The sequence below is a fragment of the Pseudochaenichthys georgianus genome, chromosome 3 (assembly GCF_902827115.2).
Source record: "Pseudochaenichthys georgianus chromosome 3, fPseGeo1.2, whole genome shotgun sequence".
Lineage (NCBI taxonomy): Eukaryota > Metazoa > Chordata > Actinopteri > Perciformes > Channichthyidae > Pseudochaenichthys > Pseudochaenichthys georgianus.
The window spans coordinates 47541719-47601784 of NC_047505.1; the positions used below are offsets into that span (position 1 = coordinate 47541719).

A 60066-nucleotide genomic window follows, 5' to 3' on the forward strand; every position below is an offset into this window, starting at 1 on the left:
GGAATGGCTCTGGAGATAAATGGCTTCCGCATCCCATACATACAAATTAAAAAAAGAGAATTAATCATTCCACGGATCAAATCAATCTATTGATTCTGCCGAGCCGATACCCGGTCAAACTCTGTTAATAAAATACTTTAAAATCCAGTTCTCCCTGCTGCCAGCTGGATCTAGGACATGTGGGGGCTGTTTACTTATTCTTTCCTTGATTAACATAGGGATCCAATATAATACACATGCCAGTGTGGATTATTCTCACAGTAAGGACTGGGCTGAGCCACAGTGAGTTTACACTGTCTGTGTACAACTGTGCAGCGAGAGATATACTGAGCCGAGAGTAGTTAGGACTGTCTGCTTCTCTCTCTCGGCCTCATAGGTTCAGCCTCAGTGGGTTGTCTTTACCTATTCTCCCATCTGTCAGTCACACACAAAAACAAATCCACCTGTCGGCCGGGAGACTGGGCTGAACGGGGCGAAGCCACAGCTGTCTGGGCCCGACTCGGTGCAGGATGGAGCGGGCCAGCGCCCTCCACTGGTGATGGAAAGCCTATTAAGATGCTTATTACCCCACCTGTCAGCCCCATCTCCTCACCTGCACAGATACGGCAGCCTAATGAAGACAGTCACTTTTAATACAGCACCTTAAACATGGGAGTCACGCCTCTGTGCGTTTTGTGGTCCTGGTGTCCTTGATCACAAGGGCTCTCCAGCCCTTGTGACAATATAAAAATTCAAGCGTTGAGAGACAGGCATTCATACCGCGCCACTTGATTGCCTCAACAATGAAGCTATTAATGCTGCATTATGTAAATCGTAATAGTCACAAACATCTAATAGGATAAAGGCTAAGTACAGTGCAATTTAATGCTGGTGACTTTCAGTGGCTGTTTGAATGATGTTTTCAATTATAACAGAGCTAATTTAATTCATTGTTTCGTAGCTGAAAATGCCTTTTTAAAGCTCGACTGAATCTCTATTTCAGAACTCAGGTTTAATCAGTCATGTACATTGAACACTGGAACGTCCTCTAAAGAGATTGACAAAGTTGCCGGGGATCTGCGTTCTAGGTTTTAAAGGGACAAAGTAAGCCTGCACTTCTCTTTTCCCTCAGACGGCAGGCTTCAGTCGAGGAGGGGAGGGTGTTCATCTAAAAGATGAAAAGACCTGCGCCTTTAAGAGGGCTGTCTCCCCCTTTCCCTCATGCTCCCCCTCAACCACACAGACACTCCTCCTGTGAGCATTTGTGAGGCAGCTCCTGTCCCTTATGTCTCTTCGTGGGGAACAGAACAGACTTCCCAGAGCATCACTGGAGACAAGACAGAGCCCTAGGGAGGACAGCCCAGGTGCAGACCTCCAAGCAACCCTGGCCTCTACTGTGGATGCCAAGAAGAGAACAAGGAGAGGAGACGCACACCAACTCAAGCTGGAGTAAAACAAGCAGAGGTCCAACACAGGAGGTGGACTTTAACAGCTGGACGAGAAGTCAATTTTTAGTTAAATGCGACATGACCATCTGATAAAAATCAACTGCGCTGGACCGGATCACTAAGAAAAAGGTGGAGTCTTAATTTGAGCTTTTAGTTTTTCTTTAGAAAAGTTTTCTTAAAGAAGAATCAACAAAGTACTCCATGTGACTATCAGGATAAAATAACCATCTGACATATATACAAACGACGGAGAGAGAATAATTTATCAATGTCTTTTTTTCAATCTCTCCAGGGCAATTTTAAACGTCTGGTATGAAATTGAGATACTCTTTAAAGAACATCTTCAATGGTCCCGACAGTGCTTTTAATTCAGCAGCCGGGCGTTTATCTTATTTCTCCAGCTCTTTCTGAGAGGGAGCTTTAAAGACTTCATTGATAGTGCTCTTGGGAAGCGGTTCATAATTCTTATGCGAAGTCTTGAAACTTTACAGCTGTTGACTGGAGGGAGAGGAAAGTGCTACATGCATAAGAACATTATGACGACCTGTTTTCCATGTGGGGCGAGTGTGTTTCTGGACTAACATTGCGGCGGAGCATTGAAGACAGAAGACATGTTCACCGGGTGTGGAATGATCACTGGCCAGAACCAGTACCTGATCCGAGACGCTGTCAGGCCCCTTCCCGGACTCGAGGTGAGCCGGCCGATCCAAATTGAGCACGGGTTACCTTCAGGGAGCTTCCCCGTCTACCATAACCAGACTTATAGCACCGTCGCCCAGCCAGCAGTGATCAACAATGTCTCCATCCCGCTGAAACCAGTGCCACTGCCAGTCCCTCCCCCTGCACTCAAACTAGGACAGGAGGGGTTTAAGAAAGTCTGCCGAACTGAGGAGGATAGCCCCTGCCCGTTCCCAGGGCTGGCCTCTGGGGTGCTGGAGATGCGCGTGAAGGAGGGAAGTAAGATCCGCAACTTAATGGGATTTGCCATGGCACGAATGCAGGGAGAGAAGGGCATAAGTGGGGAGAGCGGTGGTGGGCTCCGCCAGGTGGTCTTCACTGGGTCAGGCCGCGCCGTCACAAAGACCATCACTTGTGCTGAAATCATGAAGCGAAAAGTGGGCTCTCTGCACCAGCTGACCAAACTGCAATACAAGGTGGTGAAAGAGGTGTGGGAGAGCAGCGAGGGGGGGGCGTCGGAGATGACCGTGCACAGGACCGTGCCCTCCATCAGCATCCTTCTTTCCAAAGACCCGCTGGATCCCCAGGAGCCGGGGTATCAGCCTCCAGAGGCTCTCAGTGCATTGTGGGAGGAGAGAGAGGGCGTTGAATCTGCCCCGCAGGCACCATGCAAGAGAACACTTGGACCTTTGCCATACAGCAGTTTCCCTCACTGTAAGAGAGTGTGTTTGGGGGAAGGAGTCTCGGTCCACGCTCCCCACTGACTGGCTGAACCGGGGTCAAACAGGGGAGAGGAGGATTGTATCAGAGGAGTTCATTTGGCGCTGCCCTCCATTGAAGCACAATGCTGAGACAATCAGAACACTCACTCAGACAGAACAGTGCTTTCTCAGAAGAACTGAGTACCCACTCCAGCCTCCAGAGGTCAGTTTGACTGGGACTCGAAAGCTTGCCTCTGTACACACAGCATCTAAGGGATGTGTTTCCAAGCACGTCCAACATGGTCTCTCACATCCACATAATAGTGATGTGTGCTACCGTGTTATCAAATCTCTCACAGATCGACATCCAACAAAAGAAGAAGCCATGAATCGCACAGGTTCCAGATCCCTGCTTGCAGTAAACTAAACGTTTTTGTTAGCTCCATGTTGCAATCATTCTTATTCCTACATGCTTAAGTGTAGCTTTTAAAAATACACAAGATATATATAAGTATATAAAATAAAAACGCTTAAAGCCATTGATGGTATGACAAATGCAAAACATACCAATTTTATTTGTCGGATATATTAACTCTTATGAAAACAGAATTCAATAAATTGTTTTTTTTTCCAATGGATGTGTTGTTTTGTATTTAATCTTTCCCACTCGCACATCGTGGAATTTGCAATGCTCTGATTGAACAGAAAATCACAGTGTGCAGATCATTTGATAAGAATAACAGCAGTGAAATGTGTCCGTAGAAAAAGCTGATTTAATGACAAAGCTGTTGATAAGGCAAGGCTCCTAAACCAACCCGGCCTGACAGAAATGCCTCGGGAAGAAATACAGGCACAGATTATCATTAAGATAACAACATAACATCACACAACACAGTGGAGAAAAGGATTAAAACTAGGCTTGACAGAGTTTCGCACTACACTGTTCCTGCTAAATATATGAAACCAAGGCAACACAATATACTCCTCTTCCTTTCTGTGAATAGGCCTACCCACCCACCATATCTATTGTATTGTACAGTATACATCTTCCGCTATAATCTCCCTTTTATAAAGAAAAATAATAAACAATGTGGTCCTAAGTTTTCACAGCAACATTCTAAAGTTAGTTGACTGACATTATCAATTAAATGGTTGCAGAGTTTGACAGTTGTGATGCATTGCCTCTGGATTTTCACACTATTTAGATCCCCTTTTAGTTAAAAAAAAAAAAGGTACTGCTGAGTGATTGCTGAAGCTTAACTGAACGCCCCGTCATCTATGGCAATTGGATCAAATGTAACTCCATGCAGAATGCGCAGCGCGAGAAAAAATAAATAAATACAGCTGGCAGCACCCGTATTGAATTTTACGCATTAAAGATTTCGACATATACTTCTTAAAAAGTTGTCGTAAACATTAAACACAAAATAAACCTTCCAGAGAATTGTTTAATTTAAATATTTAGGAGCTTTTTCCACGGCTTCTGGGGATAATAACTTAGACAAGTGGAACCTTGTCTGAGGCTTTTACTGTTGATCTTAATGAAAATCTGCAGACGCAGATGTCTGCCTCCTGAAGTAAATTAATCAAAGTGGCTCTTAACTGGGGATAATTCTGTTTCAGCTTCAAAAGGAGCGAGAAAAAGAAAGTTCACTTCCTTGGAATCAGCGTTCAAACTCGTCTTTCAAAAGAATACAAATCGTAATATTTCATATAATGGTCAGCCAGAATTTAACAGTGTAAGGCGGACACAGTGATTAACCTCCCTCTCGATCCCATTAAATGAATCAGAGCACAGCCGAGCACCCAAGGTTGAATAAGAAATGCTGCGACTGCAATACAGCACATATGTAGCAAACTGTGTGTCCTCGAGACTGCTGGAAGGTTATCACTCCGGGTCGTTGTTATCACAGAGTTAACAGCTTTCACCCGAGAGCCTTTGGGACCGTCAGTCTGCGATGCGGGTCAAAAAGATAATACCGCTATAAGTAAATTTCAAATCGACCTGCATCTGTTATCAAGCATTAAGAATTCTGGGCCAAGTGTAAAATGCAGTGGGGGTAATTACGGATAACGGCATAGCGTACCTGAGTGAAGGAATAGATAAAACATACTGACAAAAGCATTATCCCCAGCTAAATCCATTGTGGCTGGCACGAAATAGCATGCTGGAGGAGTCAACAAGGTGCATTATAGGAGTGTGCACAAGGTTATTCACAAGCTGGGAATCCATTTTGCCAATATTCTTTGTTTTGAAAGATGTAGTCAAGGTGGATTTAAAGGATATAAAGGCATGGGCCTAAAATTCACCATTGGTTTATTTTGTATTTTATATCTGCAGTCGATTTAGAGTGTGTCAAATGTTTCAAACACCTCGGATTGAAGCAAGTAAAGTCTTGATTGCCCTCACTTTCAACCATGAAGGAGAGACACATACAGATTATTTGTGTGGATGCAACTGCAGAGACGAGTGATGCTTGTGTCCCCCGACTGAGTATATAGGAGTTCAGTAGAAATGTACATTGTTTGTGTGGTTATTGTTATGGAGGCAGTTTTTTAAGTTACATCGAAATGTAGAATGAATGACATTGTTTTAAATGGTAAAGATGTATTCGTACTTGATATCTTAAATAGTTATTCAGTTGTTAAATCATTAATAAAGGACAGCTATGTTTAGACTGAGCAATCGCAGTTATCTATAGTGGTGGGGACAACAGAACCGTTGTGTTTACCAAAGCCAATAACTACATGCAGTGAATGTGAATCAATTCATTCTGAAGTTAACATAATGAAAGTGTTGGCACTCTCTTTTTCTCTTCTCCGCCACTGCAGCAGATGAGAGTGAGGTCTCTGGGATGGTGTGGGAGTTCGCTATCTCCCAGCCTCCAGATGGCTCCGTCTCCTCTTATCTAGAAGAATGGGTGCTGCCTCAATTTTTCAACTCGCCTTATCAAGAAATTCTTTAAATTGAATATTTACTGGGCCTATGTTTTCTGCCTGTGTTAGCCCTCTGAAGTTGACATTCCTCTTGCTTGTCGAGACAGGCCGAAAGGTTTTTCCTCACTCATACACTCCCTTTGTCTCCCTTGTCAAGTAATGGGGCAGTGATTGATTATGTGATTGTCAGGAGAGAATGGAAGGTTAAGCAGAGAGCAGTGGAGACATATTAACGAATGGCCATAGAGGGAATTTGTTTTACAATAGAGAGACGCACATTACCCAAACATGACATCAGGCAGACCTCCATTTTATGTCAGGAGTAAAATAGAGCAAATTAATCACTTTCCCAGCAGTCCATTGTTCCTGCACGAGAGGTTAAGAGAACACTTAAGCAGCTATTGAAAACATCTTATTGCAATAAGACTGGCTGTGGTCTATCAGCATAAACAAGCCGTGCCACAGCTACTCCCTGGTAAGTGTTTGGAAATGTCTTTTCAAAACCATTTTGAGAAATGCCTCCATGTTGGATTAATCAGCAGAGCCGAGGATGTAATTGCTGTGCTGGAGTCAAAGCTGTAAGAGCAGATAATGAACACGGACTAGAGGGCTGCCAGAAATGAGAAGTTCAGGGACCAAAATGTCTTCAGCATCCTTTCAAAAGCCCTTATAGAAAATGAGTATTGTCATTAACCACAGAAAAGAAAAAGGAAATCACCTATGACTAAGTGGTTACTAACATGGAATAGTAATGGCCTGTGCATTGTGGTGTTTGAGAATGGCAAAACATGAGTGCAAAATTAACATTTCCTTTAAGGCTTTTATCAAACTATTTAAAAAAAAGTATATACAGTTACATTAATGCGTCTGTGAGTACTGTTTTTTAATAAAAAGTAATTGAGGGATGGGCTGTTCCGAAATGTGAAGAAAACCAAAAAGAGTTGTTCTTTTTTTTCTGAGTGTTGCTGCCCTCTGGTGGAGAGATACGCTCAAAGTCAAATACAGAAACACCGCTTTGCTCAAGGATGCTATTATACTCGACAGAAATCTATCGCCCTGGAGACCAGAGGGATTTCAAAACAAAGCTAAATGGCCACAGAATAGATTAGTATCTGTATTTCTTTATCCTACTATAACAGCATTCACAACGAGAAAATGTCCAGGCTGTGGGCAGTATTATTGTCTGTCAAATAGTCAATTACAATCTAAATGCTATCCCATTGTTACATTGTCTTTCTCCTACTTTAATTTCTACAAGTGTAAATATTACACTCTTTTATCAGCATGACCTCCCGCCCACAATAATAAGGGATTCAGATCAAATTAGCTTAACCCATTTGAAGTATAAATGAAGTCTTCTAAAAAGCACTAAAAAAGGTATAGCTGTACTGTACAGTCTGAAATTTGTAAAATAAACGTAGTTAACGGAAAGACAACCACGCACGCACATACTGCTGAAACGGAAAAAAACAACATGCAAGGGAGATGCACACGAACAAATGATTGCTCTATGACCTCCAAGGTAAACATCTGCACTTGTACAATGTAGGGAAAATTGATTTTGCTGTGATTAATATGGTGACCGAACTGCTTTAATATACTGGCTGTGTTCAGAGGTGAAAACCAACCAAGTATAAGGTGCAGTGCTCTAGGCTTGCATATTAACATTCCTCAGTGTTCTCCGCAGTACTGATAGAGTGATGAACAGCCGCTGCCTCTCCGTGTTATCGCTGTAATTGGATGCCTCTTTCCACTGCGATCAATATATTGTGTTTTCCTTGAAAATAAGGCACCGTGGTTTTCTTAAGCATTACCTTAGGAACAGCAAGGGACTTAACATCTCTTTACAGACTACCCTACAACCATGCATACACAGACTAACTGCTGGTATTATAACTTTTGGTTTTATGGTTTGCAGGTATTAGAAGTGCACAGACTGAATAGTTTATCAATGGTATATTTATAACAATCAATGAACCACTCAACCATGCCTAACAAGTAGAAACCAAAAAGAGGATGTTTTTATAGTTCGGATTATTAGGTTGAAAATTGTGTTTTAGGGGGATAATCTGACTTGTAATAAAATGTATTACTATCATAGCACAGCTTATAATCAGGCCATATCAGACTTGAAGTAATAGTCTTTTATTGTTAGGCTATTCTCAATATTTGTATATGTTTAGCCAATTTTAGTTTCAAATGTTTAATATCAACCCTAACCTACCTTATTTGTTTGTGTAATGTTCATGTCATTAAGTAGCTGGTGTAACACAGAGATGGTGTTTGGGGGTAGCTTCGTGCTTCTATCAAAACAGACAGCATTTCTGATTAATGATGATGTTTTTGAGGTAAAAGAATATCCAGTGTTAATCACAAATATAGAAGCCTAATCACATGACAAGTGAAGTATTTTATAAAAAATGTAAGGTAATAGATGTAGCTCCAATAAATGGTATGGGACATTTGATATAATACCAAGATACATTTTAATCTTCTCAACATTTAAATCAACAATGAATACATTTTGACATGCCTTTCTGAAGCTGACTATAGAGGCCAATGTTGACATGCAGTGAAGCGGTCATCAATCATTTTATTTTATAAACTAATATTTTAAAAAGTAGCAAAGCTAAAGTTACACAATTGATATCAGTGGTTAAAATCACCCGTGACAAGTGGCATTACACGATTGAGTTGTCCTTTCTTTCCTCAGGTCTATTCAAAGTGCTTCTCCGTGGTGCCATCTCTGGACTTTCATCACAGGTTTTAAAGAAAAACGTAATTATTTAGAAAAACTATTTTCTGAAGTGGTGTCAGCTGACAGTGACCGTACTCAAATAGTTTCCCCAAAATTACGAACAACAAAAACAGCAGCCAGCTACACAACGTGAGGGATTTTTATCGTCCTATGTTGCCAGACAAATTCTAAACCAAGATTGACAATACGACTAAATGATTTGGTTAATTTGAATTCAAACAGTGCCAGCAGGGGGTCCACTCCGCGCAGCGGGGGGATTGGTAGAGTAATATCAACACAGTTGTGATTACTCCATTGAAGCAGTAGGCAGCTCCAATCAGAACCGAATCACTCCCCTCATTACAGACTACAAGGCCAGATCTCAGTAGGAGGACCACAGAATCAGGCTTAACATCTTCCAACTGAAATTAATTGAAATTAATTTGTGGCACCCTGATGTTCCCCATCAACGCAGACTCATTTACATCTGCAGAATCCACCTCGGACTCATTAAGCACGAGCCCATTTCAGGCTTAAAAGCGTGTAAGAGCAGAGTTTGTATTCTGTGGTCTGGACCTTGGTATTCAGAGCAGATAGTAAGAGGCAGAGCACTGTATCAGATGTATCTTTCCAGGAACGATTCTTGTTAAGGAAAAGCAAAGTAATCTGACCAGGTACATGTACCGCTCCAGTGGAGGGGCACCTGCATTTATTGACACTTATTCTCTTGCTTATCTCGTCTCTTGCAGCAAAAAGTGACAGGCCTGGGCAATAAAGATAATATATATTGTGATAGACATACTTTACATCGTCTTAAATTATATCTTAGAAAAAGTGTCATCTTGTCCTGGTTGTAAAGCCTTCGTTACAGTGAAGAGATGTCATGTTAAGACCCAAACAAGCTGTTCTGTTGTTTTCTTTTACACACCAAGTTATTAAACCCACACAACAGATGATTATTTATCAAAAAGCTCATTGTGTAAGTATGTTGTGAAAGCATCAACAGTCAACCTTAAAATGTATGAAATATGCAATATCACAATCAAGGTATTTGGTTAAAAAAGGAAAAATCTCACAATCTGCCAACCCTAGTGACAACCTATAACATATCATCAACATATTTATATCAGATGCAACTCATGTATTTGCACTTGTGGTTTTGTTCAAGCCACAGTGATCATGCTGAGTCCAAGGAATGGCAACTATGGTAGGAATGATTGTCTGCATGCTACATTTACTACGTTAACAGATGTAATGACCAGCATGCCTTTATTATACATGACAAACTATCATACCACATGCCAAATAGTTACCATCCTTGTTTTACAGCACATTCCTAAAAGTCCACATGAGCTGTTTGCTATAATGTCACACAACACGCACCATCAATCCACAGGCAAATGCTTTCCTATCTCCAAAGCGAACCAAAGTACTCTTCAAGCAGAAAAAACAATTAACACAAACACATTACGAGCTAATTCACTATTCCCACCACTACTCTTAGAAACGATTAAGACCTCCTCCACTGCTTCGCTAAAGAACCAAACAAATACAAAAATGATGTGCCATACAAATTTCAATAAGTACTTGCTGATCTGTAGATGTTAATCACAGTCTATTGGGGCAATTAATAAACAGCTCATAGCATTCAATAATAATCAAAAAGCACTCTTACCTCATGATCTTGTTCCTGCCCTGTTTTGTTGTGAGCTCCAAAAGCCAAACGGTGAACCATGTATCGGACAAAGTCCTTCAGGTTTTTGGGATTCCTAAAATGGGAAAACATTGACACTATCAGAAAAAAAGGCCCAGCAGCATCCAATGGACTTTCTAACCCACGAGTTTAAATAAATAAAAAACGTTGTTTTAAAATCTAGAATAGTTTTGTTGTTGCTCAGATAACTCAATATTGCCCACTATTATGTATAATTGAGCAAGCAAAATACCTGAACATTATTTAGCAACGCTTACCCCTGATTTGAGTACTTTGCGATTCCTCACACCTCTTTCAATGCAGCTGTAAGAAAACCAAACTAGTTGTTTTTAAACTTGCTAACTTGCGGCAAAAAGGACTGTAGGCCGGATATGACGTAGCTAGCTTGTGGGCATCAGCAAAATATACGTTTTTAGTTATTATCAGTTTTATTTATCAGTCTTTGTTCTTTTACACATTTTGTATATTTGCTTAAGAGTGTTCAACTGTATATTTGGACTTACTTGTATCACTTTCCAAGGTATTTGCACTGGCTTCACTTCTGCCTGCCATGTTTTCGCGCAATTTCCTGTAAAGGTAGCGTCACCGTAGAAAGTACAGCGGTCTTGAGATATATGAGTATGGACCTTATTCTTATTATATTATTCTTATTAGTGTTCTTATTATACATCCATGGTATGGACCGGACCACCATGGTATGGACATATGGACGTAGATTTATTTATTTTTTTGTACAGTTAATATGATTGTTGGGGGAAAGTGTCTCGATGGGCTGACTTCAAACCTCATTTAGAAAAATGTTTATCAAGAATTAACACAATATAGTAGCACTATTAAAAACGATATGAATAAAAAGGCAATCAAAACTAATCGTGAATTTAATAATTATTGAATCTGAAATCTGAAACTGTATATATTTGTACATTTGTATTAAACTGTATATATATTTACTCTATGTCTAACCCTTTTGTATACAACGTATATGATGTTCTTGAATAAACAAGAAATAAAAAATGTGTGCCCAGTTGATTTTGACGTATAGCCTACTAGCTTCCAACTACTCAGTCTTTGTTTTTTGTAAAATAATATAAATCTTTATAAACATGAACAGTAACTCTGTGTACATCTAAAACACAGATTACAAGGCAGTAAGTGGGCAACTGTCCTTTTATGGTAGCGATAACATTATTTGCCCAACAGATGGCAACATCAAATCCACAGGTCTCCATGGTGCATTCAAAAGCTCCTCGTAAATCCTTACATCGTATTGCAACGCAATTAAATAAATAAGTACATGCATAAAACTGCAATTGAAAATTATAAAAAACTAAATATGTACTTGTTCCCAACAGTTTAATTGTATAGCTTCTATAGAGCCACCTGTTTTCTTATTTGTAATTATCGTTTGTTACAGTCACTGCAACACTACATGTAGGTTTTTAAATAAAGAAGGGGCGATGATTAGTCCATTTAGAGATACTGCTTTTTCTACTGTCAATATCATAGTATGTATCTATTAGCTCAGCACATACTTTGTTACAGGTAAACACGTCGGAATAACACTCAAACGTTATGAATGCGTATTATTTTTGCGTGGACTTGAACTCAGCACGCTCGGGTTTTGTTTTACTAGGGTGGAGAGCTGGAAAGTTCACACTGTTTGAATGCAGTTGTTGAACAAGCTCCTTTAAAACGTCCTGGCATGTAAGTTAATTATTTTGTTGTATATATTATATAGTTTCCCGCTATATATAGATATATATTATTATAAATGAACATGCATCATTGCTTTATTTTCCAGTGGGTGTTTTCAGGTATTTTACATACTGTGTTTGTGTGGTCTTACTGTGTTTTCGTAATAATAAATAGTGAGTACACATACATTCATACAATGAAAAGGGGGGTTTGATCTCATCAGTATAGTGTAATCTAACAAGTGGGACTTCAAACTACATGAGATGTGAAGCAGTACTTATTATAAGATGCTGTAATGTTGTATTTCCAGCTGCTACTGTAATGTGTTATAGGGCTGCTCAATTAATCGTATTTTAATCGCAATTACGATGTTGGCTTGCAACGATTATGAAAACAACACAATTGAAATAAAACGATTATTTATTTTTATTTTTTATTTATTTTGTATTGGTTTTTCAGTTGAATTATACTTAAAGTTCAGGGTAATCAACTGTTAAAAACATACTGTTCAAACGTTTTTTTTTCAATAAATGGATGTTTTCAAAGTAAATGGATAATCGTTTTTAATAATCGTGATATACATTTTTGACCCAAATAATCGAGATTATTATTTTTGCCATAATCGAGCAGCCCTAATGTGTTATCTGTGCAGGGAAGTTAGTTTCCTTCCTTACTAAATTATAATGCCAAATTATCAGTAGCTGTTATTCTAACTGTAGTGCGCTGGTGTGTTTTTCTCCTCAGAATATGCCTTCTTGGGTAACAAGTGCTTCAAGCAGATCCTGGATGAAGTCTGTGGGGCATCTGGTGGTCCTCTCCTCTCTCTGTTGCTTTATCTCTGGATACTCTGACAGAGATAGAGTACGTGACTTGATGTCCAAGTATCCTCTCATTGATGGGTAAATGCTGTGTAGTTTGTGAAAGTGAATTAATGGAATAGAAAAAAGCCTTTCAATGCCCTTCCTTTTTTCTGACACCATGTCTCTCCATCTATCAGTCATAATGACCTTGCTCTCCAGCTGAGGAAACTTCACAACAATCGTCTGAGCCAAATTGACCTTCATAATGTTAGCAATGTGGCCACCGACATCAACCGTCTCCAAGCAGGCCATGTACAGACGCAGGTATTTCAATTGAATCACTCCTGACATTGATCTGTTCTAAAGTATGGATTGCTCCATATAGTATATGTTGAATAAAAGCATCTACAAAGCTGTAAAATGATCAAACCTAGAGCAGCACCTCAGTGACGCTCTTGTGTCCCGTCCCCTTCCCTTTGTCAGATGTTTGCAGTCTATGTGATGTGTTGGGCCCAGGAGAAGGATGCCGTGCGGCTGGCTCTGGAACAAATAGATGTGGTCCGACGCATGTGCACTGAGTACCAGGACTTTGAGCTGGTCACATCTACCCAGGGTATAGTACACCTCAACAGGGCAATTTACAAACAGAACACTAGAGATGAAAACGTTTTTTATGTCATTTTTACAATCATGATTCAGTCTGTTTATTGTTTCAATGACTTTATACACAGACACATCATTCATTATTTCACTTATTAATCCATACTCTTAAGTTTATCTTACAGTTTTTCTCAATCGCTAAACCCACTATTTAGAATCAAAATTCCTTTCATCAAACCAACAGCACAGCCATCGAAACAGAAAACCATTTCTCTACAACAGTATACCATGTATCATTGATATCACACAAAATGCAGATGCTAAGCAGTGTTTTTCAAAACAGATCACACAATTCTCTAACTGAAGTTACGATGCTCTACACAAACATCAAAAATCTTTTGTGTAACTCATGTCTACAAAACAAAATAATCTTCTCACAGTGGATAACACTTACTCCTCATAAACTTACACCATAGCTACACTAATTGACACTTGATGTGCAACATATCACCCCATTGACAAAGGTAACTGAATGGAATGTACTGTATACCTTACAGTAATTATGTTACTGTTAGCTGATATCAATGACTTTCCTATCGTAATTGTAATTAGTGAGAATCCTATAAAAGACCTCCCTCACTTCAGTAAGATGTTTGTGTGAACAAAATGGCTGATCGAGTAGGTAGAGGAGCTCTGAGAGGAAGAAGGAACCCTGTTGTTCAGCGAGGAAGAGGGAACCCTGTTGTTCAGAGAGGAAGAGGGAACCCTGTTGTTCAGAGAGGAAGAGGGAACCCTGATGTTCACAGAGGAAGAGGGAACCCTGATGTTCACAGAGGAAGAGGGAACCCTGATGTTCAGAGAGGAAGAGGGAACCCTGATGTTCAGAGAGGAAGAGGGAACCCTGATGTTCACAGAGGAAGAGGGAACCCTGATGTTCACAGAGGAAGAGGGAACCCTGATGTTCAGAGAGGAAGAGGGAACCCTGATGTTCACAGAGGAAGAGGGAACCCTGATGTTCACAGAGGAAGAGGGAACCCTGATGTTCAGAGAGGAAGAGGGAACCCTGATGTTCACAGAGGAAGAGGGAACCCTGATGTTCAGAGAGGAAGAGGGAACCCTGATGTTCACAGAGGAAGAGGGAACCCTGATGTTCAGAGAGGAAGAGGGAACCCTGATGTTCACAGAGGAAGAGGGAACCCTGATGTTCAGAGAGGAAGAGGGAACCCTGATGTTCACAGAGGAAGAGGGAACCCTGATGTTCACAGAGGAAGAGGGAACCCTGATGTTCAGAGAGGAAGAGAGAACCCTGATGTTCACAGAGGAAGAGGGAACCCTGATGTTCAGAGAGGAAGAGGGAACCCTGATGTTCACAGAGGAAGAGGGAACCCTGATGTTCAGAGAGGAAGAGGGAACCCTGATGTTCACAGAGGAAGAGGGAACCCTGATGTTCACAGAGGAAGAGGGAACCCTGATGTTCAGAGAGGAAGAGAGAACCCTGATGTTCACAGAGGAAGAGGGAACCCTGATGTTCAGAGAGGAAGAGGGAACCCTGATGTTCACAGAGGAAGAGGGAACCCTGTTGTTCAGCGAGGAAGAGGGAACCCTGATGTTCACAGAGGAAGAGGGAGGGCTGTACGTATGCGTGGTGGAAGAGTTGAAAGGGGACCAATGCGAACAGTAGTTTCGGACAACACCCGTGCAACTATTGTGGACCACGTCATAAACCATGGCATGTCCCTCAGTGAGGCTGGCCAAAGGGTTCAGCCCAATATACGGAGATCAACAGTGGCATCCATTATTAGGATCTTCAGGCACGAAAATAGGTAAGCTACTGTAACCCTTTTTTACAGCACTTCATGCATTTCTATTTTTATGTAGGTTTCGATCACTGTTTTTATATTACAGTTCATAACATTCTCAAATATGTATTGATAGAACTGAAAGAGCACCCCGCTCTGGTGGCAGAGGAAAGGCCTTTACTCCAGAACAAGAGTCTGCCATTGTTGATATGGTTGTGGCCAACAATGAAATCCGCTTAAGGGAGATTCAGGCCAGAATAATTGCAGACCAGGATGTCTTCAGTCACATTCCATCTATCAGTGTTGCAACCATTGACCGGGTGTTAAAGAGGCACCACCTCAGAATGAAACAGATCTATAAGGTTCCTTTTGAACGCAACTCTGACCGTGTGAAGGAGTTAAGGCACCGGTATGTACAGGTAAGGACCTCAATCACAGTGATGGCTTGCCTATATCTTTAGTATGTCAGACTGCTTACAGTAATGTAAAACGGTCCTCTGTTTGTTTCATTTTCTTTAGCGAATGATGGAGCTGGAAGGCAATGCATTACCACATGTTTTTGTATATGTGTATGAAGCAGGCTTCAACCTCTCCAAAGTGAGGAGACGTGGGAGGAACCTTATTGGGCAAAGAGCAACAGTCTTTGTTCCAGGCCAAAGGGGAGGAAACATAACATTGTGTGCGGCTATCTCGACACAAGGCGTCCTTGCTCACATCCCTGTAATGGGAGCATATAACACGCAACGTGTCCTTGCCTTCCTGGATGTCCTGTATGACCGACTTGTGCCACCAGAAGAGAGGGATCGAGTGAGGTCGGTTCACGTGGTCATATGTAGAATTCCACCACTCTCGTGACGTGAGGGCATGGTTTGAGGCTCATCCACACATGGCCATGGAGTTCCTCCCTCCATACTCCCCATTTCTAAACCCCATTGAGGAGTTCTTCTCTGCCTGGAGATGGAAGGTTTATGACCATCATCCTCTTGACAGAATGCCCCTTTTGGACGCAATGAATGCTGGCTGTCGGGACATCTCTGCGGAATCCTGTCAAGGGTGGTGTCGACACGCAAGGAGATATTTCCCACGCTGCCGCCTTGCAAGGGAAGACATACGCTGTGACGTAGATGAGGCTATGTGGCCAGACAGAGGCCAACGAGCAGATCAGTAAAGCTATATCTCATTTTCTGCTTTACTGCTGATTTACATCATTTACCCGTGTTATTTTGTTTCCAGTGTATTGCTATTCATCTTTTGTTTCTGTTACGGTGCTCTTCTGAAAATGAGACAATTAAAACAATGACATAGTTACAGTAACATACTGTTTTTCCTATATGTAAGTTTGTTTCTCCCAACTTGTCAGTTTTCCGTTCAGTTTCCAATATCGATAGCTTGAGGTTTGTGTGTTGATGATTGTAGTCAGTATTTAGTGTGCCACTTAGTAATGACTGTTCAAATAGTCTTCTAATGAGCTGACCAATGTTTGTTTTTGGAGAAGGTATCTGGTTTTGGAAGGCGTATTTTTAGTTTTGAGTTCCTTAGAGCACTTTGCAAGAAATGTATATTGTTATGGTAGAATGTGTTATTATGGTGACCGGAGTTTCAGTTATGTAAACACATTTCAATCAGGAGAGACATGATGTATGGAATACATATTTATTATCGGTCACATTATATCAATGAAACATAATGATGACAGTTCATCACAAATGAATGAAATGTTGTTTTGGCGATTAGGCCCAGGTTTTTGTAGGATATCAATCGGGAAGGGAAGAACCGTTTCCGATGAACCCCCCTGGGTCTAGACACTGGTGGTGGTGATAAGTGGTTAGGTCCGGTTGGAAGGGAGAAGGTTAAGCTTGGTCCTGAGTTCAATCAATCGATCAATCAATGTTTAGTCATATAGCCCAATATCACGAATGTTACATTTGTCTCAGTGGTCTTCACAGTGTGTACAGAATATCAGTATGACAATACGACACCCTCTGTCCTAAGACCCTCACATCGTACAAGGAAAAACTTCCGAAGAAAACCCAGTTTAAAGGGAAAAATGGGAGAAACCTCAGGGAGAGCAACAGAGGAGGGATCCCTCTCCCGGGACGGACAGACGTGCAATAGATGCCGTGTGTAAATTGAAAAGATAATACATTTGCAACATAGGTAGTCCAAATGTTTGGAAATGCATGTGTGTGCATGCATGGAGTTGAAAGCAGGAGGCGAAGGGGTGGAGGAGGGTTGCGCGTTGACACCTGGAAGACAGCTGATAGAACAGGGGAGAGCATATATAGAGGGATTAACAGGTGCGATCATTAGGCTTGTAAATGGAGGGGCGTGATAGGTTAGCTGAGGAGTGGCGCTCCCTGTCATTTAGATGCAGGGAGCAAGTATTGCCATGACGAGCAATACGGAGTGTTAGGTCTTCCTGTCTGAACTTGCGCTAAGCTTCATTTGTCTCATTAGAGGACAATTTGTTCTGTTTCGATCGACTTATTCTTTTTTGTGACCAGTATTTTCAGTTTTGGTCATGTAAGTGCATTTTGCAAAAGATATTCAGAGTTATGGCGAGTGTGTTTCTGTTTAGATGGCTATGTTCTTGTTTTGAAGAAATGAATTTTGATTCTAAATAGTGGGTTTAGCAATTGAGAAAAACATATGAGGTCATCATGAGGTTGTTAACATCGCAGTTTATCAGTGGATATTTGCTGGAACTACTTGTACACAGCGTGTTTCCTGACGGACACACACAGCGTGACTCCGGTCAGGTAGAGACCTGTCTCAAGTCAGCACCGCTGCAGACTCGCTGTTTGAGGGATTGATAGCCCACTCCCCCTCCACACCGCTCCACACTCGTTGCTTTGGAACAGCCCTCAATATGGCGGACCCTCCGCGTGAACGCGCAAACGGAGGGGTAGGGTGTAGGGGTAGGGTGTAGGGGGCGGTTTGGGAATGGGCCCGCGGCTCCTTCGTGCAGAGAGTCTGCAGCGGTGTGTGTGTGTGTGTGTGTGTGTGTGTGTGTGTGTGTGTGTGTGTGTGTGTGTGTGTGTGTGTGTGTGTGTGTGTGTGTGTGTGTGTGTGTGTGTGTGTGTGTGTGTGTGTGTGTGTGTGTGTGTGTGTGTGTGTGTGCAGAGAGTCTGCAGCGGTACCGCCAAACCCCCGACCCATCTTGTAACACGGAGCCCGTTTCCTACACCATCAGGGCCGATTCTAACAAATTTGCTGCCCTAGGCGATATTTTTTCCTGGCGCCCTCCCAGAGCTGCCAGCGCAGCGCCCCCCCAGATATGGCGCCTATGCCAAAAACCGGCCCCGACTTAACCCAACAACTTATTTAATTTGTTATCACAATTACTAATGTCATGTTTTTTTTTATTCTTGAAGAGAATGGCATTCTTCCAGGATTAACAAAAATAAGAATAACATTGACAAAAATCTTTGAAGTAAATGGCTGTTGTTAAAAGCTTCCCACATTTACTTCAATCGTACAGTAGAAAAGTTAAAAGTATCCAAGGAATACACAATAGAATATATAAAGAATAAATGAAAAATCTCTACAAAAGACCAATACACTACAAAAACAGAAACTTATTGACATAGGTAATATACATCAAAAAGGCTTCAAATGTATTCAGTATTGTATGAACATGTTTTAATTGGGGTGTGGACGTCACATCCTCTAGGGGGGTCTGGGGCAGGGTTTCCGTTAGCCGGTAATTACCGGTTTTTAGCTGGTAAAATTTATAAAAAAACCGGTAAATTCAAAACCTGACGGTCAAAATGTCTGGTAATAATTAGGGAGGCTCCGATCGATCGGCCGCCGGTCATTATCGGCCGATATTCACTCTTAATAGTTTGATCGGTGCTCTCTATAAAGGCCGATCAGGAGAGCTGGATCTGATCGATATGGACATAAACGCGAGTGAAGTGTAACCGGAGCGAGAGAGAGATCAGATCAGCTGCTGAGTCTGACCGAGACACGCAGCTCTGCATAATCACCTGAAGCCCCGCCCTCTGTTTAGCGGGCTGCAGGAGCTGCAGGAGAAACTGACGTGCTGTCAGGAGAGAGAGAGAGGGGAAAAGAGAGGATCCGATTCTCCCGTGTTATTATTCAAAGTTGATGTAAACTTCTGAATAATGTACATTATCTACTACAAGTAGTTTGTTTGAATGTAATAATTATGTTGTTTGTTGTTTGTGGAATCATTTATTGAAAAATGAATCAGAATTTTTCGATCTGTTACGATTATAAACTGAAGCAATATAAAAATGAGCCCCGTGAACTGAGTTTTAAACTGAAGCATATCTGCTCATAGTCCGGTAATTACATGCTAACGGAAACTCTGCTACACAACTATTATTATTATTATTGAAATATGACCGGTAAGTTTCAAATTAGTCCGGTAAAATGAATTCTGCCCGGACATTTGACCGGCGAGAAAAAATCCTAGCGGAAACCCTGGTCTGGGGGTATACCACCCCGGGAAGAAATGTTTGAAAATGTAAAGTCAAATGCTTCAATCTGGTGCACTTTAAGCACACATTACTAGAGATAGATCTAGGGCAGGGGTGCCCAACCAGTCGACAGGGGAGATTCCCAGTCGATCGCGAGATGTGTCTAAAAATAGAACAACAATATTCTGTTTTATCGTTAATGTCCTATAACATAATCTTCCTGTGCCAGAATAATGCACTTGAACGCATCAAAGCTTTGTGATTGGCCGGCGTGACCCCATGTCTCGGGGCGTGGCTGGTGGGCAGTGGGCACTATTTCGCTGACTTTGTCTGTGTCACCAGGAGTGACAGTCCGCACACACACACAAGACGCAATTATGGCAGAAGCAAAAGAGCCCAAAATATATAATTTTCACTCCGAGTGGGAGGATGATTATTTTTGTATCTATTCCAATTCAAAGTCCATCTCTCTCATCTGCAATGCGAGCGTGGCTTTATCGAAGAAGGGTAATTTAGGAGCGGCATTTCAAAACAGTGCACAAACGCTACGAGACGGAATTCCCTCCTAATTCTGCCCTACGGTCCCAAAAGGGGAGGGGCCTGAAAGGACAGCTAAATGCACAGCAGTCCATTTTCACCAGGCCCAACAACAAGAGCAAGGCTGCTCCAGAGCATCTTATCGTGTCAGTCACGTTCTTGAGAAACACATGAAGTCTTTCAAAGATGGCGAAGTTGTGAAAGAAGCATTCCTGGAGGCTGCCGACACGCTTTTGGGGACAGTAAACAACAACAATAACAGTAGCATTTCAACAGGTTTTTGATATAATAAAAACTCAAGGTAGATACCGTTATTAATCAGCTGTGAGTTTTAGTTTGTTTGAACTTAGTCATTATAATTATTGTACAAAATGGTATAAGAATGCAAACTTAAATTGATTATAGTCTATTATCAATTCAGGTTAAGAAACTGTTGCTTGCATCCTATTTTAAAGGCATTTATTTTTATACTCTACTAAAATGCAACAAAAAAAGGGTTTGATTCTATTAATTTGGTCTTTTTTATTGCACGTTGGCAGCAGATTCCTGTGTAGCTTCAGATCTGAGTTGTCTTATTAGTAAACCTAATTTATACTTTTGTAGCAACACTATTTTTATATAATGGCAAAGAAAGGGTTCAGCGTCTTTTCTTTTTTTCCTGTGTCATATGTGGCAGCACTGTTCAATGTTTCTTGAAAACATTACCCACTGTAGTTTGTGACGTGTGAATAAACTCCAACTCTGTATCAACAACACTGTTGTGTAACTTCAGTTACAAAGGTCAGTTTCATACAAGTAGAAGTGTGTATTTACCTGGTAGTAGGCTGTCAGTAATGGCTACGCCTCTCTATTTGGACTGGTAGATCTCGGCAGACTGGCAACTTTAAAAGTAGCTCTCGGTTCAAAAAAGGTTGGGCACCCCTGATCTAGGGGGTACAACTCTAAAACACCCATATAACAAAGATCGGTTTACATTTTAATAACCAAATATGTGAACATAACCAATAACCTACGACAGCCAATAACAACTAAATGTAACTTATTTTATTTTTGTTGTTCATTCATATCTTATTTTACCTAGTTAACATGTATTTATGCATATCTTTTCATCTCTCAAGTTTTAAACGATATTGTTGGTTTACTGTCCTATAGTATACATTGAAATGATTTCAAACCTGTTTATCCAAATAATTCTAAAGCAGTGCCTTGGAAATATCTGTTTACATAAATTGCTTTATCTCTCTTGCTCGCTCCCACGCCCAATTTGGCTGTGAGCCTGATAAGCCAACACCCCCCACTTTCATCACTTACAGCGGCCATCATACTGGGCAAATGAAAAGTGTAACCAGGGTGAAAAGGGTGTTACCTTTACTTAATTATGAATGTTGTTACATCAAGGCTGAAAATTAGGATGCGCGCAAACAACTTAACCCCTGGATGTATGTGTGTTTGTACATCAAGAATTATGTGTGTTTGTACATCAAGAATTATGTGTGTTTGTCCATCAAGAAGAAAAATAACGGGAAAAAGGGCATTTATAATTATTATGAGATTAGAATCATACCTCCTTACTAACAAGTAATTAAAACAAATAAACAATTAGGTTTGTTGTATGTTTCATTCATGTGTGTTTCTGTCACTGCAGAGATTAAGCATTCTGAAATGAATCGTAAAATAGCCTGTCTGATCAGTCTTGAGGGGGGTCACTCCATCGACAGCAGCCTGCCAGCCCTGCGGATGTTTTACCAACTTGGGGTCCGCTCCATGGCGCTCACACACACCTGCAATACACCATGGTAATCAAGAGATTTATTCGTAATGCTTTATTTTACATTTAGTCTTATGTTGCAGAATTCAATGATGGCCACATGATTTAACAAACTATCTATACTATAAATACAGCAAAACAGGATCATTGACTTGATAAGATATTCAGATTTTCAATTAAAGATACTTAAGGTATAAAACACAATGTTTTCTAAGTCATTTTGTAATTTGGCTCACACCCAGAACTATTCCTTACAGAAGCTTGTGTTGTTTCATGTAAGATTACATATTTATTTACAGGGTTGACTGAATGGAAAGGTCAATTACATTTCCCTCCATTCAAATTAATGTGTACTCTCTTTGAAACTTGACATTGTGTTCGTGCCCAAAGATTGTCCTCAATGAAGCAGGACTTGGATATATTTTAAATTTTATGGAAGTGAGATAAACGCAACCCGTACAACTTCATGTTTTGTGGTTTTGACAATACTCTGTTTCGATGCAGGGCTGAATCCTCTTCAAAACTGTACAATGTCTATCAAAGACAGAACAACAGCCTGACGCACTTTGGAAAGGTAAGCTTAATCTTTACTTACAGTAGATCAACAACTTGGTTTGCTTATTATATTCAACAAAGCATGTTTGCTGATTTTGGGCCAGCTTTTTTGGATGTTATTAGAGCACACCATCTGCTCTATATTTAAGATGAAGATAGAAATGACAATGATTGCTTACACAATTATTTCTTTAAGTTTGTATTCATAGTGTTGTCATTGACTGTATAGATACTGACTACTAGGGTCTTTAAAGTAACCAGTCACAACATTTTAAAGTTGTATTATATAATAGAGACACAGTAGAGTAAACTGTGTAACATACATTGGCCTCCATACATGTCATCAGAGTGATAAAGCTCTCTCAAAATCCAAATGCAGAGGATATGATAGCATTTTCCAGCCGCGAGACACTGAAACAGTATTGAATTGTTCCAAAGAAAGTGGACCTTGTTACGCATTTAATTAATGCGGTGCATACTAAACACTCTAGACAAGAGGCTGTTTACAGAGAAAGTGCTGTAACCCAAATTTGACATGCAAGCCCTTTAAACATGTGTTATTTATTTATAGTTATGCTGTTGTAAAATGTAAACAACTTGAAATCCCATTTTAAGCGTGCTTTTCCTATTCAGTTGAACCTCTACAGTCTTAGGACTTCCCCAAGTTGTTTGCGTGAGTGTGTTAATGTGTATGTAACCATCTCCTGATGTTGGCCTAATTGCCTTACTTCCTTCCCATTTTTGATCAAGTGGCTCTTGGTTGTGTTTTTCCGAGGCCGTGGTGGAGGAGATGAACAGACTGGGAATGATTGTGGATCTTTCCCACACTTCTTGGGAAACGGCCTGGGCGGCGCTGAAGCATTCTAGGGCACCAGTTATTTTTAGCCATTCATCTTCCTTCTCCATCTGCAACCATGCACGTAACGTACCTGACTGGCTGCTGCAAGAGCTGGTGAGAAAACCAATTCACTGAATGATTAATCGCTTGCTTAGTTGCTTGATTAAAACGTATGAAGTCACTGATTCCTTGATTGTAATTATGATTTGTATTTAAACCGCTGACAAAGAACATTCAATCTGTTTTCATTAGTGTTTTGTGTATCAAGGGGAAAAAATGCAGAAAGGATTTCCACTTTTAAACAATTATTACATTTCAGCCTACTAACAGTCACTATAATTTATTCTGAATGTGCAGGGTAACAAAAGTCATGTCATGTCAATCTTTCATCATTTCCTTACCCGTGTTGGCTTCCCAATAATTTCGTCTTAGGTGTCACCACACACTGAGCAAACATGAAATGCCTGTCTGGTTATGACGCACAAAGGAACTTTAGGATCTACAGTAGATCAACTTTCACTCTGTTTATTTTAGACTGTTGTAATGGGCAGTTAGTTGACTGTGTGGAGCAGTTTCCGATACAAAACTATTTTTGCAGTCGGAAAAGGTGTGAGGCCCTATCTTGGTTGTTGTAGAGTTTCTATGCTGACGTGAGTCTATGCCCTTATTCAGTGTCAGCTGTATGCACCAATGCATTTCTAAATTCTTCATTCACTGCTACATTTGTTTATATGAACTGTACTTTGCTTTCAACTAAAGATTCATCTCTGTCATCTCTAGCTCTTTTTCTCCTTTGTACAACATTATGAGTTGGTCCTATCCCATGCTTCATTAATCTTCTCAGTTTGTAATGAACACAACTCGAAGAATTAATGTTAAAATAGTTAATAACATCTCCTTGTGACTCAGTCAGTAAAAATGTATATGTTCTTTGGAAAAGCAGTAGTATAATTACTGAAGTATTTGTTATGTATGGAAATAGCCACTTCAGAACAGCACATCATTCTTTTTACATTACATTACATTACATTTAGCTGACGCTTTTATCCAAAGCGACGTACAATACGTGCATTCGACCAGGAAGACACAACCTTGAAGAAAACATATAAGTACATCAGGTTTCATAGAGCCAAACATTTCAAGTGCTACTCAACTGGCTATAGATAAGCCAGTCCTTTATTAGTATATAAGTGCTTTGTTGGTAATTCTTTGTTAGTCATTCTATCGCTCGAAGTGGAGTCGAAAGAGATGAGTTTTCAGTCTCCCCCGGAAGATGTGTAAGCTATCTGCTGTCCTGATGTCAATGGGGAGCTCATTCCACCATTTTGGAGCCAGGATAGCAAACCCAGTGTTTTTGCTGATGGGAACTTGGGTCCCCCTCGAAGTGCGGGTGCAGCGAGTCGTTTGGCTGATGCAGAGCGTAGTGCACGCGCTGGGGTGTACGGTTTAACCATGTCCTGGATGTAGGAAGGGCCAGATCCATTCGCAGCATGGTACACAAGTACCATTGTCTTGAAGTGGATTCTAGCAGTTACCGGAAGCCAGTGAAGGGAGCGGCGTGGTGTGGGAGAATTTAGGAAGGTTGAAGACCAGACGAGCCGCTGCATTCTGGATGAGCTGCAGAGGTCGGATAGCACATGCAGGTAGACCAGCCAGGAGGGAGTTGCAGTAGTCTAGGCGTGAGATGACGAGAGCCTGGACCAGAACCTGCGTCGCTTTCTGGGTCAGCTGGGGACGTATCCTCCTGATGTTGTAAAGCGTGTATCTGCAGCAGCGGGTTGTAGCAGCGATGTTTGCAGTGAAGGACAGGTTGTTATCTAGGATCACACCCAGATTCCTTGCAGTCTGAGTCGGGGAAACAACAGAGCTGCCGATGTTGATTGTCAGGTCAAGAGTGGGACAATCTTTTCCCGGAAGGAAAAGCAGTTCAGTCTTGTCAAGGTTGAGCTTGAGGTGGTGAGCAGACATCCACTGAGAGATGTCAGCTAGACAAGCAGAGATGTGTTCGACGACCTGGGTCTCTGAGCAGGGAAAGGACAGAATTAATTGGGTGTCGTCAGCGTAGCAGTGGTATGAAAAACCATGCGGGTTAATGACTGATCCGAGCGAGTTTGTGTACAAGGAGAAGAGGAGGGGACCAAGAACAGAGCCCTGAGGGACCCCTGTAGTTAATTGACAAGGGTCGGACTCGGACCCTCTCCAAGTTACCCTGTAGGTATGGTCTTTGAGGTATGAGGTGATGAGGGAAAGTGCAGAGCCTGAAACTCCAAGTTTTTGGAGAGTGCGAAGGAGGATCTGATGATTCACCGTGTCGAATGCAGCAGACAGGTCCAAAAGGATGATTCTTAATGTTGATTTCACGATGTAATTAGACACATTCACATTTAAGTTCTGGGTTGTTTGATATATAAACATATTGTTCCAATAGACTGAATATCGTGAAGTAACTGAGACACATTGTTCTAATTCAACCTCAACCCAACTCATGCTTTCTTAGTTCCTTCATGAGTGGGCATGTTTCTCATTATGCCACGCATTGTGTGTTCGCTGCAGGCTAGTTCACTGCAGGTTTGGAGGTTGCATACGCAGAAACCTGAATGCTTACCACTAATAACTACAATTATTAATGAATGTTAATGATACAGAAACAACAGCTACACCACCCGAAAGAAGGCTGTTTGTGCATGTAATGTAACCCAGCTCCATCTTAACATGTACAACTTCATAATGAAAAAGTCATCGGATGAAAGCCTTTTAAACGTTATTGCTCTAAATGCCCTGGGTCTTTCATCTTATCTGAACTTGTGCAGTAAAAATGCCTCTTGATTACCCTTGTTTAAACTTCAGAGCACTGACAAAATAAGGGCCACTTGTGTGTGGAAATTGCACATTTTAGCGGATGCTTCACTGTGTGTGTGTGTGTGTGTGTGTGTGTGTGTGTGTGTGTGTGTGTGTGTGTGTGTGTGTGTGTGTGTGTGTGTGTGTGTGTGTGTGTGTGTGTGTGTGTGTGTGTGTGTGTGTGTGTGTGTGTGTGTGTGTGTGTGTGTGTGTGTGTGTGTGTGTGTGTTAGGGCTGTGCAATTAATCGTATTTTAATCGCAATTACGATTTTGGCCTGCCACAATTCCGAAAACAACATAATCGAAAAAAACAATTATTTAGCTTTGCTAGGTTATGACATATTTGATCCAATTGATTTGTATTTATCATATCGAGGGGTGAGAACCAGAGGGGCGTATGTGACATTTTGGTCAAAAATGAGTTATATTTCAAATGAAAGCTCTCGGTGAGCTCTTTCTACTGCCAAAAGGGTGCATGTGAATTCAAAAACAATCCAGAGTTATTCATCAAAAACCAAAAGACCTAACACAGAACACACTGAACTATTTGGGGCCAAAGGGACGTAAGTGCACTTACGTCCCTTTGGCCCTGAGAAATGTATTATGGGTAAAGCCTTTGGATAGCACTTGAGTCAAAATGGCTGATACCATATGTAAGCAAGCTAGGTCAACCATGAGAAGAAAGCTTTTCACTGCTGAAGAAGTGTTACTAAGCTTATTTGAAGATGCAGAAGAGCTTGATGAAGAGAATGAAATAATCCAGGATTCAAAGTCAATGCTGAGTGACAAAGGAAACTTAGTTTCTACAGATCCATCTTCAACAGAGAATTCAACTCATCAGAGATCAGCACATGCATGTTCCAGTATCTGTCAACTCTTTCAGGAACTGAGCATGTGGTGCTGTACTCTGACACATGTGGTGGGCAGAACAGGAATGCTGGTTTTAGTGCCATGTGTCTCCATGCAGTCAACACCTTGCCAATCTCCATTCATGGAGTCTGGACACAGCAAGATGGAATGTGACAGTGTTCATGCAGCCATTGAGACCGACAGAAAAAAAGGGCCTGTGTACAATTCGGAGGGGTACTACACTGTTGTGAGGATGGCAAGGAGGAACATGCCATAGAAGGTGATTGAGCTTGGGCACAGTGACTTTCTGGATTTCAGGTCCTTCTCACAACACGCTGCTCGATTATGGCAAAAATCATAATCATGATTATATTAAATACGATTATTCATTGACTTTGTGAACATCTATTTATTGAACTTAAAAAAAAATAATAATAATTTGAACAGTATCTTTTAAACAGTTGATTACCCTGAACTTTAAGTATAACTCAACTGCAAAGTATTCAGCTGAAGCCACATATTTTTTTAATTCCCCACGGCATTTTTCATATAGGGCAGGCAGTGCAGATCTGGTGAAATGATGCCGAGATGGCATCGCGTAACGCTTGTCCATAGTGTTAGCCAGTTGCTTAAACCCCTGGTTGCTAACCGTGCTAACTGGGCACATGTCTTTAGCTATGTAGAATGTGATGGCATCTGTTATATCTTTGTGTCCTTGCGAGCTGCTTGAGTAGGCCGTGGCACTGTAAAGCGCGTCCTTAATTGATGACTGTGATACGGTGGATGAAGTCGAGGGGGCACGCTCGTGAACTGTCAACAGGGGGGCGGGGGGGGCCTCGCTGCGGGGAGACTGTGGACCTCGTTGCAATCCAAAATCGAGATTAAAATACGATTAATTGCACACGCACAGCCCTACAACACACGGTCCGAAACAGAACCAAAGACACGGAGGGACAAACAGTTAGTTGGCAGAAAATGAAATGGCTGCGCTACACAAAAGAGGATCCGAAAAGGACTCAGTTCAAATATGAGCTGTCCGACCAAGCTGCAAGTTGGAAAGCAGGAGACCAGAGGTGCTCATGCAATTGAACCAAAGAAGATGCACACAGGTCCACCTGGGATCACTGCTGTGAAAAAGAAATATGTACTCACAGGGGCGCCGCCAGGGATTTTGGGCCCCATGAAAATATATCACATTGGGCCCCACCACCAGGCCCAGGCCACGCCAACCAAGCACAATTGCTGTAACCACACCTCCAGAACCCAACCCACTCATTTATGCTTTAAATAACTCTACCTGTACAGGCTTGCATCTATATTGTAGTCCAATACTAACTGCACAATATTTACTGACACTGTGAAAATATAACACTGAGTGTGCAGACATGCAACATTCTGCTGCAGTATAATTCACTAACATTCCTGACAATAGATCTCAATAGTCAGCTTTTATGGTGTACATGCCTTTTTTATGACATTTTTGAATGTAACACTCATTAATCTAAATAAATATAACTTAAATATACATGACCTCTTAAATTAAAATAAAGTGAACATTAACACCAATATTATAATTTAAAAAAATGCTATAACAAAAAAAATAACATAAGCAGGTATTAAACAAAATAAGCGGGTATTAAAGTGTAAACGGACAACAAAACGGAAATGGAAGTGGAAAGGCCTGATGGTGGTGCTAAATCAGATCCTATTACCTGTTCTCAGTCTTTTTCTCATCATGCATCTGGTGTGTAGTGATCCAATATCGTTACCATAGCCTTGCCCTGCAGTTGTTACGAGCCCTGGCTCAGCCTTACTCACCATGAGCCCAGCGCCTAGCCTTCTTACAGGCAAAGTCACTGATCAAGTCCTTGAAGTCCAGCTTTCTAGCCAACTGACTTTCAATGGACAGCATGGGAAGACTGCAAAGCCTTATGGGGGGTCAGGGCTGCGGAGCCTAAAGATGGATCTGTTGGTCCTGGCACCAGGGGGAGGGACAACTGGTTTAGTATGAATAGCTGCTAAAAATGTACCTGCATTTATTAAATGTCAGCTAAAAGAGGAGTGAAATGAAAAACCTCTGAATTGCCTGTGAAGATATTAACAGAAGTTAATGTCAGCAAAACATTACAATTATTATTTACAATGGATTAAGCTTAGCTAACAGACTAATTTCCACCACTCATGGACCACACCCACCTTTTCTTTTGAAAAACTGGGTGACATACTGTCGCCCTTTAGTCCCTCTCTCTTGTCTTTCTCTCCTTTCTTTTCATTCTTGAAAGCCTGAATGTGTTAGTCGTTGAGACATGGCACACACGTAAGTACTAGCATCCCTCCTCACATGCTCTCGCCGGTGCCTCACAGCGTTTGGAGGCAGGACCAAACCATTACATGTAAATAGATGGGGGTGTTCGATGCTTTGGATAATTAACTTTTGGAAGAAAACAAGTTAAATGAATCGTAAGTTTAGTGAGTACATCATCAATATGACGTTATATTAATGTTAATTATTGATGATTGATGAAAGGTTACTTAAACATTTTGTCTTAATATTCTAAAAATATTTGGGGCCCCTGTCAGTCACGGGCCCTTAGAATCGTCCTAACTTTTCACATCCTTAAGTTACTGCTACTCACACAAATGGTGTGTGTGTGTGTGTGTGTGTGTGTGTGTGTGTGTGTGTGTGTGTGTGTGTGTGTGTGTGTGTGTGTGTGTGTGTGTGTGTGTGTGTGTGTGTGTGTGTGTGTGTGTGTGTGTGTGTGTGTGTGTGTGTGTGTGTGTGTGTGTGTGTGTGTGTGTGTGTGTGTGTGTGTGTGTGTGTGTGTGTGTGTGTGTGTGTGTGTGTTTATTCACTGGAGCTTTGTGTGTTTCAGAAAAGGAAGCAGGGGCTGATCATGGTGAACCTCCACAGCAAATTCATATCCTGCAGGGATGAAGCAAACATCTCTCATGTGGCTGGTGAGGCATCCATGTTGATTTTTATATTTGCTACACATTAAATCTGCTTATGTGTTGGTTGATTTAATATTCCACTTGGGTTTCACAGACCATTTTGACCACATAAAGAAGGTGATTGGAGCTGAGTCAATAGGAGTTGGAGGGGACTATGAAGGGGCTGTGAGGTAAGATATGTTCACCTGTAAACACAACTTATAGAAAGCTAGGAGCTGAAAGTTAAATATCTTCTATCAAATAACTAGAATGAGTGGGGATCTTCAGAGACGTACACGCAGAGAAACCAAAATAAGACACAGCTAATGCTGATGCTAATGCCAGTAGAGTGCACACTTGTCTACAGATCAATATTGTGCTTTTGTTGCCTGTAATGATATCAGCACTTTGTCTGTCTCCGCTGTCAACAGGCTGAAATCAATAACGTTGCACTTCTAACAGGCATAGAGATGGAGATGCTGCAGTATGTAATTTGTTTTGAGACATTCCTGTTTGGAGTAGATTGTATCTGAATGCAGGGAAAAGCAGATTCAATGCACCGTTCTGCAACAAACCTACTTTCCCCCTGCAGGCAGATACAATCTAGTCCAAACAGGAATGTCTCAAAACAAATGATATTGAAGGAATACATTAACAAGTGTTTATTTAATTACTCGTGTGATTATTATCTCCTCGTAGTGGTATATAATGTTATAAGCCAAAAGTGTCAGAATAAGTGGTTTCTTGGCAAAATAAGTATCCATGAAATCCATGAAAATGTGTTTTTCATCAACAGCTTTCCTCGAGGGTTAGAGGATGTGTCAAAGTATCCCGCCCTGATCCTGGAACTCCTTCAGAGGAACTGGACGGAGAGGGAGTTAGCTGATGTCCTTCGAAGGAACTTCCTGCGAGTGTTCGAGGCGGTCGAGAGGGTGAGCTATAGGAATAAGGGATTGTGCTTCTGAAAACAGTCTTCCCTTACAAATGAAGGGTACATGTGCTCTCCATAATTGAGCCACACGAGTGTTTTGCTACAGTATTATGGAGGCGTGTGGTGCAGTGGGTTGAGCGTTGGTGTTCGGATCAGAGGTTCAAACCCCACTGCAGTCAGCATGTCGTTGTGTCCCTGGGACACTTCACCCCAAATTGCTCTTGGGGGTTGCCCTCAGTATTGAGTATGTAAGTCGCTTTGGATAAAAGCATCTAACAAGTGACATGTAATGTAATGTATGCTTGGTAGAACATATGAAGAGTATGTGTTTTTTAATTGGTCTCTAAACAAAATGTCACTATATGTATTGTATTTTTCCTAAAATAAAGGGGCCATTTTTATGTCGTAGCTACCTTACTTCATGACATAGTATTCAAGTATTTACTTGTGTTTGAAATAACAATTTTAAATATAGCAATAGATTGATTGACCATAAAATATTGACTTATAGGCATCATTTATTATCCATGAAATGCTTTCTTTGCACTGCAAGTTTGAAATGATATATAAAACTAACAACACTTCAAAGATGAGTTCTAAAATGTACATGTTTTCTATCCTCCCTCTCTTGTGTCACTGCTTTTCCCACAGGTCCGTGATCAGTTGAAGAGCACCGGGCCCAGTGAGGTCCAGATCTCTGTGGAGGAGGTGCAGAACCCGTGCAGGCTAGTCCTCAGACCTCCGGACACGACAGGCCACTCTGACCGGAGCGGATCCTCCAGAGCCCGACGGGAACCAAAAGGTCTGCTGATGCTCTCCATCGGTCTGCTGCTCTCCAGCCTTCACACGATTCAATGAGTGCTTCGAAAGTTCAGCTGCAGCTTGATTTTTAAAGTGGATTATTTTTTAAATAATACATTAAAAATAAAGATACATTTGACGTGTAACCCCATTTGGGTTAAAATGTTAAAAACCACCTCTGTATAAAGTATATATATATATATATATATCTATACATTAATCATCATTCCTCTGAAAGGAACTCAGTTCGTTTTGGAGTTTATTTATTTCATATTTAATTTGTTGTATCTTGGCTGACACCATCTCTATGAGATATAATAAGTTAAAGGTGAATAATGACGCCGATCAATACAACTGCACAAATGCTACATTGGTGAGTTGTTTGCAATCTTTGTTTTGAATGTTCAACTATTTATTGCTATAAAATTAAGTGTTTAAAAAAAACAGTACAGGGGCGAGCAGTTTATAAATGCAAATGTTCTTATAGCATGATAAGATGTTTTGGAGATGTACAGGTTCTGTATTTTAAAGTGAGCTACACTACCCTATAGCCAATCAGAAAAAACTGTCATACATAGAAATGTATTTTCTACACCATGTCCATGAAGTTTTTGTTCACATAATCAATTTAATGTAATAGCTTTGCCAAAAATAAATACTCATAGCTTATCTAAAATACTGCCAATATAATTAAAAAAGCATTATGTGCCAACATTTGAATTGGAAAAAAAACACATTTGTATTGCTTGTCACATCCTGGCCCTGGCTGATCGCCTCACTCCCTCACCTGGTGTGTTTTCCTTCCCTGTTAATCACCTGCCTGGCCTCAAGGAGCCTCAGCTGTTCCTATTCATTACTCCTCTCCTGTGGATGTAGTCTGTGCTGTTGCCTTGGTCAGTGCCGGTTCGTCTCGTCTGTCTAGCAGGAAGTGCTCCAAGATACTCTCCTAAAGTAAGCTATAGTTTTAGCTGTTTAGCGTTTGTACCAACTGGTTGTTTTTCGTTGCTTCCAGTCTGTACATTTTTTTAATCTTTGCCTGTATTATTTTGCCTTTTGGATTAAACGCTTGACTAAAACCTGTTTTGCCCGGTTGTGCTCTTGAGTCCTATTTTTGCTCGTGCCCGTATTTGTGTTTGAGATTGCTGGCAAGGGACAATGGTTTAAGTGGAATAATCAACTCCATCCTACGTAATGCTTTCCTTAGAAAAAGAGATATTTATTGAAGTGAAGGGAAGACCAGTAGAAGTCCTAGCATTGTGTGGTTTATTTTTTATTAACTGCTTAATTGTCATGCTTGATCTGTTACATATAAAACACTCGGCTTGTACTGATTGTTTAGCCCACATAAAAATATACAGTTGATTTCTAGACTTCTTAGAAAATACAAAACAAATACACATTAAACAAAAAAGGGTCTTTTGGTGATCTGAAATGCTTTTAAGTTAAGTAAAAACGTAACAGTTCAAAAGTCATTCATAAACATCTCCCATATCAACAACACAAATATCTTTCCGACAAAAAGTCATAAATTATTACTCTTTAAAAACGTGTTTCATGATCTCTGCCTTACAGCACAACCAACGTCAAGCACTGCGTTCAATATCCACAGCAACATATGTAATACCTCAGTGGGGACATGTTGAAGAAATAAATAAATAAATAGAGTTGTGCTTCCAAGATAATCAAACAGCTGTTTCAGAATAAAAAATCTGGCAAAGTATTTAAACAATTCTTCCAACTTGTGTTCTAATTAGGATAATAAGGATTATTATCGATATGAAGATGACTTTGTGACATAAATATGATTCCGTTTGAGAAAAACAGGATTCATGTGTAAAGAATGGCGATCGTGAGCAACAGGTAGATATGTGAACAAGTGTGTCCCAATATTCTACAAAAATTAAATAAAACCTTTGTACTCAAATCGATACTTCACAATGAAAGTCAAATTCATGCCTGTACTGAGAACTGTTTGGCAGCAAAGCAGCTGCTGCCTCCTGTCCAGAGGTGGAATGTCTTCTGATGAGTAGCAGCTAACACTTGATCATGAGTAGATGGTGATAACTTCTCGACCTCCGCCTCGGACCAGCAGCACTCTTTCCAAGCCTTCAGTCAGCACCTCCAGAAACTCCATATCTGAGGGACACGTTAAAGGAATAGACCAGACAAACAGCAGCCACTTTTTCTATGACGCTTAAAAAAGCTTCTATGAAATTCAACATGAAGGCTTTTATCATATTGGCGAAGGATACAGTTCTCATCTCCGTCTGTGTCTCGAGGCGGCCCTGGCATGTTGAGCAGCACTAACCGAGCATCGTGGGACCTGTTGACGATCACCTCGTTCAGCTTCACGGCCGTGTGCATTCGCCGCACGTTGGACTGATCCCTGCAGCGCGGCAAGGGGAGAGAAGGAGAGTCGAATGGATTTGTGCGAATAACAGACTATTTTAAAGCAAGATCTTACTGGGTGACAAAGTAAAAAGGTGAAAACAAGGTAAAAGGTTGGCATTAAATGCTACATGTTTATAATGAGGCAGTTGCGATGCTAAAGCGACTCACGGTTTGAGGCTCATGAGTTCTCTGAAGTTCTCCGGTGCGTTTTTCCTGTTCCTCCTCTCAGCCTCACACTTCTCTCTTGTCCACGTCATCTGAACCTTCTCTGGGGGAGCCTCCACCACTTCCTCTTCCTCATCCGAGTATAGACTTCCCATTCGCACCAAAGAGTGTCTGTCCTTCACCAGCTGGGCCTGCATGCCATGGGAATGACACACGGACTAGTTGTCAATGAACTGTACGTGACTTAAATTGTTATTTATAGAATTGTACATCACAAGATTGCGCAAGATATTTCCGAAATGATTCACAACATCAGAAAATGAAGGCTCGGGAGTTCATTACGTATCATGCGGGATACGTTTTTTGAATTTGTGAAATATATTAGAAATGAACATTACACAAAAAAACGACATACCTCTCTTTCTCTTTCTGCACTGGACAGCCTCATTTGTCTCAACATCTGCGACCTCTGCTCCATCATTAATGTCCGCTCGTAGGTGTATGCCGAGATGTCGCTGTCATGCTAAAGTGTGTTATGCAAAACATAATTGTGGTTAATGCAACTTAATCACACTATGTGTCTGTTGCACATGGATCGAGTGAGCACGGAAGTTAAGTACATCCATTGTCATGTCAAGCAGTGATTTTTCTTTTTAAGCACCGGCACGTTTGTGGCAAAGGGCATCTGGTCTCCGTTGCAATTTTATCACCAAGTTCAATTCATGCTGGTCTTGTTGTTCCCATAAAAAGACGTCTTTACTTGGATTCAGAGAAGTGGGTGTGTAAGAGAGATCCTCACCATCTCCACCACCTCCACCTCCGCCTCTATTCTCAGCTGGTATAGGAACGTGGCCAGATCTTTCTTCATCTGGATGCTGTTGTCCTCCATCTGGGCCACAGTGAAGATGCGCATGCAGCATTTCTTCCAAACCTAAAATACAGATACAACCATGTGGTATTTGACCATGTGTACAATTGAATGAGTGTGACTATAATACTCACAGAAACATATTTCAGAAATAAAAGTGGAAATATCTTGAAAAGTGAAAACAACTCAAACTAACAAAGACTATTCAAGGAGAGCATGTTGAAGGTTTTAGAACTCCAAAGTAGCTCAAAGATAGCTGAGGTCTCACTTTATGCAGTTTGAGCAGGAAAGGCAGCAGCATTAGCATCCCGCCATCATGGACGATCCACCAAACGTCAATGTTGCCATCTGTGAAGCGTTCATGGTTGCTCGGGTAGAAGGACACATTTTTGGGCACCATCAGGGCGAGGTGAGCAGCTGTGGTGCAGCGGACTGTGTCTGAGGAGAGGAGGAAACACGGAGGCATGGATATTAACTGTACTGCATGAATTACTTTAGCTACAATGTACATTGTGTGCAAGCAAATGGAAACTAACACAAAATCTATTATAACATCCGCATTTCGTATTCAACAAGGCCATTCGAAGTATTTATAGCAGTGTAAAAACAGCAGTGTAAACAGTGTAAAGGAAACAAATCAAATGTCATATAAATACATTTAGAAACAGTCATTCAAAAGCCAAGAGAGCACACATTGAAATAAGCTAAAATAGAATAAATGTAAAATGCATAATACAGTTTAAAATATAAATAGTTATTTGATTTAATAAAAGGCATTGGCAAAAACAAAACTGTTTATAAGTTAAAGTTTATAAGAGTGAAGCATGTGTTAATTCAACAGCATGTTATGCTTGTTAAGTGTTCTAGGTGTCATGTTGTGAGCAGTATTGCAGTGAGACTCTTACTGATGAAAGTCTTCCAGGCCCGAGGGTCCTCGCTCTGCCTCCAGCCGTACGGCCAGCCCATCATCACCGTGTTGTGCTTCATGCCCCCCAGACCACAGGACTGGATCAGGTGCATTATACCGTCCCGCACCTTAGAGGCCACCACGATCTGACAGAAGCCCTTCACCCGCTCAATCTCCATCATGTGCTTAATGGCCTGGCAGAAAAAATAACGTGTGTCCATGATAACAAATAAAGAATTGACCAAATAAGCAGTTGACATAAAAAATTGTTACATAATGCTGTAACAAAACAAGTTAATATGTGTGACAGCTTTAAGTGCATGGATTTAAATTGGAACCTGTATGGATTTAAATGGCAACAAAAACATGGTTCATCAATTCAAATTAAATTACAAGGTTTTAGATTGGATTAAAATAACTGTATTCATCCCAAATTGGGAAATAGTTTTTTTACAGCAGCATGTCAACAATGCATTGCACATAAGTTAAAATATTAAAACATACCTGAGTATTCCCTGTGTAGCACAAACTATAGATAGACCCATGAATATTGGCTATAAGTAAATTAATGAGTGATTTATTTCACCAGTGGTTGTACAGAAGCAAACTTTGCTTTTTTCAATCTTTATTTCTTACAGATTAAAAAAATAACAAATAAAAAACAACAAATGTGAAAAACAGAATACCGTGTTGCTAAGATACAGTATTTATCCACATTCATGATAATAAGTCTTCATATTAATAATAATAAAAAATCATATGTGTCCGAAAGGGAGTAGGAGGAAGCAAATGCTTATTAATTTGCTTCACAAGACACATTACATTATGAAAAATGTCCCTAATTTGAACTGTAATGCATCATTGGCACCATATTGTAGTTACAACCACAAGCTGTTTCTAGCCGTGTCCTTAGATTAAAGTGACAAATGCTAGAAAAATCCGAAAAATTGAAAATTCCCATTGAAGCATGTTTTCGCTCCATTGTGCTTTTCAATTTACAAAAGGTGGTCATTTGTAACAATTAGCTGCAACACAGTACAATAGAGAACTGTGTGGAGCACGTGCAGCACACACCCCTTCTAGTATGTACCTGCTCAGCTGCCTGCATTTCCCCATAGCTTTCCAGGAAGTTGCCCTGGACTACCGAGCCCACAATGGTGAGACCCTTTCCCGCCTTCAGCTGCGAGGCAAAGGTGAGCAGACGAGGGTATTTCACATGGAGGTCTTCATCCAGCTTCAGCAGCACCAGCAGCTGAGGTCTGAAAGAGTCAAAGAAGGTCAATATGAGTCAGAGGCCTGGATCAAATGTGTCAAATCAGATGTGTTTGTGCATCCTTGTTAAAAGATTGTGTTATTGAGACAAATTCACATTATTTACCTAGGTTGCCGTTGTGTTCATTAATACAAAAAGAGTTTTATTTTGATCAAATTGGACACTTTCAAGTTGTATTGTCAAGCAGATTTCCTGTGATTTGCTTTTCAAAACACATAGGGTATACGATAAAGTGGGATAAAGGTGAACATATTTGAAAATGTGTTTATACATCCAGCTAACACATAACTGTTAATTCTATGGCAGTTAGAAGACACCGTTTCCCTTTGAATGAGGTCCTAATGACATCAGAATTAAAGAAATGCATATTTCTATTTAACACCTAGAATAACTCTCCCTGTTCTGCCACATTTTGGATACCTGGATTTTTTTAAACCACTGAATCACCCAGAAACTATTTACTGGGCTGCTCTGTATGGATAAGATTGAGATTAGATAAGATTGAGAAAATGTCTGAACAAAAATGAAATTGTGAGAGCGAGAAAAACAAAACATAAAAGGTCCAGCAAATGTATATAGCAAACTTAATATAAATAAAATTACTGTGTCTGCAAAGAGTAGGAAGAACATCATTATTAAAAGGAATGTTAAAATGTAAATTTATTGGACCCAAAGCACGCTATATGCCTTAGTGTCCACCCTACATGTTCTTATTACCTCACTACAGTTGTTCCATAAAAAAGAGGAAGTGCAGCATCACAGTGGTCATGTAATACAGCACACAATTCCCAGTTAGCATGATCACAATGAGCTTGGAATCTTCCCTCAGACGTCAACTTCCCTAAAACGACCGTCAATTCATAACTGCCAGATGGCACGTACGTGTCAGCATGGACAACAGCTGGTGGTAAACATCTCAAATGTTGTTTATTTTGTGTGGCATTATCATAATTATGTAGAGCCATTGTCATCCGATGTGGAAGACCTACTTTGTATGAGCTTTGTCCATTTGGATGCAACACGTTTCTCAAATGCAATTGACAGGATTTTGATAAAACTCACAGCTTCTCTCTAATCCAGAATTTAAAAAAATTAATTGTCTGCACACAAGCTGGGATCAGTCATCACAATGGGAACTATTTTCCAGTGGTCAGAGGGAGAGAGTGTGGCATGATTCTGTTAAATGTGTAAGCTCTATTCATAACCGAACACAGACGTGAACACAACTTGCAATATGGCTTCTCAGAAATGCAGTCCAATGGGGTTTTCTGTAAGATAAGATAAAATGGACTTTTATTAATCCCTCGTGGGGAATTTTTTCTCTGCATTTGACCCATCCTAGTGTTAGGAGCAGTGGGCTGCCATTTTGAACGGCGCCGGGGGAGCAGTGTAGGGAACGGTGCCTTGCTCAGAGATGCCAAGCCAAGTCCCTATCGACTTCGCCACCACCGCCCTACCTATTGAGAGTGCCTCTTGCAGGTTTAGCTGTACCTCCAGTTCTTGGTGTGCGGGGGTCCAACCTCCAGTCTCAACAGGGCGTATCGTGCGGCGCTGAGGGAAAGTCCTCTTATACCGTCCCCCCACTCCTTCTCTGCTCTGTTGTTGGAAGAGAGACAGGAAACAGACATGAGGAACTAAAGTGCATCCACTACAGATACACAACCATCATGGCCCCATGCAAGAATGTACTCTAACAAAAGTGTAAATGCTAATAAGTCATCATACATACCCTTGAAACTCTATGTATTTGTAGATCATCCCAGCAATGACCATGGCCACAATAGCGTAGTACCAGGAGGAGATGAACATCAGAGCCAGACACATACTCATGCCAAGGAAGGACAGAGCCCTGTGGATGTGACACATAAAGCCTGAGGTGATGTTTTTGCATACTAAGAAAACCATCAAGCCCATAGGACTAGTAACCCCACTCTCTACAAAGTATGGGGGGGATCCAGCGGTACTCACCAGTGGTAATATTTGAACCTTGGCCTCCAGTTGGGTGTGCGTAAAAGAGTCTGAACTGCACAGGCTAAGTTCACAAAGAGATAGCACATCAAGAAGAACCTATTGAATGAAGAAAAGGAGAATTTACAGCACATTTGAAGTCCATCATCCATGGTGTAGTTGGCCTTCACCAAACAGAGAGAGAGCGAGAGCGAGAGCGAGTGCGTGTGCGAGTGCGTGTGCGAGTGCGTGTGCGTGTGGTGAACATCGTTTTATATCTAGTAGGGTTGGTGTTGGTTCATATTTTGGTGTTTGTCATTGTTTAAAATACTGTCATATTATTGTGTGATCAAAATGGGTTGGTTGAGTTGGGTCACAAGGGTATGGAAGGCACTCATAGTGAATATACTGTGTGAGTGAGTGAGTGAGTGAGTGAGTGAGTGAGTGAGTGAGTGAGTGAGTGAGTGAGTGTGTGGCCTAGCATTACTATACTTGTGGGGACCTAAATCTGTTTACACAGTCACGTGTGGGGACTCGCCTCCCTTATGGGGACAAATTGGAGGTCTCCATGAGGGGAATCATTAATTGTAGGGTGAAGACTTGGTTAGGTTTAGGATTAGGGTAAGGGTTAGGCATGTGTTGGTTAAGGTTAGGATAAGTCTCCAGGAAATGTAAGTCAATGTAATGTCCCCTGATGTGCGTGCGCGCGTGTGTGTGTGTGTCTGGGAGGGAGGGAGGGAGGGTTGATTTCGTTTTTATTTTATTTCCGTTTGTCTGTATTATTATTGTTAGCTTACATATGTATTCTGTATTTTGTATATTTTGTAAGTAATTGCTGTCGTCACATTTTTCTTTTTCGTATGTACCTTTAGTTAATTAAAACAATATTTTAAAGAAAACATGTTGTGCTTTTGGTTGTTTATTAATCTCAATAAAAATGTGATCACAAAAAATATATATATAAAAATGTCCTATTTTTGCCATTGTGAGCTTACATGGAAAGGATAGGAGCCACCATGTCCAGTGAGGCTATAAGGATGCCCAGTTCAGCGATGAGGCCCGTCAGCAGTAAGGCCCACGTTGGCTCTCCATTGGCCTTTCCGTGACCAAACACCTGGAAACAAGACATTCCAAACACAGCGATGCAAATCACTTCATGCTTGATACTGCGTCATAGTCAAATAAGCATCCCATTCAAATTTCAAGTCACATTTCCGACACACTGTAAGTAATTTACATGTTATCATGAATATCCAAATCATGGTATGTTTAGTAAATAATATAAAACAGATGTGACCATGGGAGCTATTATGGTTTTGCTGCAACATTAGCTATTTTTCCAGAGGATGTGACGGGGTTGCACAATGTATCAACAACAACAACGTCTCACCCGGAGGAAGGGAATGATGTTGTCCTTGGCGATAGCCTGCAGGAGTCGTGGCGCCCCGGTGAGGGACTGAAGGCCCGCGCCCACCGTGGAGAAGAAGGAGCCAATCACAATAACCCATGGAGACGGCCAGGAGAGCGTACCCACCACCAAGGTTTTATGAACAGCGTCCCCAAACCTGCAAGAACAGACTGACTGAATATGACCAAGAATAAGACGACCATGACTTATTCAAGAGTCAAGCTCTGCTGTCATACACACAAACGCTACAGTGTAGTTTTTGGCAGTAAAATCCTATGACTCAGACTCCCCCAACATTTCAACATACAAAATACTTAAGACATAAAAAAGATAAGAGACATAAATCAGTAAAAATTGCACATTAAGGCACGTGAAATGCAGGGATGAGTAAACTATGTACATAACAAATTGAATAGAATAAAACAGTACAACTACTAAGTACTGATAGGTCTAATAAAATACTGCTTATTGCTATAATATATGAATGGATGTGGATTGTAAAAATACTAAATAAGATAATTCAATTCAGAGCTCAGGGATTTAATCGTCTTAAAGCCTGTGGGATAAAACTGTCCCTGAGTCTGATGTGTTTTTATAGCCGTTACATTTCCCAAAACTCGGGAGGAAGTCTGGGGAACATACGTGCCCAATATGGTTACACTTACAGCATGTCCCAATAGTGCAGTAAACAAACAACTTACTTGTCCCTGAGGACCACTCCTTCGATACAAGAACCAAACAGAACCACAGAACTGATATCTGAACAAGAGGTCAAGGCGACACACATATACATCTACTTTAGCATCTTTTCTGAAAGAACACAGTTGTTGATTTATTGTGGGTAATCGTCAAAAAAAGGATACAAACAAGAGAAGTAGTTGTAATGGCTAATATGGTTCCCACAGGGATGGACTTTTGAGCGTCCCGGAGATCTCCAGATCGGTTGGACCCTGCCATGATACCTGTAAGACAAAATACAGTTGGTGAAAACAGAGGAAATGTAAGAGCTGTTCAACTGTGCTCCCTGCTGGCTGGATCAGTGGTTAAGCTTGTTTAGTTCACTGTGTGATAGTTACTTATGTTAACATTTAATAACATAGCATTTAATGGCTTAATGTTGCATCCAAATTCAAACATTATAGATTTATGTTCAAGCAGGTAACTGGCACTTTAGTTCAAAATGATTGTTGAACACATTTGGAAATAATCAATATACAGTTTCATACTGTACGTAGACTGAGGTTTGTGTCATGACAGACCTTTGTGAAGGTTTTCTGTATGTCGTTGTAATACCTGTGGCAGACGGGAAGAAGATCCCCACCAGGAGCGTGAACGATGTAGCGATGTCTGCTGACACGTACATGCCAAAGTTGTCCGTGGCACCATGGACCTCCACTGACTCGAGCCCCACTTTCTCCAAGATCTCCCCCTTCCTTTGGTAGTCGCCCCACATGTTTTCTAAAAACAGAAGACATTTAAAACATTGGTGACACTTACATTAGAAAACAGTATCATTTTATAACGCATATGTTATTCATGATGCAGGCAAACTTTAACAGTATGCTTTCCAGAAAAAAGAAAACAGCTTGAATTTGCCACTGAATGATTATATCCTTAAAATTTACATTTATGCAATAAAGTTATGGATGCATCTTCATCTTGAATACATCCCAACACTGTATTTTACTTCTTAATCTGGATGTCTATAATAATGATTTACATACTTGCAACGTTGAGTTGTTACATTCATTATCTATCAACATCTCATGCTTTATACCTTAATCCCTAAATGTACCTTTAATAATCCCACTGCCCAGTCCAGGAATGCCCTGTATCTCCGTCACATTGTTCTGGAGGAAGTAGTCATCACACTGCGCGCTGCTCATGTTCCCCGGCAGACAGAACCTCTCCCACAGCTGGCTGGGCACCGTCATGTTGTCCTTTGTCACCGTTTTAGCACACACGTCGAAGCGATCTCTCACCAAAGTCCTGTTTCCCAGCATGCAGATCCTACGGCCAGGACAGGGACACAATACAGGGATTACGATGGTCGTGGAGCATTTCTCCAAACCTACATTATAGTTGAAAGGTTATCAAACTAAGTTATAGTCAAACTGTTGGACTGAGACATTTAATTGGTGGGAGATTAACGCCATAATAATAAGGACAATTGTATTAAAAAATAATATTAATAACTGAATAATATTTTTTATAAAAATTAAAACAATTATATAACTTATCCAGGTTGAAAAAGCATCTCCAACAAATCCATATAATTTCCATAGAAAACACTTCATCCATATTAAGGTCCTCGTAATTCACAATACTTTCTGTTAAGGTAGGGGTGTCCAAACTACAGCCATTGGTCCATTTTAGATTGGCCCTCAGCACATTCTAAAAGTATAATAGAATATGGTACACATCTGAAACATGTACTTCACTTATAATGTTCTTCTTAAATATATATGTACACATATTACAGAGTATTCATGTGCTACTAAGCCAAATGCTTCAATCAATTCAGTCAATTAAAGTTGAAAATATTTTCCAACAAATCGTACTTAGATCTTAGAATATTACTAAAAGCCCAAGCCTGAAATACCCACATGTTTTGTAAAGAAATCAAAAATAATGTAACCTTGCTAATGGAGAGCTGTGCTGTAGGCTGCTTTTCTTCTTTAAGCATTTTCAATTATCAAGAATAATTTAGCTAGATTTGATTGATTTTGCTAAATTATAACTTAACATACAGTATGAGCTGTACGTCACATGTGTCCCAGCCCTTCGTATGTTTCTCTGTATGTGGCCCTCAGTGAAAAAGGTTTGGAGACCCCTGTGTTAAGGCACATGTTTATATTAGCAAACCCTCCTTGCAGACTTACGTAAACTCTGGCGGATGAGTCATGGATTTTAATGCCCCGGCATAGATGGAGACAATTGAGATAATGACGCAGGCCAGGAAAAGAGAGGCCAGCTTGTTGACATATTTGACTCCAACAAAAACCACCACAGCCATCAGACTGAGGCAGATCGAGCCGTACACTCGCATGTTGTTCAGCATGGCACTGTCACCCCCAAGGGAGTCTGTGGCGTGAAATATGGCCGCCTGGGGGACCAGATATTTCTGAGGAGAAAATAAATCACAGTCCAGTTACTGCATGTATAAAATAAAAACACATAAAAATAGTGTTTGGAAATCATTTTGAAGCCTACCAATGTGAGTAATGTAACCACACATTAATATTTAAGCAAACTGACCAAGAAGATTTCGACGGCCCCCAATATGTACATGGCAGAGGCAAAGGTGGTGCCCAAGTAGAAGCACAGACCCACAGCTCCTCCAAACTCCGGGCCGAGGGAGCGTGAGATCATGAAGTATGCCCCTCCAGCTACAACAGCAAAACAAAGTGTTACACAGAGAGTTACTGGAAATACAAAACCGGTACTAGATTACATGCAGTGGATTCAACGATAAATCTCTGCTGCCCCCAAGTGGATAAAAACGTAATTTCAAAATGTAACTTCTACATCTATGCCGAGCAGTATGGAGATACAGTAAGTATACAGGTCCAGATAGAAATGTCTTACAAAGCAGTTCATGTCTACTAACTTGTCTAAAACATGGTATTTATAGTGCGGACGTCAGCATTTTGCTGGATACATTTATGCTAATGGGGCTATCTTTTTACATGACGTTTTCAACCTCAAAGAAGCAATAAGTACATTAGCTTTTAACAAGTCAACCCCCTGCTACTGCATTGGTTTCAAATTAGCCAAAACATTTCTGAGTGCTATATGTACCAAGGTGAGATTTTGAATTACCTGGAACAACACCATTCGTAGCAATGGCACTCATTGATATGGCCGTGAGCATTGTCTACAGAGGAAAGACAATATAAGTAATATGGAAAAGGCTTGGGAACTTGTAGATATTCAGTAAATATCCAATATTAAAATTGACATTAAGCACAGCTTCCCTCCAAGAAAACATGTCTCTAAAGATTTAGCATATGAAGCCTAAAGTTAAGACCACAGTAAGCTATTTGTTGAGTATGAAAGGTAATGGAAGCACTGACTAAAGAAAACATACAGGTCAAGGGGGCATTATTTGGCTTAAATAATTGCTGCTTCCTCTTTAACCATGAGGATCCTTTTGACTGGTTTAGCAAAGGCTGGCCCACATTGTTGGGGAATCAACCCAGTGCGCGCGCGCGTGCGTGCGTGCGTGCGTGCGTGTGTGTGTGTGAATACTAACACAAGAGCAGCACATGAGCACGATCAGGAGTGACTGCATGATGCCAGCCATCCCTACAATCCACGTCAGTCGGAGGAAGAGGATGACACCGAAGATGTTCTGGAGACACGGCAGGTAGACTCCCATCAGAGTGCCCATGTTGGGAGTCTGACAGAGAGAAAGAGGGAGGGGTAAAGAGATAGAGAAGGAGAGGGGAGAATATTGACCATGACATTTCAGGAAACAAGTGTATTGATCACTTGTATTGATTGATGTACTTTTTTTAAAGGTCATTCAATCATGTTATCATCAGCTCTTTGCATGCATGCAGGTCTCCCACAGCCACCGTGTGAGTGCAGAGCGTGCAAAGCCATAAGCAATCAATCAACAACTCTTAATACAAATCTAAAACTTGGATAGCGAGGCAGGGAGAGAGCAAGAGGTGGAGGATAATGTTTCTAAACCTCCATAGACTGAGTGATAGAAAAACAGTGGGGCCTAGTGTTCCACGGCTGTGTCCTGACCTTGGGGGTCCTCCTGCGCGAGGCCCCAGCGCTCTCCTCCTCCTCGTGCTCCTTCGCCCCCTGGGTGATGTTGGTGTAGCTGACCAGGCGGCTGAGTAGAGACGAGACCTTCGGCCGGATGTCCAGCTCTTCCTGGAGGAGGAAAAGAAGGGAGAAGTTGTATTAATGAGTTTGGTGCAAGTGGAACATCTTAAATAAATGTGGGGGAAAGTAACAGACCTCAAACAAAGCCAGGTTCCTGTCATAGAAGTCATTATTCTTGCTTGTAGCATCAGCACTGTTGAGAAATGGTCTGTCTTCTTTATGATTCCCATGCCCTGTTAGAGAAAGGAAAACAAGACATAAGACATATACAATCTATAATATACAGGGGAATATCAACCAAACAATATTTCTCTGCAAATACTTGTTCTTTGAGATATATTGGAGGCATCCTGATACATCATGCACTGTAACTGCAACAGCACATCATTGTGATCCGCTGATATGACACAATGAGATGATAAATAAATAAAGTTCATAGAAATCGGCAAAAATATCTGCGTTAAACTGGGAGGATTAGTATTTACTGCAACAACAAGACTTTATGTTTACATAAAATATGAATGTAAAACTATGGAGTTACGATGACTGGGCTTAAAGTGTCGCCATTAAAAGCCACAGTCCCTTTGATTCTTTCACATGTTGTGCAACGTGAAATAATGTCCTTGAAGTTATATTTAGTTCAAATATACAATGGGTCAACAGAGATGAATATTATTGGTGCACATACTGTATAATAAAACAGTTGTGGTTTTAATCAATGTCATCCAATTTGGATCACAAACCTTCTAAAGTGCTGTTAATACAAGCAAAAGATAAATGAAAAGTTAAAAAAAGGATTTGATGTGGCATTGTCGAGATATTAATTAAGCCCAGCGTTATTTCCTGTGCAGCAATTAAAAAAACGTAAGTAGAAAAATGCAATGTATTTTTATATACCAAATACAGTGTCTTCATTGCAATGCTTGTAAATATACATTAGTACAACTTCATAATCTTCATGTAGTAGAAAACACAACCCATGCTGAGAAGCTGCAGAGAAAGGCCAAAAGCAGCACAGATCCACTAAGCAGTGTCCGCAGATAAACAGCCGTATAATTAGATTTTACTCATTAACTTCTGCTTTTGAAGAAAGAATCAAGCAGAGGAGAACACACTGCCTGCGGCGATTATTACACGCAAAGTATGAGTGCAGATGTTATCACACACAGGCACGCACCTCATTACCGAGAAATAACCTACGCTGTGGTTATTAGAGCATGTAAACTTTGACAGAGGCATCTTTAAAACCCAGATTAATCCTCCAGCAAAAAGTCTGCCAATTTACCAAGTGAGCATGACATAGAAAATAATCTCAACAGTGATGAAGAAGTCTAAGCGTTGCTGTAAGTGGTTGAGGTTGAATGCTGCTCTGCACTCACCTGTGTTCTGTGTCCCACTGCTGCTGTCTCTGTGGGTGAGCATAGTTATGAGCGGTGTGCAAACTGCAGCAGGACTCTGAGCTTGAGCCTAGGGAATTGTCGATTACTATCCGGGACACTCGGTCACCCAGGCTGATACTCCATCAGGGGCCTGATCTAGCACATGGTGCATGGTGAGGGGGGTGAGAGGTGGGCAGCGTAGGGTACTGTAGTAACTTCCTGACTAACAAACACATGCAGAGCACAGGTCGGCTCATAGGGATACAAGAGCCTTGGGTTGGGTTGAAGGTATCTCCAAAAAGTGCAGTATTACAGCATCTGTAGTATTACATGTATTCACGTTCAGTTTTGATATATTGGATATATTATCCTTCAAACGTTTTTTCCCCATGCAATTATTCCAAGAATATAGCAAAAAGCAAAAACAATGCCTTGTATGAAGAGCTGCAACAAGTATGTGTCTTATCAATTAACTTATTGACAGAAGGTCATTGCTAACTACACTGAACAAAATATAAACGCAACACTTTTGTCTTTGCTCCCATTTTTCATGAGATGAACTCAAAGATCTAAAACATTTTCTATGTACACAAAATAACCATTTCTCTCAAATATTCTTCACAAATCTGAAAAAATCTGTGATAGTGAGCACTTCTCCTTTGCCGAGATAATCCATCCCACCTCACAGGTGTGCCTTAGGCTGGCCACAATAAAAGGCCACTCTGAAACGTGCAGTTTTGCTTTATTGGGGGGGTCTGGGGGGGTCCAAAAACCAGTCAGTATCTGGTGTGAGGGGTAGGGTTAGGGTAAGGGTAATGTTGTGAATCGAGTGGCCTGTGTTCGTCGTCCATAACATACGCCTGCCCATACCATAACCCCACCACCACCATGGGCCACTCGATTCACAACATTACCCTACCCCTAACCCTACCCCTAATCCTACCCCTCACACCAGATACTGCCTGGTTTTCGGACCCCCCCCAGACCCCCCCCAATAAAGCAAAACTGCACATTTCAGAGTGGCCTTTTATTGTGGCCAGCCTAAGGCACATCTGTGCAATAATCATGCTGTCTAATCAGCATCTTGATATGCCACAGCTGTGAGGTGGGATGGATTATCTCGGCAAAGGAGAAGTGCTTTGTGAACAATATTTGAGAGAAATGGTTATTTTGTGTAAATAGAAAATGTTTTAGATCTTTGAGTTCATCTCATGAAAAATGGGAGTGTTGCGTTTATATTTTTGTTCAGTGTAGTTTGATAATCATTGTATTGTTGAAGTAATTTGTTTTTTAAAGGCAGAAAGTAATATTTTAAGCCTGTATTTTAAAGGAGATTTGCAAGGTTTAATATCATATTCAGTATATTTGGGTGATGTACTGACAAAAGGAGATATTTAAAGATATTTGACCTAAGGCTTTAGGAATTGATGTGGACATTTTTCAATATTTTAGGCTAAACAAATAGATACAAATTGGACATTATCTGCAGATTAATCAATATTGCAAACATTCATTAGTTGCAGTGTCATTTTGAAACAAATAACCTGATGTTCCAGGTCTCTATGAAAGAAAGGTTTGTGTAAAAAATGTCTAAAGGATGCAAATACCAGAAGAAAATGAGTTAATCATCTGGAGCATGAAGGCTAAACTCCCAATGGTCTGACTCTCTTTAAACCTTACAACCACACAGCAGGATCAGAGTTATGGTGGAGACAAGATGATAAAACATTGCCAACACTGTCCTCTAGTGTCATCTTGCTGTCAGTGGCACGGGATAAAAACACAACAAAGTGTTTGAAGCAGCAATGAGGGGAACCTTCTGTGTGAAGGAGATCGAGGATGTTTTCTTTGCCCTACAATTAGCCAAAGAATACACTATGTTTTAAAAGGTTTCCACAGGACATTTTACTCAATCATTACTAGATCCTGATATTAAACCGAAAATAGTTCAGCTTCCGGCTCAGTCTATTTCAGAACCTGCAAAACAGGAGACAGCGGGGATCTGTTGTTAATAACCTCACCTTAAATGTCTAATTAAAAAGATTAAAGTTGCCTGTCATGAAGGCACATACGAGTCATGCTGTGTGCCCAGAAACAAAACAGAGGCTTTACAGCAACGTGCACTGACATGTCACCTGTGCCCCCCCCCTGGCTGCCAGAAGATCAAAGATGCCTGTGCTGAAGAACTGACACATTCACACAAGGGTGAACCAAGGCAGAGCAGTAAATCAGGGAGGGTCACGACTTCTACTTTTCTAGTTTTTCTTACTCTGTTTAGATCTTTTTTTGGGGGCGATTCTTAGCGGAGTTCTTTACTCCGTATGTGAACCCTTTGGAATGACCTGGATTTCTGCATAAGTTGGTCATAAAATGTGTTCTGATCTTCGTCTAAGTCACAACAATAGACAAACACAGTCTGCTTAAACTAATACCACACAAACAATTATATGTGTTGATGTTTTTATTGAACACACCATGTAAACATTCACAGTGCAGGGTGGAACAAGTGTGTGAACCCCTAGGCTAAAGACTTCTTCAAGAGCTACTTGGAGTCAGGAGTCAGACAACCTGGAGTCCATCAATGAGACGAGATTGGAGGTGTTGGTTAAAGCTGCCCTGCCCTATAAAAAATACACACCAGTTTTGAATTTGCTATTCTGAAGAAGCATTGCCAGATGTGAACCTTGCCTCGCACAGAAGAGCTCTCAGAAGACCTACCATTAAGAACTGTTGACTTGCATAAAGCTGGAAAGGGTTATAAAAGTATCTCTGGAAGCCTTGATGGTCATCAGTCCACGGTAAGAAAAGTTGTCTATAAATGGAGAAAGTTCAGCACTGTTGCTACTCTCCCTAGGAGTGGCCATCCTGTAAAGATGACTGCAAGAGCACAGCGCAGAGTGCTCAATGAGGTGAAGAAGAATCCTCGAGTGTCAGCGAGAGACTTAAAGAAATCTCTGGCACAGGCTAACATCTCTGTTGACGAATCTACGATATGTGAAACACTGAACAAGAATGGAGTTCATGGGAGGACACCAGGGAGGAAGCCACTGCTGTCCAGAAAAAACATTGCCGCACGTTTGAAGTTTGCAAAAGAGCACCTGGATGTTCCACAGCACTACTGGCAAAATATTCTGTGGACAGATGAAACCAAAGCTGAGTTGTTTGGAAGGAACACACAATGCTATGTGTGGAGAATCCAAAGGGTTTTTCTTGCAACTGTAGATGCAGTCAAGAATATTTACTTAAGGATCTGCTACGGTTTAGTTCCCACATATTTTAACTTAAATAATGGTAATACTGCAAATATTTAAAAAAGCATGAACTATAAGCACTTTGAGTGTTTATAATTGCCATAAGACTGGAAGCATCCTTTGATTAAATGTACCATGCTCTCAATAGCTATACCTATATTAAAGCAAACATAGTGTGTAGCGTAGGTTTTATCCCTGAACGAATAAATTACACTTTTTAGACACACAGAAACAGAGGGATAGCCCGGTGACCTAGCTACTGAATTTTACAAAGGAAAAATAATAAATCAATTCACTTTCAACATAAAATGTCTGTATTTTTGTTAACTCCAAATAATAAATCAGTACATCAAACAAACATACTCATGTCACAGACCATTTACCAGATCAACTTAACTCCAATACATACACAAACAAAATAAGCCAAGTTAACTCACAAAACATCCTGGGGATTGACTGTGAGTGAGTATGGGGGAGGGGAGAAGTCTTTTTTGTCCTTTGTCACTCAGTTTAGGAGTGTATTTCAGGGGATAAGGATGTGTGAAAGTAAAGTTTTAAAGTGCAGCTTTAAAAGTCCAGAGGGTGGTGTGTGTAGAGTGCTAGAGGAGGAGAAATTATATTGGTGTAGTGAGAACCACTTATCTGAGGGTGACAGGCCAGAATAGCTCACTGGATTGCAGGGTTAACTTGGAAGGGGAAAGTTGAATGTTTCCCCAACAGCTCCTGGGTTCAGTGGCAAACACAGCCTGATTCAGCTGATGAAGTCCTCAAGAATCCACTTTTCTCCTTGTTCGATTCCGACTTCCTCTTGCTTCTTTCTCCCTCTGTCGAATGACATGCTGTCCTTCTTTTAACAGCACACAGGTGCCAATCATTCTCTTGATTGTTTCCTCCAGTTTCTCTCAGGGGTGCTTGATTAGCCACTCCCCTTTTTCTCAGGGAATCTGTAGGAGTGGGTTTACTTTCTCCCTGTCCTGCTACAAGTGAATGCCAAAAGCAAATGTGTTGACAGGCTGATGTGTCTAGGTTTTATTTGTTGTCTGTTTAAAACCATATCAATGTTCAGGGAAGATTCTTTGTTGTCAAAGTATTGTCAGAGTGCAAAGTAGGCCTACATGACATTGAAACAAAAAACAACATGTCAGGGCAAGTCTACAAAGACAAAAAAAAAATTGTTTATGATTTGTTATAGGTCTAACAAATGAAGCTCAGCGCAAGTTCAACCAGGAAGACCTTCTTTACTAATTCATTTATTATGCTATGTTACTAGGCCACTCTCTCTCCTCTCAATAACGGCCCGTCCACACAGCGGCGTGCGTTGACGCTTCACCATTCACTTTGAGTGATGACGTCACTTTTAGCCGAAATGCATCGTGGGAAGCGACGTGGAGCGTAGCTGGCGTGGCTCGCTGCAAAAGTTGAGCAATGTTCAACTTTTGACGCCTCGGCAGAAGCGTCATCCAATCGAATCATATGCCAGTACAAGCTCTAGCCAATCAAACCGCTGCTTGTGTGTCAGGGGCGGGAGATTCATGTGATTGGTTGTTGGTCGAGTTTCAGACACGCCCGCCGGCAAGCGTCAGCGCACACCGCTGTGTGGACGGGCCGTAAGTGATCGGGGGCGTCACTCCCCAGTTTAACCAATCACTTCGCTCTATTCTCACAAGCCTATCATAGCGCTCCGCTAACCCTTTTAAATCTGCTCTCCCCTCTGACACCTGTCATATCAGGTGACTCGATGCAACCCTCCTCCACCCCTTTTCAGCTCCTGTCCCTCTGAATCCAGGGTCAAGCCAAGCCACTCCCCTTCAGACCGAACCCAACTATCCATTCACCACCACCAGTGTCTAGACCCCGGGGGTTTCATCGGATCGGTTCTCCCCTCCCGAATGATACTCCTGCACAACGGGGCCTAATCGCCAAAACTCCATTACATTCATTCGTGTATTCCTGGCAATAAATATGTATTCTTACATCAAAACCGTCTCTCCTGATTGAACAACTGTGAGAAAGTGTCTCCTTCAATCCTGTAGAAGAGTTTTTCACAAATTAGGGATTTGATTTTGCATTTCAAGTACAGTAGCCTTCAAAACCTAACCTGACCCTAAGGCAGGAAGAAACTTCACCGTAATGTCTCAACTTTTTTAAAAGCTGTCATGGAAAACAATATCCCACCTTGTCCATAAGCTTATTCTGCTTAAGTATTAAACTTCCTCTTTAATAAACACTCAAGACTTAACACTGAGGCAGAGCAGTAATGTAGTAGGGCGTATAACTCTACTTTGTGCAGATAGTATGTGTAGAAATGCGTGCATGTGTTTGTGAAAGAGAGACAGGCTGTAAAAAGGGACTGTGTGCATTTCCTTTGGACCCTCGACTTTAATAAGCTGCATGCCTTCATAGCATGTGACTATGCCTCTGGGTTGGGCAAACATAATACAACTGTTGCTTGGCAGCGGGTCAACTAATGAAAGGAAATGTATGCTCTATTGTGCAGTGGATTCAGCTCATTGTTTATGTGTCTGGGCCTGTAAAATGATCCTCCAAACACAGAGCCACTCTGACCTTTTCAAACCAGCTGTAACCAACCAGCAATCCTAACTAAAGTAATACAACTTTGATGTGTCATATATGGAGTGTTGCTATGTAGAAACTCATTGAGCTCTACCACCAGGATGTGAATGATAAGATCAACAACTCATTTCATTTTATCATTTATTTGAATAGGGACAATGTACATTAATGAACACTTTAGAGCAATAATGCTTCAAGTGTAAATATGCCGGATTATAGCTTTGAGCTAATTTCCATCCGTAGTCCCTGACATACAACATATAAGAACATGACATTTGTAAACATAGCAACACATAAATACATGATATGAAAAAGAACAAGAGCAGCACACACAAGTATTTTCCACATGGCAGTACACTATAGCAGCTACGACATATTAAGTGCAAGAGATGATACAAGAGATGCATCAAGTGCAAGAGGAGATACCCCTGTGTTAAAGTGCATTTAGCGGTGATTGCACGTCTGGTTGTTTCTCAACCATTCTTTGAGTTGTCCTTTTTATTTCGTCCGGTGTGTTTTTTGTGGATGAATTCTCCTAAGGGAGGAGGGGGGGGGGGGCAGTCCATGAACAGGAGGTGTCCAAAAGCTCACAACAACATGACGCCTTTGATTCATGATGTGTTTTCATGTGTATACACTACAGCAGGGGGGTCAAACTCAATTTCATCGCGGGCCACATTAGCATTATGGTTGCACTCAAAGGGCCGGTTGTAACTTTCAATCTCAATCTTTATTTATGTATATAGCACATTCAAAACCACCTCAGTTGACCAAAGTGCAGGGAACAAATATAAAATAACACAATAGGAGTAAAATAATAAAACAATAATTAAGATAAAAAGCACAATAACTATTATTGAACTTCATAATTAACTACGTCTGAAAGCAGAAGTCTAGGGCAATGTTCAGTGTGCATTTCACAAAATGAGATGCATTGTGGGACATGTAGTTTATGGACAACGTGCTTCTGTGAAGCGGCATTCAACCGTGTAATAAACACATTATATTATTTGCAAGCTCTTGCGGGCCACATACAATGAAGTTGAGGGCCGGATTTGGCCCCCGGGCCTTGAGTTTGACACCCCTGCACTACAGAAATAACACCGCTAATATTATGTTATAGTATGGGGCACCACTGTGGACGCAGGGTACAACAACATTAGATGTGGTAGGTATCATAATTGCGAATAGTAACATTTAATTGAGTGCAGCTATCCTCCTACATTGATGATAGCAGAGGTCAAGTCAAATAATGTACCGTTTATTAGATGCAGATATGTTCATGAAAATGTTCTCAACCATCGTAAACCAAGTAGTAATTTCATAATGATTCAGGGGGATGCCCACCTTCTATACTGTGTTCATCCTAAACTCCGTACAATGCACTGATTGACAGCGCCCTTAAAAGGAAAAAAACGTGTGCAAATTCTAATCTGGAGGTTATACAAATACACATGCTCAGCAGGTATATCTATTCCAAGTGAATATTGTAAACTATGAATCGTGTCCCTGTTGGAACATTTGTGCATGTTTTAGTTAGCATTGCACTTGTTCTCCTCCTTAGCTCGTGGCACGACACAGAATAATGTCTGCTGTAGCAATGGGCCGACGTTAGCTGTAATGACTGTGTTTCATGCAGAGCCGCATCTGAACACTGGAATGCTAACCTGCTGAGCCGTACGGCAAAACATATTATCTCTGATGTGTGCTAATGATGAGAACAGGACGGCAGCTCAGCCTGAGTACCTCTGAGGGGTAAAGGTGGGCGAGAAGAGGTGCATCGGACAATAGACTTTTGAAAAGACAGAAATTAACTAAATAGGCAAGCACATGGTGCAGAACTAACCAGTAAACACACCCAAAGTGTGGCAAGTACATGCACTTAACAATGTTTCAGCAGTATATTTCCAGCAGACTCAGCATTTACTTTCTACATGTGATAAACTGAGGCATTGATGAACAACCACTGCCTTGTTTATCTACACATGATGTCCATGGTAATATCATAAACAGCACACTGCCACGGAGGTAAACAACAAGATGCTAATCCCTCAGTACATTCAGTACTTCATTAAGCTGTATACTGTGACGTCCGAAGAGCAGGTTGGAAGTATTAGTGACAGCACTTAGCTCGTAAACAAATGATAGAAAGTGAACGAAAAAACTGCCTTCAGAAATATCTTGGCTGTTAAGTAAGTATGTGTGTTATCGTTGTTCAAAATAAATCAGACACCATTTTTAAGAATGGGGGTTGAGTTCCATTGTAGCTAATGAAAACAAAGTTACTATGTATTACTATAAGACGTCCAACCAAGACTGTTGTAAAAGTCATTTCTCATTTACTCCTACTTTTATGTCTAAAAATAAAACAAAGTAACATACAATTTAGATGCCGGCTCTTAGAAATGCAATGAAGAAGCTCCTGTTGCTGTCATGCTTAGGCAGGAAGGTGGACCCAAGAGCAGCATAAAATAAGAAATCAAGTATTCTCAACAAAAAGTGAGTTTTAATTGAAAAAAATAGCTGATAACAAAGAGAAACTGATAAAAAGGAAACATTTACCAACCGGGGAGCAAGAGGTAGGATCTGGAAAAATCCAACAGGGACAATTATGGGAACGACGACAAACTGACAAGGGATGACAAGACTATACTCACAAGACTAATCAGAAAGACAAGATACAGCTGGAGAGGGCAACAGGTGAACAAAATCAGACAATCAGTGCGTGCTTCTCAATGTCGAGGAAGGCTGCTCCAGAGCCACTATTTCAAGGATGCTACGTCATCGAGTCCCACCGAAGGACTGTTCCAATGTCCAACATATTTGGAATTCTCCCGAGGCCGGCGTACTTCGTTGCGGGAAATGTCGAGGCTGCACATGTGTAGACTCTGTGGTCTTAAAATCCCCACAATGCTTTGCGCACGGACCAATTTCCAAATCTTTGGCGGAAATCGCACTCCATTTATGGCGGGGCCTCGCATATGACGCACACCTGCACACCTGTTAGCCTGTTCCACCATTCTTCGTTTTCCGAGGCTAGGAAGGATTCTTGCATCGCTTCTGAAGGACCTGACTCGGAGGGACTTGTCCTACCAAGGAAGCGTCCTCGACATTGAGAAACACCCCCTGACTCGGAGGGACTTGTCCTACCAAGGAAGCGTCCTCGACATTGAGAAACACCCCCTGACTCGGAGGGACTTGTCCTACCAAGGAAGCGTCCTCGACATTGAGAAACACCCCCTGACTCTGAGGGACTTGTCCTACCAAGGAAGCGTCCTCGACATTGAGAAACATCCCCTGACTCAGAGGGACTTGTCCTACTAAGGAAGCGTCCTCGACATTGAGAAACACCCCCTGACTCGGAGGGACTTGTCCTACCAAGGAAGCGTCCTCGACATTGAGAAACACCCAGGGGTTTACTTAAAAGACAGGAATTAAAACAATAAAAGACACAAAGAGGGAAAACATTTCAAAATAAAACAACAAACTATTAACACAAAAACTCAAACCCTGACATGCTGCTTTTCTTGAAGTAACTTCTTCTTTAATGTTTCCCTTAATTTGAATAGCTAGAATTTGCCTGCAATCACGAAAGAAACATTTTCCTTATCTTATTCAACAGAATTGTCTGAGCATTTCTCATGTACTGGATCCTGATAATGTCCATAACTTGCACCACAGAAAGCCACAGTGTGAATCGTTCAGACTCTAAACCATCTATGCTTTCATCTGTAGTACTGTATCTATTTTTGCATTGATCTGTTTGGTGTTAAAGTGAGAGGGTAGATGAAAACACTGAAGGCATTTGCTTGATAGGAGATCCTTAGGAATGACTGGAGAAACATTGTCTGCTGCTCTGCCGTTGTCACTTTGATGTGAATGAGCAGATGGAACAGAGATGGCAGATGATTGGATGGCGAGATAGTGTATCATAGGAAATGATGCGTGTCAAATCCGTCATTTAAAGCACAATCTTCTTTAACATCTCTGACAAGTATTTCAAAGGCGTAAACTTAAAGTTGTGAAGGGCTGTGTAAAACTGAATCTGAATATGTTCCAACTTTCTCATCAGCTCCACACAGTGCGTCTAAGTGTATCCGAGTAGTTCCCCAGACAGGAGGACAGGAATATCTTTCATTAGATAAGGGGTATCCAAACAACAATCTCCAATTCAGCCACTTATTAGGTTTCTCAGCACCTGTTTTGTTTGAGGCCAATAAAAGCCAGAGACATACTTGCACAACATGGTTACCGTACAGTATTTAGACAGCTGCACATTCTTTGTTTTTACAATAACAATGAAGGAAAGAAAATGCTTATTAACTTATCAAAACAATGGGTCAAATGACGCTGTTATAATCATAGAGGGGATACAAGTTAAATGTAGGTATATACATTGTATTTCAATGTAATGTGTTAACAGTACTTTCTCTAGCAAGTTAGCTATATTTAGTTCATGGGATTTTATTTCACATAATCTCAGACTGGAAACTGTATAGTTTTACAGGCAGTGCTGAAGAAGAGAAACGTGTGTCTCTTTAAAATCATTAATTTGCCACAAATTTGTTTCCACATTTCTTTCAATTCTTTCCAAGGCGAAAAAGCAAAAGCACTCATCACAACAGAAACTTTTATAGACTTTAAAAGATTATATTCGTCATTACTTTTACCATCTGCAAATGAACAAGATATCAACCAGCTCTTGGTAAAACGACTGGAGGCAATTCCGGCTTGGGAAAGGTCATGTTCCAAACAAACAACAATCCAATATGCAGCCTTTAGAAGAAGTCAGAAGTGCAAGTCTCAGCAACAAACTGTCCGAGTTGCTCTGCTCAGGGGGCACAGCTACAATGAGCACAGTGTTGATCCCGTCCTGCTGAACAGAGCCCAGCTCTCAGGCCGAAACAGACTCGCACTGTGTCACTTCCTCCGAGCTGCAGACGTCACACTGGAGACCCAAACCCAAGCCCACCACTCCCATGGTGAAATCATCCAGAACACGCAGGCTCTTTAAGATGGTGATACCACAGCAACAACAATCCCACCCAACTTTGAACTGCCTGAATATTTCATAATGCTGCATGTTGAACTGAAGTTGGAAAAATACCAAACATGTACGACGTGCTACAAGACTACAGTTAAAAGTAAGTCTTACCAAGTTCTACTATTGTTTCTCAAAACTAAAACCAATTTCTTTTTTAAATTGTACTGAGAAAAAAGTCTGGCATTACACTCTTATATAAAAAAAAAAATTGACTTGAGTAGCTGTTTCTGTTTCTTTCCCACGTGTTGAACTTAATGCAAACAAACCATCACATCATTCCTCACAGTCTCACTTCCCTGCTCTTCTTCTCCTCCTGTTGCTCAAACTTTCCAACATATACTCATCCTCTCAGCTACCCACTATGTTTAATAGTTGTTGTTGTTGTTGTTGTTGTTGTTGTTGATGTTGTTCTCAGGAAGCTCTCCTCGGTTGAAAGAGAATTATGACAGCAGGAAGACGAGGGAGGCAGCAACAAGTAAGTGCGAAACGCAACCATAAAACAGGGGGTTATTTCAGGACATCTGCTTTTCCTTCTACAGAGTCCTGCTTCGACAACATTCATTCCACGACTTTTTAAGACTTAAATCACAGTTTTTAACCCCAGGCTACTATCTTGAGTTCCTGCTGTTTGAGATTTGCCTCTGAAGGGTAACTTCCATGCATTCATGGACAGCTAGTTCAACATCCTTCTTGATACGCTTCAAGCACCAGTGTATCTGATCCGGGTGGCTCACTTTACCTAGATCTCCTCATCTGCATGGCTAGTTTTCTTCCACATGCTTCCACGTGCACTCATTATCCACACAGACACAGATCCCATCCCCGTACACATGATGTCTCTCAAACACTACAGGCTCATTCACACAGTAACAATACTTGTACGAGTCGTAAGCCTTGCATCCTGGTCACTTCCTGTGTTATTCTGTCGTAGGGAGCTCACAGTCAGCCTGACGTGTTAAGGTAGTATAAGTGGGTGACCAGTCAGTTTGTGGGTTTCATCCCAGCATGGCCTTCTGGGCACTCAAAGCGTGGGTGCTTCATAACGGCCGCACCCATGTGTGTCTTTTATTAAAAAACGTTCTTCCCGTTGTTGATTCACTCCCAGCCCACACAAATCAGTGCTGCTCTCTGTTAATCCTACCCAGCGGCTACAAAGCCTTCACTCCTTGTCTCCTTGTCTTCCCTCTGTCCTCCCTTTCTCTTCTGTCTGGGATTGCCCCTCCTCCTCTCTCTACATGCTTACACAGTGAATAAACAAGTGAGTGACAAGCTGCGAAGAAGGACAAGTGAGGAGGGAGAAATCTGCTCCGACGTTGTTGAGCAGACAATGTTAGTGAAAGGAAACCCTCCCCTGGCACAAAGCGAGCTCCATCTTTTGTGCAAAGAAGCACTTGAGGCCTTTTCTTGCTGCGGCGGTACCGTGGCCCCCCTCAAACAGTCCCAGCCCTGTGGTGAGTGTGTCCCCCCCCCCCACGGTTCACCCCTTTCATTGTTGTGGCTGTCTTACTCATACTGTATGTCCTGGCATTTCATTTAAAAAGACGTTTACATGTTGGAAAAAGTGCTCCCAACATGCCATAGGTACTGTTTTTACTTTACTCAAAGTGAGCTGTCAAAAACTGCTGTAGGAAGAACTGCTGTCTGGCTCTGGAGAATTGCCATGGTAACCATAAAATCAGCTGTTCAGAGTGGACAAAGCAGACCTATCCCATGCTTGGGCAAAACTCAAAATCAAGTATTACTTAAAGGGCATTTTGTGTCAACTTTTAACAACAAAAGTAGTTGTGTCAAAGCTTAGAGGTAAAAACTGTTTATGTAAAAACATGTAAACAGTTTATGTAAAAGTGATGTACTCACCATCAGAGCTGAAAGTGTCCTGATGATCCTGCCCAGTGTGCCTGTAATCCACCCAGTTGATCCCCTCTAGGCTGTCATATCTCTCCTGAGCTTGATCCTTCACCGGTACCACAGTGAAGTGAGGCATGTTTTCATCCCTGTCCTCTGCGTCTCCAGATCAGCAGCTCAACATAGCAGGCTAGCTGTTAGCCTCAGTTCAACTCCCACTAATGGCAACTACATTCCACTACACTGTGCTCACTTCCTAGAGGCTATTATCATACACCCCGCCCACAGGACAGCCCCTCCTGAGCTCTTGGTGTGAACAGAGAGAGTATGGAGGTCTCAGGGATGCATTTGGAGAGACACTAACCCCGCCTCCCCATCCCTAAAGGGAAGGAGTAACTCTTTGGGGCACAACTCTGATTGAAAAGTTTGAAGTTGTCGTCCCTGAGTCATGGAGAGAGAGAGAGAGGGTGAGAGGGTGGGGTGACCCCTTTCTGCTGCGTGTGTCATAATGACAGCTAACAGAGGGAACCTTGTGTGTTCAAGGTTCAGACAGAGAGCCCTCTGTGGAAGCGGGCCATTCCCAAACCACA

General features: G+C 41.2%; 3 protein-coding genes and 1 long non-coding RNA gene across 6 annotated transcripts; 3 read left to right on the top strand and 1 right to left on the bottom strand.

The window, feature by feature from the left end:
• The first annotated feature begins 1244 nt into the window (after positions 1-1244).
• LOC117466349 (ribonuclease P protein subunit p25-like protein) lies at positions 1245-3403 on the top strand. 2 transcript variants are annotated; one of them, XM_034109559.1, is made up of 2 exons: positions 1245-1556; positions 1720-3403. In XM_034109559.1, exon 2 carries the CDS (start codon positions 2039-2041, stop codon positions 2867-2869), a length of 831 nt encoding a protein of 276 aa, XP_033965450.1. In that variant the 5' UTR covers positions 1245-1556; positions 1720-2038; the 3' UTR covers positions 2870-3403. The 2 variants fall into 2 exon arrangements, with proteins under 2 accessions (XP_033965450.1, XP_033965455.1); XM_034109564.1 differs by having other exon boundaries at positions 1919-3403.
• An 8404-nt stretch (positions 3404-11807) lies between these two features.
• Positions 11808-32662, top strand: dpep2 (dipeptidase 2). The gene is made up of 11 exons (XM_034077064.2): positions 11808-11898; positions 12634-12788; positions 12887-13013; positions 13173-13302; positions 21716-21866; positions 22343-22412; positions 23169-23345; positions 29793-29877; positions 29966-30041; positions 30647-30782; positions 31433-32662. The coding sequence occupies exons 2-11, from the start codon at positions 12637-12639 to the stop codon at positions 31637-31639; spliced, it is 1311 nt and encodes a 436-aa protein (XP_033932955.1). The 5' UTR covers positions 11808-11898; positions 12634-12636; the 3' UTR covers positions 31640-32662.
• On the top strand, positions 14727-17016 carry LOC117440837 (uncharacterized). Its single transcript, XR_011645283.1, has 3 exons — positions 14727-15112; positions 15225-15507; positions 15608-17016. It is a non-coding gene; the product is annotated as an uncharacterized lncRNA (long non-coding RNA).
• A 172-nt stretch (positions 32663-32834) lies between the features above and the next one.
• slc12a4 (solute carrier family 12 member 4) lies at positions 32835-59828 on the bottom strand. Of its 2 annotated transcripts, none has more exons than XM_034077088.2 (24): positions 59489-59828; positions 45519-45616; positions 45300-45431; positions 44797-44943; positions 44364-44418; positions 43800-43930; positions 43424-43665; positions 42337-42551; positions 41835-41999; positions 41405-41503; positions 41243-41300; positions 40524-40698; positions 40129-40247; positions 39155-39253; positions 38916-39035; positions 38678-38782; positions 37004-37172; positions 35912-36107; positions 35275-35444; positions 34938-35069; positions 34554-34661; positions 34142-34329; positions 33835-33968; positions 32835-33718 (listed from the first exon to the last, which is right to left on the bottom strand). In XM_034077088.2, the coding sequence occupies exons 1-24, from the start codon at positions 59613-59615 to the stop codon at positions 33627-33629; spliced, it is 3276 nt and encodes a 1091-aa protein (XP_033932979.1). In that variant the 5' UTR covers positions 59616-59828; the 3' UTR covers positions 32835-33626. The 2 variants fall into 2 exon arrangements, with proteins under 2 accessions (XP_033932979.1, XP_071063361.1); XM_071207260.1 differs by lacking the exon at positions 59489-59828 and adding an exon at positions 50451-50739.
• Positions 59829-60066: the final 238 nt, after the last annotated feature.

What these genes read in the sequence shown, in the direction of transcription:
- LOC117466349 (XM_034109559.1), top strand. Translation starts at nt 2,039, where the DNA reads ATGTTCACCGGGTGTGGAATGATCACTGGCCAGAACCAGTACCTGATC.
- dpep2 (XM_034077064.2), top strand. Translation starts at nt 12,637, where the DNA reads ATGCCTTCTTGGGTAACAAGTGCTTCAAGCAGATCCTGGATGAAGTCT. An exon ending in GCTGGTCACATCTACCCAGG is followed by an intron (nt 13,303 to 21,715) that starts GTATAGTACACC and finishes CTGTCACTGCAG; the next exon opens with AGATTAAGCATTCTGAAATG. An exon ending in ACTGGCTGCTGCAAGAGCTG is followed by an intron (nt 23,346 to 29,792) that starts GTGAGAAAACCA and finishes TGTGTGTTTCAG; the next exon opens with AAAAGGAAGCAGGGGCTGAT.
- slc12a4 (XM_034077088.2), bottom strand. Translation starts at nt 59,615, where the DNA reads ATGCCTCACTTCACTGTGGTACCGGTGAAGGATCAAGCTCAGGAGAGA. An exon ending in GTGGCTCCTATCCTTTCCAT is followed by an intron (nt 39,254 to 40,128) that starts GTAAGCTCACAA and finishes TTCATTCAATAG; the next exon opens with GTTCTTCTTGATGTGCTATC. An exon ending in AAATACATAGAGTTTCAAGG is followed by an intron (nt 38,783 to 38,915) that starts GTATGTATGATG and finishes TTCCAACAACAG; the next exon opens with AGCAGAGAAGGAGTGGGGGG.